Source organism: Anolis carolinensis, chromosome 4 (genome assembly GCF_035594765.1).
Source record: "Anolis carolinensis isolate JA03-04 chromosome 4, rAnoCar3.1.pri, whole genome shotgun sequence".
In the NCBI taxonomy this organism is placed as follows: domain Eukaryota; kingdom Metazoa; phylum Chordata; class Lepidosauria; order Squamata; family Dactyloidae; genus Anolis; species Anolis carolinensis.
The window spans coordinates 255,940,681-256,012,769 of record NC_085844.1 but is presented as its reverse complement, the minus strand read 5'-3'; the positions used below and the strand labels follow the sequence as shown (position 1 = coordinate 256,012,769).

At 44.8% G+C, this 72,089-nt stretch overlaps 2 protein-coding genes across 2 annotated transcripts; both read left to right on the top strand.

Annotated features, from left to right (window-relative positions):
* The first annotated feature begins 14,229 nt into the window (after positions 1–14,229).
* LOC103281990 (chelonianin) lies at positions 14,230–37,791 on the top strand. Its single transcript, XM_062979277.1, has 4 exons — positions 14,230–14,383; positions 15,554–15,721; positions 35,989–36,135; positions 37,648–37,791. The coding sequence occupies exons 1-4, from the start codon at positions 14,299–14,301 to the stop codon at positions 37,656–37,658; spliced, it is 411 nt and encodes a 136-aa protein (XP_062835347.1). The 5' UTR covers positions 14,230–14,298; the 3' UTR covers positions 37,659–37,791.
* An 11,437-nt stretch (positions 37,792–49,228) lies between these two features.
* LOC103281695 (chelonianin) lies at positions 49,229–70,038 on the top strand. The gene is made up of 4 exons (XM_062979276.1): positions 49,229–49,430; positions 63,659–63,826; positions 66,011–66,157; positions 69,903–70,038. Exons 1-4 carry the CDS (start codon positions 49,343–49,345, stop codon positions 69,911–69,913), a joined length of 414 nt encoding a protein of 137 aa, XP_062835346.1. The 5' UTR covers positions 49,229–49,342; the 3' UTR covers positions 69,914–70,038.
* Positions 70,039–72,089: the final 2,051 nt, after the last annotated feature.

The following is a 72,089-nucleotide window of genomic DNA, read 5'->3' as shown; positions in this document are numbered from 1 at the left end:
ACAACTCTCATAGCATGGGAAAAGTCTCGTAAAACTACAACTCTTGTGCCTCCATAGCATGGGGAAGGCCTTGTAAAACTACAACTCTCATAGCATGGGAAAAGTCTCATAAAACTACAACTCTTGTGCCTCCATAGCATGGGGAAGGCCTTGTAAAACTACAACTCTCATAGCATGGGAAAAGTCTCATAAAACTACAACTCTTGTGCCTCCATAGCATGGGGAAGGCCTTGTAAAACTACAACTCTCATAGCATGGGAAAAGTCTCGTAAAACTACAACTCTTGTGCCTCCATAGCATGGGGAAGGCCTTGTAAAACTACAACTCTCATAGCATGGGAAAAGTCTCGTAAAACTACAACTCCCGTGCCTCCATAGCATGGGGAAGGCCTTGTAAAACTACAACTCTCATAGCATGGGAAAAGTCTCGTAAAACTACAACTCCCGTGCCTCCATAGCATGGGGAAGGCCTTGTAAAACTACAACTCTCATAGCATGGGAAAAGTCTCGTAAAACTACAACTCCCGTGCCTCCATAGCATGGGGAAGGCCTTGTAAAACTACAACTCTCATAGCATGGGAAAAGTCTCGTAAAACTACAACTCCCGTGCCTCCATAGCATGGGGAAGGCCTTGTAAAACTACAACTCTCATAGCATGGGAAAAGTCTCGTAAAACTACAACTCCCGTGCCTCCATAGCATGGGGAAGGCCTTGTAAAACTACAACTCTCATAGCATGGGAAAGGCCTCGTAAAACTACAACTCCCGTGCCTCCATAGCATGGGGAAGGCCTTGTAAAACTACAACTCTCATAGCATGGGAAAAGTCTCGTAAAACTACAACTCCCGTGCCTCCATAGCATGGGGAAGGCCTTGTAAAACTACAACTCTCATAGCATGGGAAAAGTCTCGTAAAACTACAACTCCCGTGCCTCCATAGCATGGGGAAGGCCTTGTAAAACTACAACTCTCATAGCATGGGAAAAGTCTCGTAAAACTACAACTCCCGTGCCTCCATAGCATGGGGAAGGCCTTGTAAAACTACAACTCTCATAGCATGGGAAAAGTCTCGTAAAACTACAACTCCCGTGCCTCCATAGCATGGGGAAGGCCTTGTAAAACTACAACTCTCATAGCATGGGAAAAGTCTCGTAAAACTACAACTCTTGTGCCTCCATAGCATGGGGAAGGCCTTGTAAAACTACAACTCTCATAGCATGGGAAAAGTCTCGTAAAACTACAACTCTTGTGCCTCCATAGCATGGAGGCACAAGGCACAAGGCCTTGTAAAACTCCATAGCATGGAGGCACAAGGCCTTGTAAAACTACAACTCTCATAGCATGGGAAAAGTCTCGTAAAACTACAACTCCCGTGCCTCCATAGCATGGGGAAGGCCTTGTAAAACTACAACTCTCATAGCATGGGAAAAGTCTCGTAAAACTACAACTCCCGTGCCTCCATAGCATGGGGAAGGCCTTGTAAAACTACAACTCTCATAGCATGGGAAAAGTCTCGTAAAACTACAACTCCCGTGCCTCCATAGCATGGGGAAGGCCTTGTAAAACTACAACTCTCATAGCATGGGAAAAGTCTCGTAAAACTACAACTCCCGTGCCTCCATAGCATGGGGAAGGCCTTGTAAAACTACAACTCTCATAGCATGGGAAAAGTCTCGTAAAACTACAACTCCCGTGCCTCCATAGCATGGGGAAGGCCTTGTAAAACTACAACTCTCATAGCATGGGAAAAGTCTCGTAAAACTACAACTCCCGTGCCTCCATAGCATGGGGAAGGCCTTGTAAAACTACAACTCTCATAGCATGGGAAAGGCCTCGTAAAACTACAACTCCCGTGCCTCCATAGCATGGGGAAGGCCTTGTAAAACTACAACTCTCATAGCATGGGAAAAGTCTCGTAAAACTACAACTCCCGTGCCTCCATAGCATGGGGAAGGCCTTGTAAAACTACAACTCTCATAGCATGGGAAAAGTCTCGTAAAACTACAACTCCCGTGCCTCCATAGCATGGGGAAGGCCTTGTAAAACTACAACTCTCATAGCATGGGAAAAGTCTCGTAAAACTACAACTCCCGTGCCTCCATAGCATGGGGAAGGCCTTGTAAAACTACAACTCTCATAGCATGGGAAAGGCCTCGTAAAACTACAACTCCCGTGCCTCCATAGCATGGGGAAGGCCTTGTAAAACTACAACTCTTATAGCATGGGAAAAGTCTCGTAAAACTACAACTCCCGTGCCTCCATAGCATGGGGAAGGCCTTGTAAAACTACAACTCTCATAGCATGGGAAAAGTCTCGTAAAACTACAACTCCCGTGCCTCCATAGCATGGGGAAGGCCTTGTAAAACTACAACTCTCATAGCATGGGAAAAGTCTCGTAAAACTACAACTCCCGTGCCTCCATAGCATGGGGAAGGCCTTGTAAAACTACAACTCTCATAGCATGGGAAAAGTCTCGTAAAACTACAACTCCCGTGCCTCCATAGCATGGGGAAGGCCTTGTAAAACTACAACTCTCATAGCATGGGAAAAGTCTCGTAAAACTACAACTCCCGTGCCTCCATAGCATGGGGAAGGCCTTGTAAAACTACAACTCTCATAGCATGGGAAAAGTCTCGTAAAACTACAACTCCCGTGCCTCCATAGCATGGGGAAGGCCTTGTAAAACTACAACTCTCATAGCATGGGAAAGGCCTCGTAAAACTACAACTCTTGTGCCTCCATAGCATGGGGAAGGCCTTGTAAAACTACAACTCTCATAGCATGGGAAAAGTCTCGTAAAACTACAACTCTTGTGCCTCCATAGCATGGGGAAGGCCTTGTAAAACTACAACTCTCATAGCATGGGAAAGGCCTCGTAAAACTACAACTCTTGTGCCTCCATAGCATGGGGAAGGCCTTGTAAAACTACAACTCTCATAGCATGGGAAAAGTCTCGTAAAACTACAACTCTTGTGCCTCCATAGCATGGGAAAAGTCTCGTAAAACTACAACTCCCGTTGTGCCGTCGCGCCTGGGGCTGTAAACTCTTAGTGAAAGAGGCATGGACGTGACATCTTTCCCCAGGGGATTGCTTCTTGCCCTCCTTTAGGGAAACTGGAACTCCCAAGGACCAAAACACTGTAGATAACTCAAAACTGGGTTTATTCTTCACAAAGGGGGTAAAAGAAAATATACATTACAGTCTTTGGTTGTTTAAGTCCATGAAGCTTGTCCAGATCCCTCTTTCTCTGGCTGTGAATGCCGGAGCAAACTCAGCCTCAGTCCATATATATCTATATCTGAAGACAAGAGTCTTCCTCTGTTGCCAAAGGACTGATGTGAAGGCGCTTGAGACTCCTCAACGTTGTTCAGGTTGGCCCTGAACATGAAGTGTGAGTCCCAAGGGTAAGAACCTCAGAATTGGTGCTGAGAGGTAACTTTGGAAGGGCTTTCAGAGCCAAGCCTCTCTTTCACGTCCATCCGATAGAGAGCTTGCTGGTGGAATGAAAAGAGGAAACACTGTCCTACTCGGGGAAGAGGTGGAGCCAAACAGTTTTGCTGAGTGAGCAATATAACAGGTACAAACAACATTGATTGACAGATATAAATAACCAATCCAACTACATTTACAGGGTAAGGGCAAAATCAGGCATGATACAACAATTCAGATCTTGAAACTTATAGTTTGACATATAGATGGGGCCACTCACGCCGTCACACCCGTGCCTCCATAGCATGAAAGCACTGTTCCCCGGACTGAGCTCCCTGCCCGCTGTTTATCTCCTCAGACGTCTGCTTTCTGTCCAAAGACGAGGGCAACTGCTACGCCATGCTGTCCCGCTGGTACTACAACGCGGCGGCCAAGAGGTGCGAGGGCTTCACCTACGGAGGGTGCGACGGGAACGCCAACAACTTCGAGACCAAGGCGGACTGCGAAAGGACCTGTGGCCACCACGGTTAGATGTCCTGCCGTCACACAAGGGCTGCCGTTAAGGTATCTGTGGCATTGACATGTCTTAACTCTCTCTGGTTGCAATGAAAGTAGCTCAGAGGCCAATAGCAGACTTGGGCCATCCTTCCAGGTGTTTTGGACTTCAACTCCCACCCTTCCGAACGGCCTCGGGCCCCTTCCTTTTCCCCCTCAGCCGCTTAAGCGGCTGAGGGGGAAAAGGAAGGGGCCCGAGGCCGTTCGGAAGGGTGGGAGTTGAATAATAATAATAATAATATGGCCCAGATACAAAGACATCTTAGTGAAAGAAAATGGAAAACATAGTCTACAAAGTCAGGAAGAAATAAATCGCAAATTCCCTAATGTTGGATGGTTCCAATACATGCAATTGAAAGAATATTACAATAAAGACAAAACTCTAGGATTTGCAGAGAGAGATAGTTTCTGGGATAAGGTAATGAAACTGGGGAAAAAACAAATATCCATAATTTATACAAAACGAATAGAATGGGAGACGGAGGAAGTAGCAATAAAAGAAAACATGACCAAATGGGCTAAAAATTTAGGGGAAAAAATTTATTTAGAAGAATGGGAAAAGGCCTGGAATTCCAGACTAAAAGCAACTTATGCCACAGAATTGAAAGAAAATTGGATTAAAATGTTTTACCGCTGGTATTTGACCCCTCAAAAATTATCAAATTATTATAAAAAAAAACTTCAAACAAATGTTAGAAATGCGGTGACCAAGTGGGGACATTTTTCCACTGTTGGTGGACATGCAGAAAGGCGAAGAAATATTGGAAGGAAATCCATCAAAAAACACAGGAGATGTTGCAAATTAAGGTAGAGCTGGACCCAAAGTATTTTCTATTGGGTATGCTCAATATAGAAAAAGATAAAAATAAAGAAATTCTGTTTAATTACCTTACTACGGCGGCCAGAATAATATATGCCAAGGATTGGAAAAAGAAAGAAACTCCTGAGCTAAGCAGTTGGTTAAATAAAGTTTTGGATATTATGAATATGGACAAGTTGACGTATTTACTAAAAAACAATAATGGCATACCAAAAAGGCAAACGGACTGGGGCTTGATAAAGAAGTATTTAAGAGAAAAACAAATAATGATGCTAATTTAAATAAACAATTATTAGAAATAGATCAAATGTAAGAGAATACATAATATCTGTGTATGAGATGGAAGTCAACTTTTATTTATTTATTTTTTGTTTTTTTCAATTTTTTTTATTTCTTTTTTTTATTGTTTTTTTTGCGTATTTTTTTTTTCCTTTCTTTCTTTTCTTTGGATCGGCTGTTTTTTGCGGGTTCTTCTGGTTGGATGCTCTGTTTTCTTTTCTTCCATTTACCCTCGCACACACCCCTCTCCCTACCCTTCCTTCTCTGTTTCTACCACTCAGCTGTTAATTTTATTTGAAATTCCAATAAAAATCTATTTTTTTAAAAAAAAAACTTTATTTATACCCCGCCACCATCTCCCCAACGGGGACTCGGGGCGGCTAACATGGGGCCATGCCCAGAGCAATACAATATAACAAAATATAAAACAACATAACATAGCACCATTAAAAATACAATAAATGCATCACATCAAGAAATCAAAAAGACAGTAAAACAAGGGCAGGCCACGCGAACACAAAGATAAAACCTGGAGTGAGAGGGACATAGGGGTACTCCACTGCGGGCAGGGACATATGGAAGTGGGGTAATCTAGAGGATAGATCAGGGGTCCCCAAACTAAGGCCCGGGGGCCGGATGCGGCCCTCCGAGGTCATTTACCTGGCCCCCGCCCTCAGTTTTATAATATAATATATTGTATATACATATAATATTGATAATATTATAATGTAATACAATATAACACTAATACTATATAATAATATTAATTATGTATTCTATATTACATATAATATTACTAATAATATTACAGTATAGTGCTATAGTTCAGTATAGTAATATATAATGCTAATATTGTGCTATGCTAATAATATAATATATTCTATGTACATATAATTTGTGAGCCACTCTGAGTCCCCTTTGGGGTGAGAAGGGTGTGATACAAATGTAGTAAATAAATGCAGTAAATAAATAAATAATAAATAAATAAATTTTAGACTTAGGCTCGCCCAAAGTCTGAAATGACTTGAAGGCACACAACAACAACAACAACCCTAATTAACTTGACTATCTCATTGGCCTGAAGCGGGCCCACACTTCCCATTGAAATCCTGATAAATGTATGTTGGTTAAAATTGTTTTTATTTTTAAATAATGTATTGTTCTTTCATTGTTCTTATTGTTGTTGTTTTTGCACTACAAATAAGACATGTGCAGTGTGCATCGGAATTTGTTTGTATTTTATTTTCAAATGATAATCCGGCCCCTCAACAGTCTGAAGGATTGTGGACCGGCCCTCGGCTTAAAAAGTTTGAGGACCTCTGGGATAGATGTTCGGAGTGGGAGTAACACAGAAATAACAGAAGTTACTCACCAAAGGCACAGCGGAAGAGCCATGTTTTCAAGTCTTTCCTAAAAGCTAACAGCGTGGGAGCTTGCCTAATTTCAGTAGGTAGTGAGTTCCACAATCGGGGGGCCACAGCGGAAAAGGCCCTCTCCCTTGTACTCACAAGGCGGGCCTGGGATAAAGACAGTGGTGCTAAAAGGGCCTCCCCGGATGATCGTAAAGATCGGGCAGGTTTATGGAAGGAAATACGGTCACGGAGGTAGGTGGGTCCCAAACCGTTTAGGGCTTTATAGATGATGGTCTGCACCTTGAATTGGGACCGGAAGATGAACGGCAGCCAGTGGAGCTCCTTAAACAGGGGAGTGGATCTCTCCCTGTAACTCGCCCCCGTTATTAATCTGGCTGCCGAGCGTTGGACCAATTGTAATTTCCGGGCCGTCTTCAAGGGAAGCCCCACGTAGAGCGCATTACAGTAGTCCAGTCTAGAGGTAACTAAGGCATGGACCACCGTGGTCAAATCAGACTTCACGAGGTATGGTCGCAGTTGGCGCACAAGTTTGAGTCCAAAACACCTGGAAGGACAACCCAAGTTGACCCATACCCAATTTCTACTGAACCCGATTGCTGAGGAACCCCTATGAGAGTTTCTCCTTAAGGTTGGGGTAAGTCAGAAATGACAAAAGAATTTGACAAAAGAATTTCCAACCGGTGCTGGAAATGTGGTGAGAAAGAGGGCACCTTTTACCATTGCTGGTGGACCTATTAAAAAAAGCTAAGGCCTATTGGACAAAGATACATAATAAAATACAAAAGATGTTACAAATTAATATAAAGCTGGACCCCAAATATTATTTATTAGGTCTGCTAGATATTGAGGAGGACAAAAACATAGAAACTCTTTTCTTCTATTTAGCAACGGCCGCAAGAATGGTGTGTGCTAAGCTTTGGAAGGAAAAAGAAATCCCGGAGACAATGAGTTGGTATAACAAAATTCTTGAAATTATGAATATGGACAGATTAACATATTAGCAAATAATTATGGAAGACCAAAAAGACAAACAAACTGGGAGCAAATTAAGATGTACTTGAACAATGCTAATGTTAAGATAATGATTTAATTGACCTGATATTCATGTCAAATCGAGGGAGAAGACAAATCCAGTCTATTATTATAAGATGATCAATTAGGGAAGGTACAAACTATAAAGACATCAGACATTTGATGGAAGTCATGTTTTTATTTTTATGTTTACACAACTGCTCTGAAGTTTGGATTTTGTTTTTGTCAATGATGCAACATATATGTGTGCGTATGTTTATATATACATGCATATCTGTGAGGGAGAATAATGTTATAGGTAATTCGATATTATCTTATTTTATGTATATCCTTTTCCATTTCCCCCCTTTTTAATTCTTATTTTATTTTTATTTTGTTTTGCTCCCCTCTTCTCCCTCTTCTATCTTTTCTTCTCTTCTCCCCGTTCTTTCTTTCACTGGGGGACTCACAGGGGTGTTTCTATGTTGTTGGTTTTGGTTTTTTGTTTTTGTCTGTTTGTTTTTTCTTTTGTAAAGTCTTACCGTGTGTCTATATTGTTTTTGTGTATTATAATCTTCTTGGAAAGCACTAATAAAAATATTATAAAAAAAGAAAAGAAATGACTTGAAGGCACCCAACAACCATGGGAGCAACCACCGGGCAATGCTACGTTGTGGTTCAAGTCCTGGAGCAATGATCCAGGAGATGCCCAAAGACCCACGTCTTGATGGACTGTTCCTCTCTTGCCCTAGGGACTTGCAAACTAGGCTTCCCACTCTGCTCCCACCTGAAGCCCTTATGACCGGCACGCTCCATGATGCAATGCCACAGATGTGCCCTTTCCTCATTCCCTGTGGATCCAGATCAGATCTTCTTCTCGGTCTCCTTTGGATCCACCGCCAAGACTCTTTCTCCCTTGGAAGATGATCAGACCCACCAGAGATCACCAACAGGAGGAACAAGGTCCACCAATAAAGTTTCTCTGAACTTCCCAACATCTTGAGCCTCAGTCTGAGTTTGTGCATTAATGGGAAATAAAAAGATTGGTGGTGGTGATGGTGGTGAGATCGCTTCCATGTGTGTTGCACTCTAGCCTTTGAACACCTTTTCACCCAGCACCACACCAGAGTCCTGTGGTAATTAACTGCAGAAGTTTATTTACAAAAGTATGTACACAAGGGGGGGGGGAAGCAGTAGAAAAGGTGCTATGAAATACCAGTAGTCCGTATGTACAAAAGATCAGTAGTCCAAGACAGCAAGGTGCATGAAATCAAGGAAGTCAAGATCATAGGCACAAGCATGAAAACATGAACTTTCCCAAGGCAAAACTCTTTCAGGAACATAGGCAAACACAGGAGACTTGAATCATGAGCTTCAGAGCTAAAACTAGAACTTGATTCTGTGGCAATGTTGTCTGCTCTGGCGACACCAAGTAAACATCATGTAATTTAAACCCAAACCTGACCAAGACACCATGAGGTCATGCCTCTGACACTTGGGTTTCAATGACTTCTCATTGAGTCCTTCTGAATGCCTAATTAATCTATCCCTCACTCCCTCCATTCAGAGACCTAATATGAAATCACGAGAAAACTCCCCATCTGCTGAAGGCTGATGCCCAAGAGAAATTGACTTTTCCTCTGTTGCTAAGGAACAAACATTGGAATCCCAAACATTCTCTGACTCATCTTCAGTTGCTGGCACTTCTCTCTGATCTGAGGCCTGCAATTCACTCTGAACACACACAGTCTCTTCAGTGGGAAACCCATCATTCCCCTTGTCCTCTGAGAAATCCCCAGCATCTTGCTGCAGAGTCCCAACAGGCGAAGGATATATCCTCCTGACTTTTGACCACACTGGTTAACTGGCCCAATGCTGAGGGTGCTTCTCTCCAATGGATCCTCCTCCTCCTCCTCCTCTTCCTCTTCCTCTTCCTCCAGGCGAGAAGAAGAGGCCAGTGGGGGCCACAAAGGGGCTCCTGTCCTGGGCCTTTGGGCAACCACGGAATAGAAGGCAGGTTGGTCACATTTGCAGACGGGACCAAATTGGGAGGGCGAGCTAATCCTCCAGAGGATAGGGTTGGTATCCAAAAGATCCTCTACAGATGAGAGAACCAATCGGCGAAAACACAATGCATTTCAGCAAGGAGAAATTGACACTACTACAGTTAGGCAATAAAAATGAAATGCAAAGAGACAGGAAGGGTGACACCTGGCTTGGAAACAGTCTGTGGGAAAGGAAAGGAATCTAGGAGTCTTATTAGTGGACCACAAGCTGAACAGGAGCCAAAAGTGTGATGTGGCTTAAGTCCAAAACAAGCATTTCCAACATCTAGCCAAACTCCTTAATAGCAGCAAAGTCTACTATCTGGACATGAAGGCAATGGAAGAGAAGCCGTGCTCTAGCATTCAAATCCGTGTCCATGTCTTCACAAATACGTTCAATATGGTCAAGGATCAGCAGCGATCATCAGAGCTGATGGAAAGAGAGGAGGAGAAGGTTGGATTCATACACGCTTGGAGGAGAGGGCTACAACCTCAAAAACTGTCAAGTTCTACAGTGTCAATACCCCCAAGGGTTGCCCTTGGCCCATCCAACTCATTCATTAAACCTGGTCTCGGGTTACAATTTGTCAACAGCATTCCGAAAGAACTTGCAGAAGGAGGAAGAAACTGTTTACACAAGGTCTGGGTCTCCTGTGGCCCTTTGGCTCAACAAATCTGATAGAAGACCAACGGCTGGAGAAAGGTCTTGACCAATCCTTCCCCAAGGCAGGACTTTCTGGTTTTCAGCTCCTCAGATGTCCACTTAGGGCTTGACCGTTGGACTAGGGCTCCCATTGCCTCTCGACCATGGAAATCCACTGGCTGGCCCTGGGCAAGGAGGTGGACTCTAAGACGGAAGGTGTCCAGCGGAGAGCAACCAAAATAGTCAAAGGCCTGGAAGCCATGGATCCCTCTGAGGAACAGCTGAGGGAACTTTTGGGGCTCAGAGGATAAGGGGATGATGGGTTTCCCACTGAAGAAACTGTGTGTGATCAGAGTGAATTGCAGGCTCTAGATTCGAAAGAAGGGCCAACAGTAGTTCAGATAGCGATGTTTGGGATTCCAATGTTCGTTCCTTAGCAACCGGGGAAAAGTCTGTATCTCTTGAGAATCGACCTTCAGCAGAAAATGAGGGGTTTTCCCGAAATATCAGATTAGGCCTCCCCACAGAGGGAGTGAAGGATGGATTAATTAGGCATTCAGAAAGACCATGAGAAATCCTCAAGACCGAGGTGTCAAAGGCATGTTTATATTGATATATTGTATTATTGTTTTATCTTTTTATATTGTGATTGTATTGTGTTGCTTATATTTTGTTCTTATGTTGTTTGGGCCACTGCCCCATGTAAGCCGCCCCGAGTCCCCGTTTTATTATTATTATTATAAGCAAAGGCAACACTTTAGGATGGGAATGATCTCTAAGCATGGATGCAGTTTGACACCACATGAACTGCAATGGAATCTTGGGAGAGGAGCAAGTAATACTACATGTTAGTTAAAGTGATGCCGAACTGCGTTCGTTCTACAGTGTAAACATCCCCAAGGATCGCCCTTGGCCCATCCAATCCATTCATTAAACCTGGGCTCAGGTTACAATTTGTCGACTGCATTTCGAAAGAACTTGCAGAAGGAGGAAGAAACTGTTTACACAAGGCCTGGGTCTCCTGCAGCCCTTTGGCTCAACAAATCTGATAGAAGACCCAACGGCTGGAGAAAGGTCTTGACCAATCCTTCCCTAAGGCAGGACTTTCTGGTTTTCAGCTCTGCAGATGTCCACTTAGGGCTTGACCGTTGGACTAGGGCTCCCATTGCCTCTCGACCATGGAAATCCACTGGCTGGCCCTGGGCAAGGAGGTGGACCCTAAGACGGAAGGTGTCCAGCGGAGAGCAACCAAAATGGTCAAAGGCCTGGAAGCCATGGATCCCTCTGAGGAACAGCTGAGGGAACTTTTGAGGCTCATCAGCAAGATGCTGGGGATTTCTCAGAGGATGAGGTGGATGATGGGTTTCCCACTGAAGAGACTGTGTGTGATCAGAGTGAATTGCAGGCTCTGGATCAGAAAGAAGGGCCAACAGTTGCAGTTCAGATAGCAATGTTTGGGATTTCAATGTTGGTTCCTTAGCAACCGGGAAAAGTCTGTTTCTCTTGAGAATCGACCTTCAGCAGAAAATGGGGGGGGGGGGTTCCTGAGATATCAGATTAGGCCTCCCCACAGAAGGAGTGAAGAATAGATTAATTCAGAAAGACTCCAGGAGAAATCGTTGAGACCTAGGTGTCAAAGGCATGACCTCATGGCTTCTTGGTTGGACCTGAGCTAAAATTAAGTGAAGCCTACTTGCAGAGCCGGCCCTAGGTAGTTTTCAAGTGTAGGCGAACAGAATTTTGGCACCCCCCCCCCCCAAACCAATCACTGAAAAATAAAAGCGTTGGATAAGCGAAAATGTTGGATAATAAGGAAAGATAAAGGAAAAGCCTATTAAACATCAAATTACATTATGATTTTACAAATTAAGCACCAAAACATCATGTTTTACAACAAATCAATAGAAAAAGCGGTTCAATACATGGTTTATGTTATGTAGGAATTACTATATTTGCAAATTTAGCACTAAACATTGAACAGGGATATAGGGCAGTGTGGACTTAGATAACCCAGATAGCCCTCAGTATTGAAAAAAAACCCCTCTAAAATCAGGACAATAAATAAAGAACAACACTCTGAAAACAGAAGAAACCCAGACAGTAAACAATCAGGGACAGCTAACTCCTCCCAAAAAAAGATTCTCCCAGGCAAGAAGAAGCCAGGCCTTGAAGCCACAGGGCCATTAAATGCTAATCAAGGTGATTAATTACAACATTCACACCTGCTTCAAAGAAGACTTCTTTCTCCCACCCTGGACTTTCTACAGATATATAAACCCCACATACCTAGCTTCCAAGTTCCCACAGACCTCACAATCTCTGAAGGCCCCAAAAGTGGGCTCGCGTGGTGCGAAGGTGGGTCCGCGCTGGCCGAAAGGCCCAGTGCGGGCAGAGGGAAGGCCCGAAAGAGAAGGAGGTGGAGAGCGGTGCCCTCCTCCCAGGACAATGGCGCCCACGGGATGATGGCGCCACAGGCAAGTGCCTAGTTCGCCTTATGGTTGGACCGCCTCTGCCTACTTGGTATCTCCAGAGCAAATTATGTTGCCATACATTCAAGTGCCTGTTTCAGCTCTAAAGCTTCAAGTCTCCTGAGTTTTGCCTTGGAAAAACTCATGTTTCAACACTTAGGGGTTTATGCCTATGATCCTGACTTCTTGGATTCCATGTATCTTGCTATTCTGGGCTACTGCTGCTTATAGCATCTTTTCTACTGTTTTTCTAAAGGGAAATGCCCCTTTTCCCTTTTGTACAGTCTTTTATAAATAAACTGCTGTAGCTAGAAACTACTGGACTCTGGTGTGGTGCTGGGTGAAAAGGTGTTCCCAAGGCTAGAGTGCAACAATATGTTTGTGTCATGATCTCTGATCTTTGACAACTCCGGACACAGACCAAGTGCTGACAAAGAACAGATGCTAGCCATAAAACGGGCCAGCCATAAAACCTCAATTACCCTTTGGTATGTGTGAGCCCCTATATAAATGGGCTACAGAGAAGATTCTGGTATTCTGCACAACAAAAATCTGTTGGAATCTGCCCAGTGTGTGTCTTGGTGCTTTCTTCTTGGGGAAGACTTACCCACAGCACAACTGGAAGAAGAGAACCTGACAATTTGTACAGAATACTAGAATCTTCTCTGTAGCCCATTTATATAGGAGCTCACACATACCAGAGGGTAATTGAGGTTTTATGGCTGGCATCTGTTCTTTGTCAGCGCTTGGTCTGTGTCCGGAGATCAAAGATTGGAGATCATGACAGTTTGGTTTAGAGAAGAGAAGGCTGAAGGGAAGACATGAGGGCCCTGTTGGGATCTCTGAGAGGTTGTCACAATGCGGAGGTGACCAGCTTGACTGGAGGCACAAAGTAATGGATTCAAATTCCCATTAAGTAGATTCTACCTGAATATTGGGAAGGTCTTCCTGGTGGTCAAAGCTGTTCAATCACCGCTGTTTTAGAGTCTGGTGGAGTCTCCTTCTCTGGAGGTTTTTAAGCAGAGCGTAGGTGTCCGTCTGTCGGGACCTGGATTGTGTTTTCCAGTCTGAGTTCCTTTGTCAAGAGAAAGGTGGGATAAAGAAAAAGCAAAGAAACAATATATTAAATTCCTACCTGGCAGAAGGGGTTGAACTGGATGGGGGTCTCTTCTAACCTGACGTTTTCAATATTCTACATGCTGATTATTCCACTCCAATATTCTATGTGCTATCTAATATCTTGATCAAAGATGGGGATGATGGAATAAAAGGCACCCTGATCAAATCTGCAAACAACCCCAAACTGGGGGGAGGGGCAGGGGGTTCAGGATCAGGATCCCAAAGGACATATTTGGCAGAACCATGAATTTCAACAGGGAGAAATGGGCCACCTTTGTCTTGCTTTCCTTTGCTAATTTCTCAATCTACCTGATTCTCTTGCTTCAGGGGTGCTCGTGGCCAAAGAGTTTGGAATCAGATAATATGTGCAACAGAGGGTATGAGGAAGTCACTTTTTATGGGAAGAGTTGCTTTGCTGCAACCTCGGAACAGGGGGAAGTCCCCAATGTGCACACCGTGGGCTGCCCCACTGGTCACTCGCAGACTCGGTCCACCTTCTGCTTTAAGGCCAGGCCCCGTGGCCACTCTGGACCTTTTGCAAGAAGCAGCAGCAGAGCCATGAAGGCCGGCCAGCTTGCCATTCTCTCCCTGGCAGGGCTGGTGGCCACCTGGGCCGCATTGCCCTCCGCGGCTGGACAGACAGGTAAGCAAGGGGTCAGGGCAGGAGGGCGGGCCAGCCTTCCCAGGGACCAAGGAAGGGAAACATGGAAGCTCAGCAGCACAGGCCTAAAGCTTCCCCAGCCTCACATTTTCCGAATCTTGTTAAAAATGACTATGTATGAGTTTTGAGTCATTGCTTGTTTGCTGTGCATTTTCATCACAGAATCAGAGACTCCAAGGGCCACCCAGTCCAAGCCCCTTTATTCTGCCAGGCAGGAAGAATAACATAATCATAATAACACAGAGCAGATTACAGCATATAATAAACAGACACAGGCAAACATTCAGTGCCTCACAACCTCTGAGGATGCCTGCCATAGATGTGGGCGAAACGTCAGGAGAGAATACTTCTAGAACATGGCCATACAGCCCGGAATACATACAACTACCCTGTGATCCCGGCCATGAAAGCCTTCGACACACATTCAGTGCCTTGTTACGATGAGATACAATGAGACACAAAGACACAGGCAAAGGCTTCTCCTTTCATTTCCGGCTCTGGAGGCAGTGCCAATCTCCGGCTCTGTGGGAGGGCTTTTCTCCGTTTCCAAGCCGAGGAGCCTGCATTGCCCATAGACACCTCCTGGATGTGTGGCTGGCAAGGCTGCTTGGAGTGCCTTTTTGCCTTTTCCCATTGTACTTATTCATCTACTCACATTTGTATGTTTTTGAACTGCTAGGTTGGCAGGAGCTAGGGCTAACAGTGGGACCTCACCCCATTTCATGGATTTGAACTTTTTTTTTTCATGTTAGAAGTGACTTGAGAACATATGACATAAATAAATAAATAAATAAACATACTGCAAGTCACTTCTGGTGTGAGACAATCGGCTGTCTACAGAGGCATTGCCTAGGGAACACCTGGGAAGCTTCCCTCATTCTCCACAAGCCAGAGATGACAGATGGAACCTCTCCATATTGTGGATTCGAACTGGCAACCTTTGGGTCAGCAGTCCAGTTGGCACAAGGGTTTAGCCAGATATGTATGTTCCGGCCATGTTCAAGAGAAGGAAGAGACCCCCAAAGACAAGCCGTGAGCAGCCCCTGCACCCCAATGCACACACAGGGCACCCCACTTTGGAGCCTGGTCGGGGAGGTTGGGTGCCCAGGTCCAGCATGTCTCACCCGGTGGTCCTTCTGTTGTGATGCCCAGACGTCTGCACCCTGCCCAAAGACGCCGGACCCTGCGACGCCGTGTATCCCCGCTGGTTCTACAACTGGAGTGGTCGGAAGTGTGAAAAATTCACCTACGGAGGGTGCGGAGGAAATGGGAACAACTTCAAGACTCTGGAAAAGTGTGAAGCTACATGCAGACATCACGGTGAGATGCGGGAAGGTGGTCTCCTGGGATCAGAAGGGATTGACCATTGGGGGGGGGGGGGGGGGAATGCAGTTGGACCTGACTTTAAAGACCATAGCTCCATACTATGTGGTCCTGGGAGTTAGAGTTTCCCAAGGTCCATACCCTTCTATGGGTGCATTTACGCTATGGAGTGAATGCAGTTGGACCTGACTTTAAAGACCATAGCTCCATACTATGTGGTCCTGGGAGTTATAGTTTCCCAAGGTCCATACCCTTCTATGGGTGCATATACGCTATGGAGTGAATGCAGTTGGACCTGACTTTAAAGACCATAGCTCCATACTATGTGGTCCTGGGAGTTATAGTTTCCCAAGGTCCATACCCTTCTATGGGTGCATTTACGCTATGGAGTGAATGCAGTTGGACCTGACTTTAAAGACCATAGCTCCATACTATGTGGTCCTGGGAGTTAGAGTTTCCCAAGGTCCATACCCTTCTCTGGGTGCATTTACGCTATGGAGTGAATGCAGTTGGACCTGACTTTAAAGACCATAGCTCCATACTATGTGGTCCTGGGAGTTAGAGTTTCCCAAGGTCCATACCCTTCTCTGGGTGCATTTACGCTATGGAGTGAATGCAGTTGGACCTGACTTTAAAGACCATAGCTCCATACTATGTGGTCCTGGGAGTTAGAGTTTCCCAAGGTCCATACCCTTCTCTGGGTGCATTTACGCTATGGAGTGAATGCAGTTGGACCTGACTTTAAAGACCATAGCTCCATACTATGTGGTCCTGGGAGTTATAGTTTCCCAAGGTCCATACCCTTCTATGGGTGCATATACGCTATGGAGTGAATGCAGTTGGACCTGACTTTAAAGACCATAGCTCCATACTATGTGGTCCTGGGAGTTAGAGTTTCCCAAGGTCCATACCCTTCTCTGGGTGCATTTACGCTATGGAGTGAATGCAGTTGGACCTGACTTTAAAGACCATAGCTCCATACTATGTGGTCCTGGGAGTTAGAGTTTCCCAAGGTCCATACCCTTCTCTGGGTGCATTTACGCTATGGAGTGAATGCAGTTGGACCTGACTTTAAAGACCATAGCTCCATACTATGTGGTCCTGGGAGTTATAGTTTCCCAAGGTCCATATCCTTCTCTGGGTGCATTTACGCTATGGAGTGAATGCAGTTGGACCTGACTTTAAAGACCATAGCTCCATACTATGTGGTCCTGGGAGTTATAGTTTCCCAAGGTCCATACCCTTCTATGGGTGCATTTACGCTATGGAGTGAATGCAGTTGGACCTGACTTTAAAGACCATAGCTCCATACTATGTGGTCCTGGGAGTTAGAGTTTCCCAAGGTCCATACCCTTCTATGGGTGCATTTACGCTATGGAGTGAATGCAGTTGGACCTGACTTTAAAGACCATAGCTCCATACTATGTGGTCCTGGGAGTTAGAGTTTCCCAAGGTCCATACCCTTCTCTGGGTGCATTTACGCTATGGAGTGAATGCAGTTGGACCTGACTTTAAAGACCATAGCTCCATACTATGTGGTCCTGGGAGTTAGAGTTTCCCAAGGTCCATACCCTTCTCTGGGTGCATTTACGCTATGGAGTGAATGCAGTTGGACCTGACTTTAAAGACCATAGCTCCATACTATGTGGTCCTGGGAGTTAGAGTTTCCCAAGGTCCATACCCTTCTCTGGGTGCATTTACGCTATGGAGTGAATGCAGTTGGACCTGACTTTAAAGACCATAGCTCCATACTATGTGGTCCTGGGAGTTATAGTTTCCCAAGGTCCATACCCTTCTCTGGGTGCATTTACGCTATGGAGTGAATGCAGTTGGACCTGACTTTAAAGACCATAGCTCCATACTATGTGGTCCTGGGAGTTATAGTTTCCCAAGGTCCATACCCTTCTATGGGTGCATATACGCTATGGAGTGAATGCAGTTGGACCTGACTTTAAAGACCATAGCTCCATACTATGTGGTCCTGGGAGTTAGAGTTTCCCAAGGTCCATACCCTTCTCTGGGTGCATTTACGCTATGGAGTGAATGCAGTTGGACCTGACTTTAAAGACCATAGCTCCATACTATGTGGTCCTGGGAGTTAGAGTTTCCCAAGGTCCATACCCTTCTCTGGGTGCATTTACGCTATGGAGTGAATGCAGTTGGACCTGACTTTAAAGACCATAGCTCCATACTATGTGGTCCTGGGAGTTAGAGTTTCCCAAGGTCCATACCCTTCTCTGGGTGCATTTACGCTATGGAGTGAATGCAGTTGGACCTGACTTTAAAGACCATAGCTCCATACTATGTGGTCCTGGGAGTTAGAGTTTCCCAAGGTCCATACCCTTCTCTGGGTGCATTTACGCTATGGAGTGAATGCAGTTGGACCTGACTTTAAAGACCATAGCTCCATACTATGTGGTCCTGGGAGTTAGAGTTTCCCAAGGTCCATACCCTTCTCTGGGTGCATTTACGCTATGGAGTGAATGCAGTTGGACCTGACTTTAAAGACCATAGCTCCATACTATGTGGTCCTGGGAGTTATAGTTTCCCAAGGTCCATACCCTTCTCTGGGTGCATATACGCTATGGAGTGAATGCAGTTGGACCTGACTTTAAAGACCATAGCTCCATACTATGTGGTCCTGGGAGTTAGAGTTTCCCAAGGTCCATACCCTTCTCTGGGTGCATTTACGCTATGGAGTGAATGCAGTTGGACCTGACTTTAAAGACCATAGCTCCATACTATGTGGTCCTGGGAGTTAGAGTTTCCCAAGGTCCATACCCTTCTCTGGGTGCATTTACGCTATGGAGTGAATGCAGTTGGACCTGACTTTAAAGACCATAGCTCCATACTATGTGGTCCTGGGAGTTAGAGTTTCCCAAGGTCCATACCCTTCTCTGGGTGCATTTACGCTATGGAGTGAATGCAGTTGGACCTGACTTTAAAGACCATAGCTCCATACTATGTGGTCCTGGGAGTTAGAGTTTCCCAAGGTCCATACCCTTCTATGGGTGCATTTACGCTATGGAGTGAATGCAGTTGGACCTGACTTTAAAGACCATAGCTCCATACTATGTGGTCCTGGGAGTTAGAGTTTCCCAAGGTCCATACCCTTCTCTGGGTGCATTTACGCTATGGAGTGAATGCAGTTGGACCTGACTTTAAAGACCATAGCTCCATACTATGTGGTCCTGGGAGTTAGAGTTTCCCAAGGTCCATACCCTTCTCTGGGTGCATTTACGCTATGGAGTGAATGCAGTTGGACCTGACTTTAAAGACCATAGCTCCATACTATGTGGTCCTGGGAGTTATAGTTTCCCAAGGTCCATACCCTTCTATGGGTGCATTTACGCTATGGAGTGAATGCAGTTGGACCTGACTTTAAAGACCATAGCTCCATACTATGTGGTCCTGGGAGTTAGAGTTTCCCAAGGTCCATACCCTTCTCTGGGTGCATTTACGCTATGGAGTGAATGCAGTTGGACCTGACTTTAAAGACCATAGCTCCATACTATGTGGTCCTGGGAGTTATAGTTTCCCAAGGTCCATACCCTTCTCTGGGTGCATTTACGCTATGGAGTGAATGCAGTTGGACCTGACTTTAAAGACCATAGCTCCATACTATGTGGTCCTGGGAGTTATAGTTTCCCAAGGTCCATACCCTTCTATGGGTGCATATACGCTATGGAGTGAATGCAGTTGGACCTGACTTTAAAGACCATAGCTCCATACTATGTGGTCCTGGGAGTTAGAGTTTCCCAAGGTCCATACCCTTCTCTGGGTGCATTTACGCTATGGAGTGAATGCAGTTGGACCTGACTTTAAAGACCATAGCTCCATACTATGTGGTCCTGGGAGTTAGAGTTTCCCAAGGTCCATACCCTTCTCTGGGTGCATTTACGCTATGGAGTGAATGCAGTTGGACCTGACTTTAAAGACCATAGCTCCATACTATGTGGTCCTGGGAGTTAGAGTTTCCCAAGGTCCATACCCTTCTATGGGTGCATTTACGCTATGGAGTGAATGCAGTTGGACCTGACTTTAAAGACCATAGCTCCATACTATGTGGTCCTGGGAGTTAGAGTTTCCCAAGGTCCATACCCTTCTCTGGGTGCATTTACGCTATGGAGTGAATGCAGTTGGACCTGACTTTAAAGACCATAGCTCCATACTATGTGGTCCTGGGAGTTAGAGTTTCCCAAGGTCCATACCCTTCTATGGGTGCATTTACGCTATGGAGTGAATGCAGTTGGACCTGACTTTAAAGACCATAGCTCCATACTATGTGGTCCTGGGAGTTAGAGTTTCCCAAGGTCCATACCCTTCTCTGGGTGCATTTACGCTATGGAGTGAATGCAGTTGGACCTGACTTTAAAGACCATAGCTCCATACTATGTGGTCCTGGGAGTTAGAGTTTCCCAAGGTCCATACCCTTCTCTGGGTGCATTTACGCTATGGAGTGAATGCAGTTGGACCTGACTTTAAAGACCATAGCTCCATACTATGTGGTCCTGGGAGTTAGAGTTTCCCAAGGTCCATACCCTTCTCTGGGTGCATTTACGCTATGGAGTGAATGCAGTTGGACCTGACTTTAAAGACCATAGCTCCATACTATGTGGTCCTGGGAGTTATAGTTTCCCAAGGTCCATACCCTTCTCTGGGTGCATTTACGCTATGGAGTGAATGCAGTTGGACCTGACTTTAAAGACCATAGCTCCATACTATGTGGTCCTGGGAGTTATAGTTTCCCAAGGTCCATACCCTTCTATGGGTGCATATACGCTATGGAGTGAATGCAGTTGGACCTGACTTTAAAGACCATAGCTCCATACTATGTGGTCCTGGGAGTTAGAGTTTCCCAAGGTCCATACCCTTCTCTGGGTGCATTTACGCTATGGAGTGAATGCAGTTGGACCTGACTTTAAAGACCATAGCTCCATACTATGTGGTCCTGGGAGTTAGAGTTTCCCAAGGTCCATACCCTTCTCTGGGTGCATTTACGCTATGGAGTGAATGCAGTTGGACCTGACTTTAAAGACCATAGCTCCATACTATGTGGTCCTGGGAGTTAGAGTTTCCCAAGGTCCATACCCTTCTCTGGGTGCATTTACGCTATGGAGTGAATGCAGTTGGACCTGACTTTAAAGACCATAGCTCCATACTATGTGGTCCTGGGAGTTAGAGTTTCCCAAGGTCCATACCCTTCTCTGGGTGCATTTACGCTATGGAGTGAATGCAGTTGGACCTGACTTTAAAGACCATAGCTCCATACTATGTGGTCCTGGGAGTTATAGTTTCCCAAGGTCCATACCCTTCTATGGGTGCATTTACGCTATGGAGTGAATGCAGTTGGACCTGACTTTAAAGACCATAGCTCCATACTATGTGGTCCTGGGAGTTAGAGTTTCCCAAGGTCCATACCCTTCTCTGGGTGCATTTACGCTATGGAGTGAATGCAGTTGGACCTGACTTTAAAGACCATAGCTCCATACTATGTGGTCCTGGGAGTTAGAGTTTCCCAAGGTCCATACCCTTCTCTGGGTGCATTTACGCTATGGAGTGAATGCAGTTGGACCTGACTTTAAAGACCATAGCTCCATACTATGTGGTCCTGGGAGTTAGAGTTTCCCAAGGTCCATACCCTTCTCTGGGTGCATTTACGCTATGGAGTGAATGCAGTTGGACCTGACTTTAAAGACCATAGCTCCATACTATGTGGTCCTGGGAGTTAGAGTTTCCCAAGGTCCATACCCTTCTCTGGGTGCATTTACGCTATGGAGTGAATGCAGTTGGACCTGACTTTAAAGACCATAGCTCCATACTATGTGGTCCTGGGAGTTATAGTTTCCCAAGGTCCATACCCTTCTCTGGGTGCATTTACGCTATGGAGTGAATGCAGTTGGACCTGACTTTAAAGACCATAGCTCCATACTATGTGGTCCTGGGAGTTATAGTTTCCCAAGGTCCATACCCTTCTCTGGGTGCATTTACGCTATGGAGTGAATGCAGTTGGACCTGACTTTAAAGACCATAGCTCCATACTATGTGGTCCTGGGAGTTAGAGTTTCCCAAGGTCCATACCCTTCTATGGGTGCATATACGCTATGGAGTGAATGCAGTTGGACCTGACTTTAAAGACCATAGCTCCATACTATGTGGTCCTGGGAGTTATAGTTTCCCAAGGTCCATACCCTTCTCTGGGTGCATTTACGCTATGGAGTGAATGCAGTTGGACCTGACTTTAAAGACCATAGCTCCATACTATGTGGTCCTGGGAGTTATAGTTTCCCAAGGTCCATACCCTTCTATGGGTGCATTTACGCTATGGAGTGAATGCAGTTGGACCTGACTTTAAAGACCATAGCTCCATACTATGTGGTCCTGGGAGTTATAGTTTCCCAAGGTCCATACCCTTCTCTGGGTGCATTTACGCTATGGAGTGAATGCAGTTGGACCTGACTTTAAAGACCATAGCTCCATACTATGTGGTCCTGGGAGTTAGAGTTTCCCAAGGTCCATACCCTTCTCTGGGTGCATTTACGCTATGGAGTGAATGCAGTTGGACCTGACTTTAAAGACCATAGCTCCATACTATGTGGTCCTGGGAGTTATAGTTTCCCAAGGTCCATACCCTTCTCTGGGTGCATTTACGCTATGGAGTGAATGCAGTTGGACCTGACTTTAAAGACCATAGCTCCATACTATGTGGTCCTGGGAGTTAGAGTTTCCCAAGGTCCATACCCTTCTCTGGGTGCATTTACGCTATGGAGTGAATGCAGTTGGACCTGACTTTAAAGACCATAGCTCCATACTATGTGGTCCTGGGAGTTATAGTTTCCCAAGGTCCATACCCTTCTCTGGGTGCATTTACGCTATGGAGTGAATGCAGTTGGACCTGACTTTAAAGACCATAGCTCCATACTATGTGGTCCTGGGAGTTAGAGTTTCCCAAGGTCCATATCCTTCTCTGGGTGCATTTACGCTATGGAGTGAATGCAGTTGGACCTGACTTTAAAGACCATAGCTCCATACTATGTGGTCCTGGGAGTTAGAGTTTCCCAAGGTCCATACCCTTCTCTGGGTGCATTTACGCTATGGAGTGAATGCAGTTGGACCTGACTTTAAAGACCATAGCTCCATACTATGTGGTCCTGGGAGTTATAGTTTCCCAAGGTCCATACCCTTCTCTGGGTGCATTTACGCTATGGAGTGAATGCAGTTGGACCTGACTTTAAAGACCATAGCTCCATACTATGTGGTCCTGGGAGTTAGAGTTTCCCAAGGTCCATACCCTTCTCTGGGTGCATTTACGCTATGGAGTGAATGCAGTTGGACCTGACTTTAAAGACCATAGCTCCATACTATGTGGTCCTGGGAGTTATAGTTTCCCAAGGTCCATATCCTTCTCTGGGTGCATTTACGCTATGGAGTGAATGCAGTTGGACCTGACTTTAAAGACCATAGCTCCATACTATGTGGTCCTGGGAGTTAGAGTTTCCCAAGGTCCATACCCTTCTCTGGGTGCATTTACGCTATGGAGTGAATGCAGTTGGACCTGACTTTAAAGACCATAGCTCCATACTATGTGGTCCTGGGAGTTAGAGTTTCCCAAGGTCCATACCCTTCTCTGGGTGCATTTACGCTATGGAGTGAATGCAGTTGGACCTGACTTTAAAGACCATAGCTCCATACTATGTGGTCCTGGGAGTTAGAGTTTCCCAAGGTCCATACCCTTCTCTGGGTGCATTTACGCTATGGAGTGAATGCAGTTGGACCTGACTTTAAAGACCATAGCTCCATACTATGTGGTCCTGGGAGTTAGAGTTTCCCAAGGTCCATACCCTTCTATGGGTGCATTTACGCTATGGAGTGAATGCAGTTGGACCTGACTTTAAAGACCATAGCTCCATACTATGTGGTCCTGGGAGTTAGAGTTTCCCAAGGTCCATACCCTTCTCTGGGTGCATTTACGCTATGGAGTGAATGCAGTTGGACCTGACTTTAAAGACCATAGCTCCATACTATGTGGTCCTGGGAGTTAGAGTTTCCCAAGGTCCATACCCTTCTATGGGTGCATTTACGCTATGGAGTGAATGCAGTTGGACCTGACTTTAAAGACCATAGCTCCATACTATGTGGTCCTGGGAGTTAGAGTTTCCCAAGGTCCATACCCTTCTATGGGTGCATTTACGCTATGGAGTGAATGCAGTTGGACCTGACTTTAAAGACCATAGCTCCATACTATGTGGTCCTGGGAGTTAGAGTTTCCCAAGGTCCATACCCTTCTATGGGTGCATTTACGCTATGGAGTGAATGCAGTTGGACCTGACTTTAAAGACCATAGCTCCATACTATGTGGTCCTGGGAGTTAGAGTTTCCCAAGGTCCATACCCTTCTCTGGGTGCATTTACGCTATGGAGTGAATGCAGTTGGACCTGACTTTAAAGACCATAGCTCCATACTATGTGGTCCTGGGAGTTAGAGTTTCCCAAGGTCCATACCCTTCTCTGGGTGCATTTACGCTATGGAGTGAATGCAGTTGGACCTGACTTTAAAGACCATAGCTCCATACTATGTGGTCCTGGGAGTTAGAGTTTCCCAAGGTCCATATCCTTCTCTGGGTGCATTTACGCTATGGAGTGAATGCAGTTGGACCTGACTTTAAAGACCATAGCTCCATACTATGTGGTCCTGGGAGTTATAGTTTCCCAAGGTCCATACCCTTCTATGGGTGCATTTACGCTATGGAGTGAATGCAGTTGGACCTGACTTTAAAGACCATAGCTCCATACTATGTGGTCCTGGGAGTTAGAGTTTCCCAAGGTCCATACCCTTCTCTGGGTGCATTTACGCTATGGAGTGAATGCAGTTGGACCTGACTTTAAAGACCATAGCTCCATACTATGTGGTCCTGGGAGTTAGAGTTTCCCAAGGTCCATACCCTTCTCTGGGTGCATTTACGCTATGGAGTGAATGCAGTTGGACCTGACTTTAAAGACCATAGCTCCATACTATGTGGTCCTGGGAGTTAGAGTTTCCCAAGGTCCATACCCTTCTCTGGGTGCATTTACGCTATGGAGTGAATGCAGTTGGACCTGACTTTAAAGACCATAGCTCCATACTATGTGGTCCTGGGAGTTAGAGTTTCCCAAGGTCCATACCCTTCTCTGGGTGCATTTACGCTATGGAGTGAATGCAGTTGGACCTGACTTTAAAGACCATAGCTCCATACTATGTGGTCCTGGGAGTTAGAGTTTCCCAAGGTCCATATCCTTCTCTGGGTGCATTTACGCTATGGAGTGAATGCAGTTGGACCTGACTTTAAAGACCATAGCTCCATACTATGTGGTCCTGGGAGTTAGAGTTTCCCAAGGTCCATACCCTTCTCTGGGTGCATTTACGCTATGGAGTGAATGCAGTTGGACCTGACTTTAAAGACCATAGCTCCATACTATGTGGTCCTGGGAGTTATAGTTTCCCAAGGTCCATACCCTTCTCTGGGTGCATTTACGCTATGGAGTGAATGCAGTTGGACCTGACTTTAAAGACCATAGCTCCATACTATGTGGTCCTGGGAGTTAGAGTTTCCCAAGGTCCATACCCTTCTCTGGGTGCATTTACGCTATGGAGTGAATGCAGTTGGACCTGACTTTAAAGACCATAGCTCCATACTATGTGGTCCTGGGAGTTATAGTTTCCCAAGGTCCATACCCTTCTATGGGTGCATATACGCTATGGAGTGAATGCAGTTGGACCTGACTTTAAAGACCATAGCTCCATACTATGTGGTCCTGGGAGTTAGAGTTTCCCAAGGTCCATACCCTTCTCTGGGTGCATTTACGCTATGGAGTGAATGCAGTTGGACCTGACTTTAAAGACCATAGCTCCATACTATGTGGTCCTGGGAGTTAGAGTTTCCCAAGGTCCATACCCTTCTCTGGGTGCATTTACGCTATGGAGTGAATGCAGTTGGACCTGACTTTAAAGACCATAGCTCCATACTATGTGGTCCTGGGAGTTAGAGTTTCCCAAGGTCCATACCCTTCTCTGGGTGCATTTACGCTATGGAGTGAATGCAGTTGGACCTGACTTTAAAGACCATAGCTCCATACTATGTGGTCCTGGGAGTTAGAGTTTCCCAAGGTCCATACCCTTCTCTGGGTGCATTTACGCTATGGAGTGAATGCAGTTGGACCTGACTTTAAAGACCATAGCTCCATACTATGTGGTCCTGGGAGTTAGAGTTTCCCAAGGTCCATACCCTTCTCTGGGTGCATTTACGCTATGGAGTGAATGCAGTTGGACCTGACTTTAAAGACCATAGCTCCATACTATGTGGTCCTGGGAGTTAGAGTTTCCCAAGGTCCATACCCTTCTCTGGGTGCATTTACGCTATGGAGTGAATGCAGTTGGACCTGACTTTAAAGACCATAGCTCCATACTATGTGGTCCTGGGAGTTATAGTTTCCCAAGGTCCATACCCTTCTATGGGTGCATATACGCTATGGAGTGAATGCAGTTGGACCTGACTTTAAAGACCATAGCTCCATACTATGTGGTCCTGGGAGTTATAGTTTCCCAAGGTCCATACCCTTCTCTGGGTGCATTTACGCTATGGAGTGAATGCAGTTGGACCTGACTTTAAAGACCATAGCTCCATACTATGTGGTCCTGGGAGTTAGAGTTTCCCAAGGTCCATACCCTTCTCTGGGTGCATTTACGCTATGGAGTGAATGCAGTTGGACCTGACTTTAAAGACCATAGCTCCATACTATGTGGTCCTGGGAGTTATAGTTTCCCAAGGTCCATACCCTTCTATGGGTGCATATACGCTATGGAGTGAATGCAGTTGGACCTGACTTTAAAGACCATAGCTCCATACTATGTGGTCCTGGGAGTTATAGTTTCCCAAGGTCCATACCCTTCTATGGGTGCATATACGCTATGGAGTGAATGCAGTTGGACCTGACTTTAAAGACCATAGCTCCATACTATGTGGTCCTGGGAGTTATAGTTTCCCAAGGTCCATACCCTTCTCTGGGTGCATTTACGCTATGGAGTGAATGCAGTTGGACCTGACTTTAAAGACCATAGCTCCATACTATGTGGTCCTGGGAGTTATAGTTTCCCAAGGTCCATACCCTTCTATGGGTGCATTTACGCTATGGAGTGAATGCAGTTGGACCTGACTTTAAAGACCATAGCTCCATACTATGTGGTCCTGGGAGTTATAGTTTCCCAAGGTCCATACCCTTCTATGGGTGCATATACGCTATGGAGTGAATGCAGTTGGACCTGACTTTAAAGACCATAGCTCCATACTATGTGGTCCTGGGAGTTATAGTTTCCCAAGGTCCATACCCTTCTCTGGGTGCATTTACGCTATGGAGTGAATGCAGTTGGACCTGACTTTAAAGACCATAGCTCCATACTATGTGGTCCTGGGAGTTAGAGTTTCCCAAGGTCCATACCCTTCTCTGGGTGCATTTACGCTATGGAGTGAATGCAGTTGGACCTGACTTTAAAGACCATAGCTCCATACTATGTGGTCCTGGGAGTTAGAGTTTCCCAAGGTCCATACCCTTCTCTGGGTGCATTTACGCTATGGAGTGAATGCAGTTGGACCTGACTTTAAAGACCATAGCTCCATACTATGTGGTCCTGGGAGTTATAGTTTCCCAAGGTCCATACCCTTCTCTGGGTGCATTTACGCTATGGAGTGAATGCAGTTGGACCTGACTTTAAAGACCATAGCTCCATACTATGTGGTCCTGGGAGTTAGAGTTTCCCAAGGTCCATATCCTTCTCTGGGTGCATTTACGCTATGGAGTGAATGCAGTTGGACCTGACTTTAAAGACCATAGCTCCATACTATGTGGTCCTGGGAGTTATAGTTTCCCAAGGTCCATACCCTTCTCTGGGTGCATTTACGCTATGGAGTGAATGCAGTTGGACCTGACTTTAAAGACCATAGCTCCATACTATGTGGTCCTGGGAGTTATAGTTTCCCAAGGTCCATACCCTTCTATGGGTGCATTTACGCTATGGAGTGAATGCAGTTGGACCTGACTTTAAAGACCATAGCTCCATACTATGTGGTCCTGGGAGTTAGAGTTTCCCAAGGTCCATACCCTTCTATGGGTGCATTTACGCTATGGAGTGAATGCAGTTGGACCTGACTTTAAAGACCATAGCTCCATACTATGTGGTCCTGGGAGTTATAGTTTCCCAAGGTCCATACCCTTCTCTGAGTGCATTTACGCTATGGAGTGAATGCAGTTGGACCTGACTTTAAAGACCATAGCTCCATACTATGTGGTCCTGGGAGTTAGAGTTTCCCAAGGTCCATACCCTTCTCTGGGTGCATTTACGCTATGGAGTGAATGCAGTTGGACCTGACTTTAAAGACCATAGCTCCATACTATGTGGTCCTGGGAGTTATAGTTTCCCAAGGTCCATACCCTTCTATGGGTGCATTTACGCTATGGAGTGAATGCAGTTGGACCTGACTTTAAAGACCATAGCTCCATACTATGTGGTCCTGGGAGTTAGAGTTTCCCAAGGTCCATACCCTTCTCTGGGTGCATTTACGCTATGGAGTGAATGCAGTTGGACCTGACTTTAAAGACCATAGCTCCATACTATGTGGTCCTGGGAGTTAGAGTTTCCCAAGGTCCATACCCTTCTCTGGGTGCATTTACGCTATGGAGTGAATGCAGTTGGACCTGACTTTAAAGACCATAGCTCCATACTATGTGGTCCTGGGAGTTATAGTTTCCCAAGGTCCATACCCTTCTATGGGTGCATATACGCTATGGAGTGAATGCAGTTGGACCTGACTTTAAAGACCATAGCTCCATACTATGTGGTCCTGGGAGTTATAGTTTCCCAAGGTCCATACCCTTCTCTGGGTGCATTTACGCTATGGAGTGAATGCAGTTGGACCTGACTTTAAAGACCATAGCTCCATACTATGTGGTCCTGGGAGTTAGAGTTTCCCAAGGTCCATACCCTTCTCTGGGTGCATTTACGCTATGGAGTGAATGCAGTTGGACCTGACTTTAAAGACCATAGCTCCATACTATGTGGTCCTGGGAGTTAGAGTTTCCCAAGGTCCATACCCTTCTCTGGGTGCATTTACGCTATGGAGTGAATGCAGTTGGACCTGACTTTAAAGACCATAGCTCCATACTATGTGGTCCTGGGAGTTAGAGTTTCCCAAGGTCCATACCCTTCTCTGGGTGCATTTACGCTATGGAGTGAATGCAGTTGGACCTGACTTTAAAGACCATAGCTCCATACTATGTGGTCCTGGGAGTTATAGTTTCCCAAGGTCCATACCCTTCTATGGGTGCATATACGCTATGGAGTGAATGCAGTTGGACCTGACTTTAAAGACCATAGCTCCATACTATGTGGTCCTGGGAGTTATAGTTTCCCAAGGTCCATACCCTTCTATGGGTGCATTTACGCTATGGAGTGAATGCAGTTGGACCTGACTTTAAAGACCATAGCTCCATACTATGTGGTCCTGGGAGTTAGAGTTTCCCAAGGTCCATACCCTTCTCTGGGTGCATTTACGCTATGGAGTGAATGCAGTTGGACCTGACTTTAAAGACCATAGCTCCATACTATGTGGTCCTGGGAGTTATAGTTTCCCAAGGTCCATACCCTTCTCTGGGTGCATTTACGCTATGGAGTGAATGCAGTTGGACCTGACTTTAAAGACCATAGCTCCATACTATGTGGTCCTGGGAGTTATAGTTTCCCAAGGTCCATACCCTTCTCTGGGTGCATTTACGCTATGGAGTGAATGCAGTTGGACCTGACTTTAAAGACCATAGCTCCATACTATGTGGTCCTGGGAGTTATAGTTTCCCAAGGTCCATACCCTTCTCTGGGTGCATTTACGCTATGGAGTGAATGCAGTTGGACCTGACTTTAAAGACCATAGCTCCATACTATGTGGTCCTGGGAGTTATAGTTTCCCAAGGTCCATACCCTTCTATGGGTGCATATACGCTATGGAGTGAATGCAGTTGGACCTGACTTTAAAGACCATAGCTCCATACTATGTGGTCCTGGGAGTTAGAGTTTCCCAAGGTCCATACCCTTCTCTGGGTGCATTTACGCTATGGAGTGAATGCAGTTGGACCTGACTTTAAAGACCATAGCTCCATACTATGTGGTCCTGGGAGTTATAGTTTCCCAAGGTCCATACCCTTCTCTGGGTGCATTTACGCTATGGAGTGAATGCAGTTGGACCTGACTTTAAAGACCATAGCTCCATACTATGTGGTCCTGGGAGTTAGAGTTTCCCAAGGTCCATACCCTTCTCTGGGTGCATTTACGCTATGGAGTGAATGCAGTTGGACCTGACTTTAAAGACCATAGCTCCATACTATGTGGTCCTGGGAGTTAGAGTTTCCCAAGGTCCATACCCTTCTCTGGGTGCATTTACGCTATGGAGTGAATGCAGTTGGACCTGACTTTAAAGACCATAGCTCCATACTATGTGGTCCTGGGAGTTAGAGTTTCCCAAGGTCCATACCCTTCTCTGGGTGCATTTACGCTATGGAGTGAATGCAGTTGGACCTGACTTTAAAGACCATAGCTCCATACTATGTGGTCCTGGGAGTTAGAGTTTCCCAAGGTCCATACCCTTCTCTGGGTGCATTTACGCTATGGAGTGAATGCAGTTGGACCTGACTTTAAAGACCATAGCTCCATACTATGTGGTCCTGGGAGTTATAGTTTCCCAAGGTCCATACCCTTCTCTGGGTGCATTTACGCTATGGAGTGAATGCAGTTGGACCTGACTTTAAAGACCATAGCTCCATACTATGTGGTCCTGGGAGTTATAGTTTCCCAAGGTCCATACCCTTCTCTGGGTGCATTTACGCTATGGAGTGAATGCAGTTGGACCTGACTTTAAAGACCATAGCTCCATACTATGTGGTCCTGGGAGTTAGAGTTTCCCAAGGTCCATACCCTTCTATGGGTGCATATACGCTATGGAGTGAATGCAGTTGGACCTGACTTTAAAGACCATAGCTCCATACTATGTGGTCCTGGGAGTTAGAGTTTCCCAAGGTCCATACCCTTCTATGGGTGCATATACGCTATGGAGTGAATGCAGTTGGACCTGACTTTAAAGACCATAGCTCCATACTATGTGGTCCTGGGAGTTATAGTTTCCCAAGGTCCATACCCTTCTATGGGTGCATTTACGCTATGGAGTGAATGCAGTTGGACCTGACTTTAAAGACCATAGCTCCATACTATGTGGTCCTGGGAGTTAGAGTTTCCCAAGGTCCATACCCTTCTCTGGGTGCATTTACGCTATGGAGTGAATGCAGTTGGACCTGACTTTAAAGACCATAGCTCCATACTATGTGGTCCTGGGAGTTAGAGTTTCCCAAGGTCCATACCCTTCTCTGGGTGCATTTACGCTATGGAGTGAATGCAGTTGGACCTGACTTTAAAGACCATAGCTCCATACTATGTGGTCCTGGGAGTTAGAGTTTCCCAAGGTCCATACCCTTCTCTGGGTGCATTTACGCTATGGAGTGAATGCAGTTGGACCTGACTTTAAAGACCATAGCTCCATACTATGTGGTCCTGGGAGTTAGAGTTTCCCAAGGTCCATACCCTTCTCTGGGTGCATTTACGCTATGGAGTGAATGCAGTTGGACCTGACTTTAAAGACCATAGCTCCATACTATGTGGTCCTGGGAGTTAGAGTTTCCCAAGGTCCATACCCTTCTCTGGGTGCATTTACGCTATGGAGTGAATGCAGTTGGACCTGACTTTAAAGACCATAGCTCCATACTATGTGGTCCTGGGAGTTAGAGTTTCCCAAGGTCCATACCCTTCTCTGGGTGCATTTACGCTATGGAGTGAATGCAGTTGGACCTGACTTTAAAGACCATAGCTCCATACTATGTGGTCCTGGGAGTTAGAGTTTCCCAAGGTCCATACCCTTCTCTGGGTGCATTTACGCTATGGAGTGAATGCAGTTGGACCTGACTTTAAAGACCATAGCTCCATACTATGTGGTCCTGGGAGTTAGAGTTTCCCAAGGTCCATACCCTTCTCTGGGTGCATTTACGCTATGGAGTGAATGCAGTTGGACCTGACTTTAAAGACCATAGCTCCATACTATGTGGTCCTGGGAGTTAGAGTTTCCCAAGGTCCATACCCTTCTCTGGGTGCATTTACGCTATGGAGTGAATGCAGTTGGACCTGACTTTAAAGACCATAGCTCCATACTATGTGGTCCTGGGAGTTATAGTTTCCCAAGGTCCATACCCTTCTCTGGGTGCATTTACGCTATGGAGTGAATGCAGTTGGACCTGACTTTAAAGACCATAGCTCCATACTATGTGGTCCTGGGAGTTAGAGTTTCCCAAGGTCCATACCCTTCTCTGGGTGCATTTACGCTATGGAGTGAATGCAGTTGGACCTGACTTTAAAGACCATAGCTCCATACTATGTGGTCCTGGGAGTTAGAGTTTCCCAAGGTCCATACCCTTCTCTGGGTGCATTTACGCTATGGAGTGAATGCAGTTGGACCTGACTTTAAAGACCATAGCTCCATACTATGTGGTCCTGGGAGTTATAGTTTCCCAAGGTCCATACCCTTCTCTGGGTGCATTTACGCTATGGAGTGAATGCAGTTGGACCTGACTTTAAAGACCATAGCTCCATACTATGTGGTCCTGGGAGTTATAGTTTCCCAAGGTCCATACCCTTCTATGGGTGCATATACGCTATGGAGTGAATGCAGTTGGACCTGACTTTAAAGACCATAGCTCCATACTATGTGGTCCTGGGAGTTATAGTTTCCCAAGGTCCATACCCTTCTCTGAGTGCATTTACGCTATGGAGTGAATGCAGTTGGACCTGACTTTAAAGACCATAGCTCCATACTATGTGGTCCTGGGAGTTAGAGTTTCCCAAGGTCCATACCCTTCTCTGGGTGCATTTACGCTATGGAGTGAATGCAGTTGGACCTGACTTTAAAGACCATAGCTCCATACTATGTGGTCCTGGGAGTTATAGTTTCCCAAGGTCCATACCCTTCTATGGGTGCATATACGCTATGGAGTGAATGCAGTTGGACCTGACTTTAAAGACCATAGCTCCATACTATGTGGTCCTGGGAGTTATAGTTTCCCAAGGTCCATACCCTTCTATGGGTGCATATACGCTATGGAGTGAATGCAGTTGGACCTGACTTTAAAGACCATAGCTCCATACTATGTGGTCCTGGGAGTTATAGTTTCCCAAGGTCCATACCCTTCTCTGAGTGCATTTACGCTATGGAGTGAATGCAGTTGGACCTGACTTTAAAGACCATAGCTCCATACTATGTGGTCCTGGGAGTTAGAGTTTCCCAAGGTCCATACCCTTCTCTGGGTGCATTTACGCTATGGAGTGAATGCAGTTGGACCTGACTTTAAAGACCATAGCTCCATACTATGTGGTCCTGGGAGTTAGAGTTTCCCAAGGTCCATATCCTTCTCTGGGTGCATTTACGCTATGGAGTGAATGCAGTTGGACCTGACTTTAAAGACCATAGCTCCATACTATGTGGTCCTGGGAGTTATAGTTTCCCAAGGTCCATACCCTTCTCTGGGTGCATTTACGCTATGGAGTGAATGCAGTTGGACCTGACTTTAAAGACCATAGCTCCATACTATGTGGTCCTGGGAGTTAGAGTTTCCCAAGGTCCATACCCTTCTCTGGGTGCATTTACGCTATGGAGTGAATGCAGTTGGACCTGACTTTAAAGACCATAGCTCCATACTATGTGGTCCTGGGAGTTATAGTTTCCCAAGGTCCATATCCTTCTCTGGGTGCATTTACGCTATGGAGTGAATGCAGTTGGACCTGACTTTAAAGACCATAGCTCCATACTATGTGGTCCTGGGAGTTAGAGTTTCCCAAGGTCCATACCCTTCTCTGGGTGCATTTACGCTATGGAGTGAATGCAGTTGGACCTGACTTTAAAGACCATAGCTCCATACTATGTGGTCCTGGGAGTTATAGTTTCCCAAGGTCCATACCCTTCTCTGGGTGCATTTACGCTATGGAGTGAATGCAGTTGGACCTGACTTTAAAGACCATAGCTCCATACTATGTGGTCCTGGGAGTTAGAGTTTCCCAAGGTCCATACCCTTCTCTGGGTGCATTTACGCTATGGAGTGAATGCAGTTGGACCTGACTTTAAAGACCATAGCTCCATACTATGTGGTCCTGGGAGTTAGAGTTTCCCAAGGTCCATACCCTTCTCTGGGTGCATTTACGCTATGGAGTGAATGCAGTTGGACCTGACTTTAAAGACCATAGCTCCATACTATGTGGTCCTGGGAGTTATAGTTTCCCAAGGTCCATACCCTTCTATGGGTGCATTTACGCTATGGAGTGAATGCAGTTGGACCTGACTTTAAAGACCATAGCTCCATACTATGTGGTCCTGGGAGTTAGAGTTTCCCAAGGTCCATACCCTTCTCTGGGTGCATTTACGCTATGGAGTGAATGCAGTTGGACCTGACTTTAAAGACCATAGCTCCATACTATGTGGTCCTGGGAGTTAGAGTTTCCCAAGGTCCATACCCTTCTCTGGGTGCATTTACGCTATGGAGTGAATGCAGTTGGACCTGACTTTAAAGACCATAGCTCCATACTATGTGGTCCTGGGAGTTATAGTTTCCCAAGGTCCATACCCTTCTATGGGTGCATATACGCTATGGAGTGAATGCAGTTGGACCTGACTTTAAAGACCATAGCTCCATACTATGTGGTCCTGGGAGTTAGAGTTTCCCAAGGTCCATACCCTTCTCTGGGTGCATTTACGCTATGGAGTGAATGCAGTTGGACCTGACTTTAAAGACCATAGCTCCATACTATGTGGTCCTGGGAGTTATAGTTTCCCAAGGTCCATACCCTTCTATGGGTGCATATACGCTATGGAGTGAATGCAGTTGGACCTGACTTTAAAGACCATAGCTCCATACTATGTGGTCCTGGGAGTTATAGTTTCCCAAGGTCCATACCCTTCTATGGGTGCATCTGCACTGGAGAATAAATTCAGTTATTTTTATTACTATGCCATGTCTCCATGCTGTGCAATCCTGAAAGTCATAGTTTCCCAAGGTCCACGCCCTTCTCTGGGTGCATTTACCATATGGAATGAATGCCTTTGCACCCCACTTTTAATGCCATGTCTCCATGGGAGTTGGAGTCCAAAACACCTGGAGGCCCACAGCTGGGCTGGTGCAGATGCACACTTCTTCTCCTTCTCCTCCTCCTCCTTCTCCTTCTCCAACCCAGCCTTTCCGTCAAAACCTGGTCAGAAGTTATTTTCTGAATTGCTTTATGGATACTGTAAAGAGGTGGCAGGGAGGAATCTTTTTAAATCCCACCATACAGTTACCACCACAATGTAAAGATGTCTGGATGATGATTTTTTATAACCGCTGCCACCAATTATGGAGATGACAGGCAGAGGATAATTTATTCTTTTTAATTCTTCTTATTTCACTTCTGATGGCATCGTGACTTAGTTTGAATATAGGTGACAGAGGCTTGGATGTTGAAAGATAACAAGTTTATTTCAGGTACAGAGCTTAGTGGTTACAATTTGTTTCTCAGAGTTAAACTTTCTTAATCTGTTGCAAATATAACTTATGAGGAATACACTTTCAAAATACTTGCTCCTTTCCCTTGAGCAGTCTAAACCTGAAACCAGTCTGTCTCCTGTGACTAAAAATCACAGACTCTCTAAAATAAGCCACCTTATTTTAGAATTGACTCAGATTCCCTCATTTGAGCCACCCTGATCCTCCAGCTGAGAATCAGTCTTCACTGTAATTCCACCATTACAGACTGACCTGTTTTTAAAACATTCCCTCCTTTTTCCTTCAAACACCGGTTGGCTCCGCCCCCGTTGCTATGGCAACCTGCCTCAGAATGCTGAGCTGGTTACCTTCCCCCATGTACTGTCATCTATAATACTTACCCATTTTAAACACAGCTAAACATGACTTCTAAAACAAAATCAAACAAACATGTCATCCATAAATCAAAACAAAACACACACTTCTTTCCAGATGCCCTTTGCAGCCATGGTGACCACTGTGTTGAATTCCTCTGTGTGTCCTGGCCGTGTGTACGTTCTCCTTGGGTGTAGCCCTCTAGCCCCCTCTCTGCGTCCATTGGGGTCCCTGGTCTGAAGCGGACCTTCTCCTTCTTCTCAGGGCTTCCCTCTGGAGCGCCCGGTGAGTGTCCCGAGATCCATGGCCCTGGGCTCTGCGTGGAGTTCTGTGGAAGCGACGACGTGTGTGGCCCTGGGCAGAAGTGCTGCAGCAACGGCTGTGGACACACTTGCATGGACGTCACAAGAGGTACAAGGAGGCCGCCGTGGGAGCCACCAAGCTCCTCTTTCTAGTGGCCGAATGGGCTTTGCGAGATGGTGGAGGAGGAGAGCCCAATGGGGCTAACCCTGCATTTGGTCCATCCATCCCTGTGTTTGGAAGCAGGAGCAACAGGAGGAGGCCTGGCCTGGGAGCTCCACGGTGCAGGTGGTGGGCGGTCAAGGAGGGCAAAGCAGGAGACCCCGAGGGAGGCCTCCATGGGCCTTGGCCATGCTGACGAAGGATGCCCTGGTCACCAAGTCCAAGCCCAGCCCTTGCATCCCAGCGAACTGCTTTGAGTCTCAATCAAGAGGGGAAAGCGGGGTGTTAATAAATAAATGTGATGGTGATGATGATCATCATAATCAGCCACTGCTCCTCCTGCTTGCGCCAAAGTATCTGGATCCAGGTGTGTTGCACTTATGGTCCCTTCACTTTCAGTATGCAAAGTACTTTATCTTGGAGGTTGCATCTGTTTGCAGTCATTCTACTGAATAGATGCAACCTCCAACATAAAGCAGTTTGCATGCTGTAAGTGCAACACATCTGGATGCAGATACTTTGGTGCAAGTGTCATAAAATGATAGAGTTGGAAGAGAGCACATGGGCCATCTAGTCCAACCCCCTGCAGTGCAGGAAAAGCACAATCAGCCACTTTAACTGCCATGGCTTTTTTTTGCGTGTGTCAGGAGCAACTTGAGAAACTGCAAGTGGTGTGAGAGAATTGGCTGTCTGCAAGGACGTTGCCCAGGGGACATTGCCTGGGTGTTTTGATGCTTTTACCATCTTTGTGAGAGGGTTCTCTCATGTCCTCACATGGGGAGCTGGAGCTGACAGAGGGAGCTCATCTGTGCTATCCCCAGGTTGGATTCGAACCGGCAACCTTCAGGTTGGCAACCCAACCTTCAAGTCAGCAGTCCTGCCGGCACAAGGCTTTAACCCACTACGCAACCAGGGGCTCCACTGCCATGGCTGAATGCAACATAATCATGGGATATGTAGTTGCTGAGCACTGATTGGGAGAAAACTACAATTCCCATGATTTCAAAGCAGAGGTTTCTGTGGCATGGCTCATGTTAATAATGTCTTATGTTAACGGTGGCATCAATGCAATAGTAATCCCTAATGGGATGATTTGTATTGTCACGTTCAGCAATGATAGACTGTAACATGAGTCGGGCAGTGAGCAACATTTTCTGCTCTAAGGAATGAGTTCCAGTCAAGGGATTACATTCTGGTCTCTGAAGGGAATATGGAGATGTCTCCATCCACACTACAGAACTATAGCAGTTCGACCCCACTTTAACTCCCAGGGCTCGATGCAATGGAATTCATGGATTGGTAGGTTGGTGAGAGATTTATTTACCCTTCTCCAGCAGAGAGTTCTGGGTCCACAACAAACTGCAAACCAAGGATCCCGTGCCAAAGTGGTACAATGCTTCAGTGTGGATGCGAGGAAAGGTGAATATGTCGCTGATGGTTGTGCCCTTTCTTCTGCCCTAGGATCCCGCTGATTGGACTCCAGGGAGGATGGACGGCTTTACAAGACTTCTCACCCCGCTTCTCTTTGTGCTTTATGGGAAGATGCACACGGCACTGGCGGGGGAGAGGCGCACGCAATAAAATCTATCAGAGCTGCATAATAGCATTGTCTGTATGTTAATGGGGAAACATGACGGTTTGTTAGATGGTGGTGATGGGGAAACTGATCTGGTTTTTCTCATGCAGATCCCAGGGTTTTCTTAAGCAAGGAAAATCACGATAGCGCTGGGAACATCTCAAAGTTATTCTGCAACTTTTCCTCTCCAAACATGAGACCAATATTCATGTACGTTTGCACCCATCTGTACAATGCAGAACATAAACTAGGAAACAGAAGAAGAGGGGAAACAAATACAAACAGCCCAACCCAAAAGTGAACATGATAACAAATCATATGATGACAAATACACAGAACACAATCTAACCAAAGTATCAGGTCAATTGGATAGGACTGAGGACCAGCCACATAAAAAGGTGGAGGATCCCTTATCCAAGTGCGTGGGAACAGAACAATTGGGGTTTTTTTGGAATTTGGGAAGACCTGTATGTGCATTTGCATATATCTTGAAGACAGAACCCAAATCTAAACACAAAATTCATTTGTTTCATGCACACCTTATACACACACATCGTCTAAAGGTAGTTTCTTACACACTCCTTTAAATAAATCAGTGCTTGAAATGACATTTGTGTGCACTGGACCATCAGACACCAATGATGGCACCACCACATCAGCCACCCAGGTGGACCATTTTGGATTTCTGAACCAGAGATGTTCAACCTGCAATATCAAAACTCATAAAAAGCAGAGCAGAATAACACCAAGTGCTACAGGTGTGTACATATAAGAAGGACAACTGAACCCAAACACAGAGCTACCAAAGCCTCTGGGCAATGACACATAGCTTTATCTCATGGATACAGCAAGGGCAGTTCCATAGTAGACCCTTGTTTAAACCTACAATATGATGGTCCGTGATGGACAAAGGAGTTGCACTGCAATCCATCCTATCTTTGTACCTAGGAAAGGCAACTGTATGCCCTCCACAAGCCTTGTGTCATTGACAAAATGCAAGCAAGAGTTGTTCAGGCTGTAGTAAATACATTGGGCCATTCCAATGAATCTCCATCAGCAGTTAAAGAGAATAGTATTTGCCATAAATAATTTTATTCATTTATTGGACTTGTATACCGCTACTCCCAATTTGGCTCGGAGCGGTTTACAGAAGTAGATTAAAACAATACAATTTGCTTTAAAATAACAATAAGAACAGACATAGCCCGAGTTTTTCACCCATTGAAAGCTTGTCGGAAGAGAAAGGGTTTGCAGGCTTTCCGAAAGGCAAGTAGGTCTCAGATAGTTCAAGTTTCAACTGGCAAGGCATTCCATAAATGAGGGGCTACAATCGAGAAAGCTCTCTGCCTAGTAGAAGACAAATGATAAGTCCGGATGTTAGGGACTTCAAGCAAATTTTGGTCTTCGGACCAAATGCAAGGTCCTAGACTGAGTCTTCCAAGCTCCAAGGATGGGCCTCGTGGATGAAACCAGCACAACTTGCCCTTGTCTCCTGGCCGGTGTTTGCTTGATGTGAGACCCTCAAAGGCCCTCTCTTTGGGGAGGGGGAGGGTCTTCTTAGGGGCCTCAAGTGAAGGCGAAGATATCCGTCCTGCTAGTATAGCACTGCCAGAGAGATCCCAAGGGCCGTTCGGTCTAATCTCCTGCCATACAGGAAAACACAACCCAACCCCTCCCGACAGATGCAGACATATAGACCTCCACAGAAGGAGACTCCACTGGAATCCCAGGTTGCAACACATTCCTCTATGGGACAGGTGTGATCCTCAAGAGGTTCTTCTCCTGTACCTTGAACCCATGACTCCATTGTGTCCTGGTCTCCAGAGTGGCAGAAAACAAGCTTCTTGCTCCCTCAATGGATCATCCTTCCAGATATTTAAGCATGGCTCTAACAACCTCCATTTCTCCAAGCCGCTCCTCATAGGGCTTGGCTTCCTTTGACCTTTGGCCATTCTGGTCACTGTCCTCTGGACATCTTCCGTTTTGCTCATCCCTTTCTTAACTGGTCTTGCCCAGAAGTGGACACAGTGGTGAAGACCCCTGATGGGTTCTGACCAAATCAGAATCGCATGGGACCACGACTTCCTTTGATCCAGACACGATTCCTCCTACTGGTGCAGCCTAGTATTGGCGATCATCACATTGGCCATTTTAGCTGCCGCATCACACTGGGAACTCAAGTTCAGCTTGTGGTCCTGGATCCCTTTCCCATGGACTGTTTTTAAGTCAGGTGCCTCCACCTCCCTGTATCTGTGCATTTCATCTTCATGCCCAAGTGTAGCTCAAAGAGCCGGGTCTCTCTACCCTTTAGAAGAGAAGGCTGAGAGGAAACATGAGTGGAGCCATGTATTATTATTATTAATTATTATTATTATTATTTGTTAAATATCTTCCTTAAAGTTTTACATTATAAAATGCAAATGCTCCATCCCCAATCATAGACCAGGAGCAACAGGAACATCCTTGGGAGAGTAATGGGCTCTCGGATGTATCTCAATGGATTGTCATTGATGAATGCACTGGGGATGTTGAGGAGGAGGACAACACTTTACACCTACATGATTCACTTCAACAGGAACACTCTTCAGGGGACATACACACTGTCTTGCACAAAAGGGACCCTGTCAATCCTCAAAGGAAACAGGTCTTGGTAGTAGGTGACTCCCTCCTTAGAGGAACGGAAGCCATCATTTCCAGACCGGATGGGATGGCTCGAGAAACATGCTGCCTCCCGGGGGCAAAAATACACCATATCACTCAGAGGCTCAGCAGGCTCCTAAAGCCCCATCACCCTCCCCACCTTATGTTGATACATGTAGGTACCAATGACACCGCTAGGCATACTTTTCAAAAGATCACAAATGATTTTCGAGCTCTGGGAACAAAGCTAAAACTGTATAATGTACATGTGATCTTTTCATCCCTCCTCCCTGTTGTAGGACACGGCTCTACAAGGGCCGGAAAAATAGTACAGGTCAATAACTGGCTCAGAAAATGGTGTCAAGAGGAGCATTTTGGCTTCCTTGACCATGGTCTACTCTTCCAAGAGGATGGACTACTGGCAAGCGATGGGGTGCATCTCACACAAGTAGGAAAACATCTTTTTGCACACAGACTCACAAACCTCATCAGGCGCACTTTAAACTAGATCCACTGGGGGAGGGGAACAACAGCCTGGCGAACACTATATTACCCACGACCACAGGGAACCGCCGAAAGGCTAAACGGAGGGCTGCACAAACACAGCAAGGACCAAGTACAGAGAGCACAATAATCCCAAATAAACAGTTCGAGGGGAGGTCACAGGGGCTTACATGTCTTTACACTAATGCTCAGAGCATGGGAAATAAGCAAGACGAACTCCAACTCCTAGCACAGCACCACACATACGATGTCATAGGCATCACTGAAACCTGGTGGGATGACTCCCATCACTGGAATTTAACCATTGAGGGCTATAACCTCTTTCACAGAAATAGAGCAAAGGGGAGAGGAGGGGGAGTAGCTTTATATGTCAAAAACAGTTACGTTGCAGAAGAAATGCAAGACTGTAATCCGGGAAACCAGCTTGAAAGCATCTGGATAAGAATCAAGGGAACCGGGACTCAAAAAGATCTTGTCGTGGGTGTCTACTACAGACCTCCGAGTCAGGATGAAGGACTTGATGAAGCCTTCTGTCAACAGCTGACCAAACAGGCACAAAGAAGAGATATAGTAGTCATGGGCGATTTCAATTATCCCGATATCTGCTGGAAAACAAACTCAGCCAAGAGTACAAAGTCCAACAAATTCCTCACTTGCCTTGCAGATAATTTTATGGTCCAGAAGGTAGAAGAGGCAACAAGGGGATCAGCAACTCTTGATCTAATCTTAACAAATGTGGAAGACCTGATCAATACAGTTGAAGTGGTTGGATCCTTAGGGGCAAGTGACCATGTGCTCCTGCAGTTTGCAATACAAAGGAATGCTGAAACTAAGACAAGTCAAACACGCATTCTGGACTTTAAGAGAGCTGACTTCCAAAAAATGAAGGAATTACTGAGCGGCATTCCATGGACGCCGATATTAAAAAACAAGGGAGTTAAGGATGGATGGGAGTTTTTCAAAAGTGAAATACTCAAGGCGCAAATGCAAACAGTGCCAACAAAGAAGAAAAATAAGACAAGTGCAAAGAAGCCAGAATGGATGTCCAAAGAACTTCTAACTGAGCTAAAGCTCAAAAGTGACATGCACAAGAAGTGGAAAAGGGGAGAAATCACCAAAGAAGAATTCAAACGTATAGCCAACACCTGTAGGGAAAAGGTTCGCAAGGCTAAAGCGCAAAATGAGCTCAGGCTTGCCAGGGACATAAAAAACAACAAAAAAGGCTTTTTTGCTTACGTTGGTAGAAAAAGGAAGAACAAGGAGGCGATAGGGCCTCTGCGAGGAGAAGATGGGGTGATGGCGACAGGGGACAGGGAAAAGGCAGAACTGCTTAATGCCTTCTTTGCCTCGGTCTTCTCAGAAAAAGAAAGCCATCTTCAACCTCAGCAACACGGAATGGACGAAGGATTGGGGGAAATCCAACCCCAAATAGGGAAACAAGTTGTCCAGGAACACTTGGCCTCTCTAAACGAATTCAAGTCCCCAGGGCCAGATCAGCTACATCCAAGAGTACTGAAGGAACTAGCGGAAGTTATTTCAGAACCACTGGCAATTATCTTCGAGAGTTCTTGGAGAACGGGAGAAGTCCCAGCAGATTGGAGGAGGGCGAATGTGGTCCCTATCTTCAAGAAGGGAAAAAAGAACGACCGAAACAATTACCGTCCGGTCAGCCTCACATCAATACCAGGCAAAATTCTGGAAAAGATCATTAAGGAAGTGGTCTGCGAACACTTAGAAACAAATGCGGTCATTGCTAATAGTCAACACGGATTTACCAAAAACAAGTCATGCCAGACTCATCTGATCTCTTTTTTCGATAGTTACGAGTTGGGTCGATACAGGGAATGCTGTGGATGTAGCGTACCTGGATTTCAGTAAGGCCTTCGACAAAGTCCCCCACGACCTTCTGGCAAACAAACTAGTAAAATGTGGGCTAGACAAAACTACGGTGAGGTGGATCTGTAATTGGCTCAGCGAACGAACCCAAAGGGTGCTCACCAATGCGTCGTCTTCATCATGGAAAGAAGTGACAAGTGGAGTGCCGCAGGGCTCCGTCCTGGGCCCGGTTCTGTTCAACATCTTTATTAACGACTTAGACGAAGGGTTAGAAGGCACGATCATCAAGTTTGCAGACGACACAAAACTGGGAGGGATAGCTAACACTCCAGAAGACAGGAGCAGAATTCAAAACGATCTTGACAGACGAGAGAGATGATTGGCCAAAACTAACAAAATGAAGTTCAACAGGGACCAATGCAAGATACTTCACTTCGGCAGAAAAAATGGAAATCAAAGATACAGAATGGGGGACGCCTGGCTTGACAGCAGTGTGTGCGAAAAAGATCTTGGAGTCCTCGTGGACAACAAGTTAAACATGAGCCAACAATGTGATGCGGCTGCTAAGAAAGCCAATGGGATTCTGTCCTGCATCAATAGGGGAATAGCGTCTAGATCCAGGGAAGTCATGCTCCCCCCTATTCTATTCTGCCTTGGTCAGACCACACCTGGAATCACACTGTGTCCCATTCTGGGCACCACAGTTGAAGGGAGATGTTGACAAGCTGGAAAGCGTCCAGAGGAGGGCGACTAAAATGATTAAGGGTCTGGAGAACAAGCCCTATGAGGAGTGGCTTAAAGAGCTGGGCATGTTTAGCCTGCAGAAGAGAAGGCTGAGAGGAGACATGATAGCCATGTACAAATACGTGAAGGGAAGTCCTAGGGAGGAGGGAGGGAGCTTGTTTTCTGCTGCCCTGCAGACTAGGACACAAGGGAACAAGGGCTTCAAACGACAGGAAAGGAAGGAGATTCCACCTGAACATCAGGAAGAACTTCCTCACTGTGAGAAGGGCTGTTCGGCAGTGGAACTCTCTCCCCGGGGCCGTGGTGGAGGCTCCTTCCTTGGAGTCTTTTAAGCAGAGGCTGGATGGCCATCTGTCGGGGGTGCTTTGAATGCGATTTCCTGCTTCTTGGCAGAACGGGGTTGGACTGGATGGCCCGTGAGGTCTCTTCCAACTCTACTATTCTATGATTCTAAAAAAAGAGAAAAACATGGGAAAAAATACAAATCATGGTATTTCACAGCAAAAGTGGGAGAACATTTCTTTATAGGTAGAAAGTAGGAAACAAAAAAGAAGAGAAAAGAAATAAATATATCTGTACACACACATGCATATATGTATATACATACATATATATACTCATCAAAACCTATCTATATATATAAAAGAGTGATGGCATCAGGGCAGCGGACAAAACAACAAAACTACAGGCCCCCCAACCTCGAAATTTTACGACACAACCCATAATTCACGGTTCTAGGTTGATACAACAAAAAAAGTAAAATAAAGTCCTAATTACAGGGAGAGGAATAATAGTTTTTATCCAATTGCTGCCACTTTGAAGGCTAAGCTCCACCCACTTGGTCTCCTAGCAACCTCCTCAGCCCAGGGGACAGGCGAAGTTAGGCCTCACTTAGGCCTCTTCCACAGATTATCAGATTTGAACTGGATTATATGGCAGTGTAGACTCAAGGCCCTTCCACACAGCTATATAACCCATTTAGAATCTTATATTATCTGCTTTGCACTGGATTATCTTGAGTCCACACTGCCATATAATCCACTTCAGTGTGCATACTAAACATAAAGACAACCATACAACAGACATTCAATACCACCACAACCTCAACAATTTCTCACCAACACCACCAGACAACGCCACAGCAACACGTGGCCGGGCACAGCTAGTATATATATAGGTAGATAGATAGCTAAAAGGGAAAAAATGAGAAAAAATAATACCGATAATAATAAAAATAAGGGGGGAGAAAGAAAAATAATAATAGTAACAAAAATATATAAATAAATAAAAATTTAAAATAAAGAAAGGGGGGGGGGAGTAGGTTGTAGACTTCCATCTGTCTTTTACTGGCTCATCATCACCTTTTTCCAAATTATTTTTAAGACACCATGTCCCTTCGTCCTCCTTAATCTTTAAGGTTGTGTCGATTCAACAAATAAGATCAAACTTCATCTGTTTTAAATAGTCCTTCACCAGGTCCCAATTTGTTTCTTTCTTTGGTAAACCTTGATTTGGGGATAAGCAGTAGGTGAGTCTATCCATGTTCATTATCTCTTTGTTTAACCAATCCTCCTTTTTTGGAATCTCCTTTTGTCTCCAAACCCTAGCATATGTTATCTTCGCGGCTGTAGTCAAATAATGGAACAGAATCTCTTTGTTCTTGTCATCATCAATGTCAAACATTTCCAATAAGAAGTATTCCGGCTCCCTGTGAATCTTTATCTTAAGAATTGATAGTAGAGCTTCATTTATAACTTTCCAAAATAATTGGAAAATTAGGGTGTCCTAAGGAAGAGGGAGGGGCTTCCTTTCTGCTTCCCTGGAGACTGGGACTCAGAGGAGCCATGGGTTCAAATGACAGGAAAGGAGATCCCACCTGAATGTGAGGAAGAACTTCTTGACTGTAAGAAGTGTAGCGGAACCTTTGTGCTACGGTCCTTGCGAGCGCAGTGGGAGGAATTGAAGACGGACAACTGGAGTCTTTCCAAGAAAAACAGTTTATTGGCAAGCGGCCGCTGGGGTTCCCCCTAGCACAACGCGGTGCTTTCCAAGGGAGAACCCCCAGCGGTGGGCTGAGTAAATATTTATACAAATTACAGGGTTCGGGTTATGCCCGCCCACAAGCAAATTCATTGGCTTAGAGTTGTGACGCGGCTCGACTTGCATCCAATCAGCGCTGACCAGCGGCCCGGGCGCACTCTTTCTGTGTCGTGTTCACAATCACTCAGAGCGCCTGCGTGCGCACGCGCAGTTTGTCTATTCTTAGCTTTCATTTCTTCAGAAACATGTGATTTCCCAGAAATCACATGTTTCTGTGAGCTTATGCACCTGGCTCGCTAGCCGTCGCCATCTCTGCCCATATATGGCATTTCCTGGGGTTCTTTAACCTCCCGCCTCAGAAGAGCTGTTCAACAGTGGAACTCTCTGCCTCATAGAATCATAGAATCATAGAATAGTAGAGTTGGAAGAGACCTCATGGGCCATCCAGTCCAACCCCCTGCTAAGAAGCAGGAAATCGCATTCAAAGCACCCCCGACAGATGGCCATCCAGCCTCTGTTTAAAAGCCTCCAAAGAAGGAGCCTCTACCACGGCCCGGGGGAGAGAGTTCCACTGTCGAACAGTGGAACTCTCTCCCCTGGGCCGTGGTAGAGGTGTCCAGTGGAGGCTCCTTCTTTGGAGGCTTTTCAGCAGAGACTGAATGGCCATCTGTTGGGATGGCTTGGATGGTGCTTTTCCTGCCTGGCAGACTGGACGGTGATTGGGTCTCCTCCAAGTCTACGGTTCAATGAGTTCTCCTCTCTCACCTGTCAAATTTGCATATTTTGCAGAGAGTAACAAGAAAAGCAGCCTCTTCCTCAAAGCTGCAATATTTCATACCCTGGGCCTGCTCCGGAATCTGTCCCTGTGATGTAAAGAGGGCAGAGCCATTCACCAGGGAAAGCCCGTGATGCCATCAGGTGGAGCAACGATGGCCTGAAGCACTTACTAGAAGGAAGGAAGGAAGGAAAGAAGGGAGGGAGGGAGAGAAGGAAGCCTTGAGCAGAGCGGACTGGCCTGTCCTTCAGTTCAGGATTTCCAGGGAGAGGGAGATTGGCACAGAACGGACTCAGAACAATCTGGAGGAAACTTGGCCGAGGACTTTCCCCGCAGGGCGTGATCACCACCCAGGAGGAAGCTCTGGACCTGGAAGAAAGCTCACCTGCTCCCTTGGCTCTTGGCCTGGCTCCAAAGCTGGGCCTGGAAGACGCCCACGGCCTTGTGGGGAGACCTTCCTTGTCCACCAAGGCCACCACTTCCCAGCTGCCATCAGGAGCCAGGCTCACCCACGGAAAAGGCCAGGTGATGACTTCCGTGGATAAAAGAGGTTTGGTCCACCGTGTCTCCCAACATCTTGGGACAAATTCAATGAGCACTGGGATTAAGTACATTTGGGAAATGGAAATCTCCATCACCTCCATCATCTTGGAGATTTTATGATCTTTGGAAAGACATGAGCTGGTTAGAAGTCATAACCTGTTGAAAAATGATGTCATAACCTGTTAGGAAAATGTTATCCATGCTAGGCAATTGGGTTTCTCAGCTGTTAAACTGAATCATAGAATCATAGAAGAGTTAGAAGAGACCTCATGGGCCATCCAGTCCAACCCCATTCTGCCAAGAAGCAGGAAATCGCATTCAAAGCTGATACTGTAGTGATAATGTACTGATAAACTGTTAGGGACTAAGATATACCAATGCACAAAACACATACATACAGCAGAGTTTCAGAAGTGTTCTTTCAGTTGCCCAAAAACATCTCCTCTCCCTTAAAATATATTTGCCTTTAAATCATGCTCTCAAGAGACCAAAATAAGCAGACTTCTTTCAAAGTAACATAGTTTGGTTTGCTCACAAACTTCATGTATTCAGCATACAGGTACTTTGCTCATCAGTCCAGTTACAGATAGGATTTGAAGGTGGATAACACAGGGCATCTTTCTCATAATCCACAGTCCAAAGTCCAACGCATCTCTCTGTTCTGAGCATCTAATAGAGCCTCTGTCTAGTCTGAAAGTCCAATGGAGTCCTTAGAGTCTGAGAGTCTGAAAGCATACATCTGTTCCTACTGAAGTCTCTTAGCAAACCTCTAAAACGGAGTCTGAGTCCTGAACAAGCCCAGACCCGATCCCATGGTCTGCAGCCCCTCTCACAACAAAGAGTTAAAGAAAAAATGCACACCAATACACGGATATACAATACAGAAAGCAATCAGAATTATATACATAACAAATAACTAGTGGAGGCTTGAGACGATGGCTCTTTCCAAGAGTAAGGGTGTCCCTCCAGATGTTTCTGAACTGCAGCTCCCAGTGGCCCCCATTGGTTGAGCTGATGCTGAGTGATGCTGGAGGGTGCTGTATTGGCAACATCTGGGGACCATACGATTCACCCCCCTGCTTTCCTCTGACACAGTGGCTCTCAACCTCTGGGTCCCCAGATGTTTTGGCCTTCAACTCCCAGAAATCCTAAAAGCTGGTAAACTGGCTGGGAATCCTGGGGGTTTTGGGGCAAAACACCTGGAGACCCACAGGTTGAGAACCACTGCTCTAACAAAAGCTGAACTAAGTAACATTGAGTATTTTGGGGTGGCCACTCTAGGCCTCCAGGATGACAATGGGTCAACTGGCTGCGACAGTGTCCTCCCAGAGGAGCAGCCCTGGCCTTCCTGGACTGCAGCTTCCATCAGCCCCAGCCAGCAGGGCCAGTGGTGAGGGCTCATGGGTCCAAAGGGGCTCAGTTGTTTCGCCATGTTATCTGAGTGAGGCACCCATCATCCACTGCTTTGGCCTTGCTGGGATATGGCTCCAGCTTGCACTGCTCTCCCTTTATGAGAACTTCACCTCTGTATTTATTTACAGTATTTATATCCCGCCCTTCTTTCTCACCCCGAAGGGGACTCAGGGCAAATTACAATGAACACATATATGGCAAACATTCAGTGCAAACAGACAAACAACATTCAGTTTAGACAGACACAGAGGCATTTAACATCTTTCCAGCTTCACGATTCCGGCCACAGGGGGAGCTGTTGCTTCACCGTCCACTGGTGGCTGTTCTTCCTCATTCTTTTCCTCGTGTTTTGCTGGCAGTTTTATGGTATTGTAAATTAGTTAAATTAGCCTCCCGCATAAAGCGTACCTAAATTTTCCCTACTTGACAGATGCAACTGTCTTTCGGGGCTGCATAGGTCAACAGCAAGCCGGGGCTATTATTTTTTTTAATGGTTGGAGGCTTAACCTGACCCAGGCTTCGAACTCATGACCTCTCGGTCAGTAGTGATTTATAGCAGCTGGCTACTAGCCAGCTGCGCCACAGCCCGGCCCCTGTATTGTCAAAGGCTTCCACAGCCAGAATCACTGGGGTGCTGCTGTGTGGTTTCTGGGCCGTATGGCTATGTTCTAGCAGCATTTTCTCCTGATGCAGGTGAAACATCAGGAGAAAATGCTGCTAGGGCACGGCCACACAGCCCGGAAACTACACGAAACCCCAGCTTGACCTCTGCTGGTTGGGACAGAAGCAGGCCTCCAAGGAGAGGTCTTGCAACAGGGCAGAGGAGTCAGGCACGCGGGGCTTCCAAAGTGTGCAATGCAGGAAGCACAGAGGGCAGCTGGGCAGGAACCACGGTTGGGCAAAAGCTGCCAAGCGAGTTCTGGCTCACCCCCTGGACGGGCCAAGCCGACAGTCACCTATGTGAGAACATTCCAGAGCCTTCTTGCTCAACAATGGGCTGTGCCCAGCCTCGCTCTGGCAGGCTTTAAATCCGGGGCCCAACGGAGCACCGGCACCCAGCATCCCCTGGAAGCAAGCAGAGCACCATGAAGGCCAGCAGCGCAGTCCTCCTCTTCCTGGTGGCGCTCCTCGCCATTTGGGCCGAGCTGCCCTCGGCCGCAGCCGAGAGGAAAGGTAAGGACGGCCGGTCAGGGAGCCACGCTTCCTTCCCATCAGTGGCTCTGCCTCATTCGGGGGTATATTTACACTGCAGAATCAATGCAGATCGGCCCATTGCTATGAAATCAAGGGAACTGGAGCACTACAAGGCCTGTAGCCCTCTCTGACAAAGAATGTTGGTGCCTCACCAAACTACAACTCCCACGATCCCATAGCACTGAGCCTTAGCCGTTAAAGTGGGGCCGGGCTGTTGTGCAGGCTGTTGAGCAGCCTGCTGCAATGAATCACTCTGATCATGAGGTCATGAGTTTGAGGCCAGCCCGTGGCGGGGTGAGCACCCGTCAATTTAAAAAATAAAATAGCCCCTGCTTGTTGCTGACCTAGCAACCAAAAAGATAGTTACATCTATCAAGTAGGAAATAAGGTACCACTTATAAAAGTGGGGAGGCAAGTTTAACTAATTTACGATGTTGGAATGAGGAAGTGCGGTCAGAGTGGAAGATGAAGCAACTGCTCCCCCCTGTGGTCAGAATCGAACATCCCCTCAGGAGAAGGTTAAATGGCCTCTGCGTCTGTCTGTCTCTGTTTGATGTGTTTATGGGCATTGAATGTTTGCCCTATGTGTGTATAAGGTGATCCGCCCTGAGTCCCCTTCGGGGTGAGAAAGAAGGGCGGAATATAAATACTGGAAATTAAATAAACAAATAAATAAAATTTGAGGGTATATCTATACTGCAAGATCAATGCAGATCGGCCTTTGATTGCATGGCTCATTGCTATGAAATCAAGGGAACTGGAGCACTACAAGGCCTGTAGCCTTCTCTGACAAAGAACGTTGGTGCCTCACCAAACTACAACTCCCACGATCCCATAGCACTGAGCCTTAGCCGTTAAAGTGGGGCCCAAGCGCATTAACTCTACAGTGTAGATGCACCTCAGTGAGGCTCCTCAAGAGCGTGATACAAGCGAAAGGTGTTCCTGTTGGAATTCCGCCCCACACTGCCCAAGTCTCCAGTCCTCAATGAGGAGTAGTGAGCTTAGAACAGGCCATTTGTCTTTCTCGCTCTTTCTGCACCACATCTGCACCATTTCTGGCCATCTGTCGTGGGTGCTTTGAATGCGATTTCCTGCTTCTTGGCAGAATGGGGTTGGACTGGATGGCCCATGAGGTCTCTTCCAACTCTATTATTCTATGATTCTATGATTCTACATTGCAGGATGTTCCCTTCTCAGCTTTGCACTCGTTTAATTAAGAGCGGGTGAAAGCTTGGCTTTGTAGTCAATTCTGTCCTGAGAAGGCCACCTTCCTGGCCAGCTTTGCAGCTGGTGCGATTTCCAGGATGGTGGCGGCTCTCCTGAACTTGCCCTTTGATGCAGTGAAGACCCAAAGGCAGATTGAGGGGCGGGGGGGGGGGGGGGGAGGACATGGAAACAGTATGGACACAGTATATACAGTATGTGTCCAGGAAACAACCTGGACACAGTATATTATTTGAGAACACAGAAATGCTGGACCACTCCAACAACTATCATGTCAGATGACACACAGAAGCCATTGAAATCCACATGAAGCATGTGGACAACTTCAACAGAAAGGAGGAAACCATGAAAAGGAACAAAATCTGGCTAGTATTAAAAAAAACTCAAAAATCAGAACAGTAAATAAGAAGCAACACTCTGAGGGCAGAGGAGCCCCAAGGACGGCTAATGACTCTGAACAAAGATGCCCCCCAGGCAAGAGACAAACCTTTCCAATGCTAATTAGGATGATTAACTGAAACATTAACGCTGGCTTCCAACTGACAAAGGACTCTTGTCACACCCTGGACTCTCCACAGATATACAGTAGAGTCTCACTTATCCAACACTCGCTTATCCAACGTTCTGGATTATCCAACGCATTTTTGTAGTCAATGTTTTCAACACATCGTGATATTTTGGTGCTAAATTCGTAAATACAGTAATTACTACATAACATTACTGCGTATTGAACTATTTTTTCTGTCAAATTTGTTGTATAACATGATGTTTTGGTGCTTAATTTGTAAAATCATAACCTAATTTGGTGTTTAATAGGCTTCTCCTTAATCTCTCCTTATTATCATCATCATCATCATCATCATCATCATCATTTAATTACTTATTAATCGCCCTCCATCCACGATGCTCTAGGCGATTTACAAGATAAAAAGGATAAAAATACATACATACAAATATTAATAAAATTAACATAGATTAAAAGCTCTAGTAAAGAGCCAGGTCTTGAGTGCGAGGGTGAAAGGCCCTAACTCACGCATGGCTCTCATCTAGGGCGGCAAGGCATATTCGCTTATCCAACGTTCTGCCGGCCCGTTTACGTTGGATAAGTGAGACTCTACTGTATATTTACCTTCCTTGCCTCCATGCCTCACAACCACTGAGGATGCCTGCCATAGATGTGGGCGAAACGTCAGGAGAGAATGCTTCTGGAACATGGCCACACGGCCCGAAAGAGGTTGATTGACATTGTTGTTGGTAGAAATGTGACTCTTTCTCGGGACACTAACTTCCTATCCCTTGGAATGTTTATGGCCCCAATAAAAGGCACGGCCATGCAGTCAGTCGCCCCTCTCTGAGCCTCTTCTTTCTTTCTTTCTTTCTTTCTTTCTTTCTTTCTTTCTTTCTTTCTTTCTTTCTTTCTTTCTTTCTTTCTTCTTCAAGCTAATAACGCCCATCTTCGCCCCTCACAAGGCAAGATGAGACTTTCTAGATATTTGTTATTTCTACCTTTTACCTACCTTAGAAACTAGCTTAGACAGCTAGTCAGCTCCCAAGCTCTTTTATTACCTACAATGGATTTCTTTTTAATTTAATAAATGTTTTTGATTCTTTAAACCTTATCCAACGTTCTGCCGGCCCGTTTACGTTGGATAAGTGAGACTCTACTGTATATTTACCTTCCTTGCCTAGTATCCCCATGCCTCACAACCACTGAGGATGCCTGCCATAGATGTGGGCGAAACGTCAGGAGAGAATGCTTCTGGAACATGGCCACACTGCCCGAAAGACATACAACAATTCTGACATGGAAACAGTTCAAGTTAACACTCCCAGATCCTCATCTACATGGGTGCTTATGCAAAACAATTCAAGCAGAATCTGGCCCCCGGGTGTCAGGAGTCCTCCTGCATCACTCAAGTCTCAGGCAGTGATGTAGTAATGGGCTGTCCGACTTGGCTTTCCCTCCCTTGCTTATTTCCTGGTTGCTGTTCTTGGGAGGAATGTTCCATTGGCTCCTGTTTTGGGGGTGGAGCTTGGGACTCCCCTTTAGGTTTGGATGAGTTGGTTCAGCCTGTGAGCTAGGCTCTAGAGCAGGGGTCCCCAAACTTTTTAAACAGGGGGCCAGTTCACGATCCTTTGGACTGTTGGAGGGCCGGACTATAGTTGGCCACCGAGCAATAATAAATAAATAAATAAATAAATAAATAAATAATGAGGATTGGAAGAGATCCCTTGAGCCATTGAGTCTAATCCCCTTCTGCCTTAGTGCACAAAAGGAACAAGCAAAGCACCCCTGACAGATGGCCTCCCAGCCTCAAAGTTAATAATAATAATAATAATAATAATAATAATAATAATAATAATAATAATAATAAACCCCTGGGCCATTGAGTCCAATCCCCTTCTGCCTTTGTGCACTGAAAGAACAAGCAAAGCACCCCTGACGGATGGCCTCCCAGCCTCAATGTCAATAACAATAATAATAATAATAACTGCAAAAGGCCACCCTACTGGGATCTGCGCGCATCATCCGAAAATATATCACACAGTCCTAGACCCTTGGGAAGTGTTTGACTTGTGATTTTGTGAAACGAAATCCAGCATATCTACATTGTTTGCTTTGTCATACAATAAAATAATAATAATAATAATAATAATAATAATAATAATAATAATAGACCCTTGGGCCATTGAGTCCAACCCCCTTCTGCCTTTGTGCACTGAAAGAACAAGCAAAGCACCCCTGACAGATGGCCTCCCAGCCTCAATGTTAATAATAACAACAACAACAACAACAATAGACCCTTGGGCCATTGAGTCCAACCCCCTTCTGCCTTTGTGCACCAAAAGCACAAGCAAAGAACCCCTGACAGATGGCCTCCCAGCCTCAATATTAATATTAATAATAAGGGTTGTAAGAGAAGAAGAGACCCCTTGGGTCATTTAGCCCAACCCCCTTCTGCCCTTGTGCCGTGGGGGCCGGATAAATGGCTTCGATGGGCCGCATCCGGCCCCCGGGCCTTAGTTTGGGGACCCCTGCTCTAGAGCAGGGGTCCCCAAACTAAGGCCCGGGGGCCGGATGCGGCCCTCCAAGGTCATTTACCTGGCCCCCACCCTCAGTTTTATAATATAATATTTTATATGATTTTTAATAATATAATATATTGTATATACATATAATATTGATAATAATATTATAATGTTATACAATATAATACTAATAATAATACCATATAACAATATTAATTCTATGTTATATATTACATATAATATTACAGTATACTGGTATAGTTCAATATAGTAATATATAATGCTAATATTGTGCTATGCTAATAATATAATATATTGTATGTCTATACAGCTGCTCTGAGTCCCCTTCGGGGTGAGAAGGGTGGGATATAAATGTAATACATAAATGTAGTAAATGAATAAATAAATAATTTTGGACTTAGGCTCGCCCAAAGTCTGAAATGACTTGAAGGCACACAACAACAACAACAATCCTAATTAATTTGACTATCTCATTGTTCAGAAGCAGGCCCACACTTCTGGTAGGTTTATGTTGGTTACAATTGTTTCATTTTTAAATATTGTATTGTTCTTTCATTATTGTTGTTCTATTGCACTACAAATAAGACATGTGCAGTGTGCCTAGGAATTTGTTCATTTTTTTTTTTTCAAATGATAATTCGGCCCCTCCACAGTCAGAAGGATTGTGGAACGGCCCTCTGCTTTAAAAGTTTGAGGACCCCTGATCTAGAGGCTTTTCCCCTCCTTTTGGGATTCCAGAGAAAAACCTCTTAGAGATAGGTCATAGAATTTGGTCTGGGTTCTTTGACCTGGCAAATTCAAACAGGCAACATAAATCACGTACTTACCTTATAGTCACATCATAGCTTTAGGTATTTACCTCATAGCCTCATACTTACCATTACAGATAGAGCTCATCATAGCCAAGTACTTACCTTACAGCTTATGTATTTACCTCAAAGATAGCAAAGCTTATAGTTCACCTTGTACTTACCACCATAGCTTTGTGTACTTACCACCTCGTAGTTTACCACATAACCATTATAGATAGAGCTTATAGTTTCTTCATAGTTAGAACTTCTAGTTCACCTCATAGTCTCATATTTACCTCATGTACTTACCTTATGTACTTACCTTATAGCTTATCACCTTATAGTTTACCTCAGTTATTATAGATAGTTCACTATAGCTGGTATTTACCACTAAAGTCATTATAGATAGTGCTTATCATGGCCTTGTACATACCCTATAGTCCTTACCTTATAGTTTCCTCATAGCTTGTGTGTTTATCCTTTATAGTCTCTATAGCTTTCATTCTCAATCAATATAGTTTTATTTCTGTATAATTTCAGTGATTTTACCTCATATTATTTCTAATGCATTAAAAGGACTGTTTCCTGTTTTCAATAAACAATATTTTTGGTTATCTTTAATCAGCTTCTAGAGTATTTACTTTGGGGTTTGAGGTATAATTCTAAGGTAAACCGAAGCCGCTTGGGTAGCCAGACCTGGAGATAGCCATTTTCCCAGGTCCTATCTTACTTCACAAGTAAGATAGGAGATAGGAGTAGAATAGACTGAGGGAATCCTCTGTGTGTGTCCCAAGCAGGCACAGACAGGCTATGCTGTGTTTCATTCTCTCTTTCCTGTTTACGTCACATCCCCCACTTTGTTGTTGGTAGAAATGGGACTCTTTCTCGGGACACTCACTTCCTATCCCTTGGAATGTTTATGGCCCCAATAAAAGGCACGGCCATGCAGTCAGTCGCCCCTCTCTCAGCCTCTTCTTTCTTTCTTTCTTTCTTTCTTTCTTTCTTTCTTTCTTTCTTTCTTTCTTTCTTTCTTTCTTTCTTCTTCAAGCTAATAACGCCCATCTTCGCCCCACACAAGGCAAGATGAGACTTTCTAGATCAGGGGTCCCCAAACTTTTGGAGCAGAGGGCCGGTCCACAATCCTTCAGACTGTGGAGGGGCCGAATTATCATTTGATAAAAAATACAAACAAATTTCTATGCATACTGCACATGTCTTATTTGTAGTGCAACAACAACAACAATGAAAGAACAATACAAATACAATATTTAAAAATGAAAACAATTTTAACCAACATAAACTTATTAGGATTTCAATGGAAAGTGTGGGCCTGCTACTAGCCAATGAGATAGTCAAGTTAATTAGGATTGTTGTTGTTGTTGTTGTTGTGTGCCTTCAAGTCATGTCAGACTTTGGCCGAGCCTAAGTCTAAAATTATTTATTTATTTACTGCATTTATTTACTACATTTATATCCCACCCTTCTCACCCTGAAGGGGACTCAGAGCAGCTGTATGTACATACAATATATTATATTATTAGCATAGCACAATATTAGCATTATATATTACTATATTGAACTATACCACTATATTATTATATAACATGTAATATATAACATATAATTAAAATTATTATATGGTATTACTATTAGTATTATATTGTATAACATAAGATTATTATCAATATTATATGTATATACAATATATTATATTATAAAACTGAGGGCGGGGGCCAGGTAAATGACCTTGGAGGGCCGCATCCGGCCCCCGGGCCTTAGTTTGGGGACCCCTGTTCTAGATATTTGTTATTTCTACCTTTTATCTACCTTAGAAACTAGCTTAGACAGCTAGTCAGCTCCCAAGCTCTTTTATTACCTACAATGGATTTCTTTTTAATTTAATAAATGTTTTTGATTCTTTAAACCTTATCCAACGTTCTGCCGGCCCGTTTACGTTGGATAAGTGAGACTCTACTGTATATTTACCTTCCTTGCCTAGTTTCTCCATGCCTCACAACCTCTGAGGATGCCTGCCATAGATGTGGGCGAAACGTCAGGAGAGAATACTTCTGGAACATGGCCACACTGCCCGAAAGAGGTTGATTGACATTGTTGTTGGTAGAAATGTGACTCTTTAGGGATACTAACTTCCAGGGCTATAGCCAGAAAAAAATTTCGGGAGGGGTTTTGAAAATTTGGGGGGGGGGGTGAACCCCTAAAACCACCCCCTCGCTACAGGCCTGCTAACTTCCTATCCTTTGGAATGTTTATGGCCCCAATAAAAGGCATGACCATGTGGTCATTTGGTCAGTCGCCCCTCTCTGAGCCTCTTCTTTCTTTGTTCTTCAAGCCAATAACACCCGTCTTCGCCTCTCACAAGGCAAGATGAGACTTTCTAGATATTTGTTATTTCTGCCTTTTACCTGCCTTAGAAACTAGCTTAGACAGCTAGTCAGCTCCCAAACTCTTTTACTACCTACAATGGATTTCTTTTTACTTTAATAAATGCTTTTGAATCTTTCAACCTGACTTTGCCATCCTTTGCCATCCAGAAGACAAAGGCTTTTTCCTGAAGCTATCCTCACGTCAGTTTCCTGCTGTTTGGAAGGTGTTCTTCCGCACTCAGCTATTTTCCTGGGAATTAGTACCTACAATTCCCAAAAATGGGTTATGGGCCCAGAACGTGAGTGAAAAAGTAAAGGAAATAAATAGCCTATTTTTAAAAGGATTGGCACAAAAAAAGCAAACAAAAGAAATTTTGAGACTTGTTTTTTGAGGTTTGAATTTTTGCTTTGGCTGGATTTTTGAATATCCTTGAAGTTTGGAGCATTTTTATGCCTTTTTTGGAAAATGAACCTGGAGAGAAGGCCAGATGCGATTGTCTCCATTCCCTGCCGTGAAGATGAAGGAGCGAATTACACAACGTGGAGGAAAAGCCTTGACTTGGCCCTGACCCCAACACAGCTGGAGGTCTCCACTCAACGAACTTCGCCGGCGGAGGGTGAGACAGAAAGACAACATTGGCGGGAACAAGACCGAATGGTGAGGTCCATCATAGCTAATTCACTGTCAGATAAAGTCTTCGAACTAGTACAGGAGAGCCAGACTGCTTTTGAAATGCTGCACAATTTGCAATCCAATTTCTCTAAAAGCTCAGATGCGGAATGCGGAATTGCATATCGCAAACTGTTCACTCTAAGAATGCATTCAGAAGAGGATTTGGATTCTTATTTACTAGAGGTAAAGTCACTCGTTGACCAGCTTAAATCTCACGGAGAAGTTATAAGCGACAGGATGTGTATTGGGGCAGTCTTGGCTGGAATTCATGAATCTTATAGAAATGCTGTCACGGTTTTGATTTTGAGGAATACGCATACTGGAGACAATTCTCTAAACCTCAGAACCCTGACCGCTCAATTGAGGTGTGAATTCATAGAGAGGAATGGGTCAAAAGGATCACATCCTTTTGCATTAAAAGCGCATGCGGCTGGGGCTAAACAGAAAAGTAAAGTAATCTGTGATTTTTGCAAAAGAAAAGGCCACTTGAAAAAGAATTGCTGGTACTTCAAAGGGCCCCCGGCAGATGCGACTAATGAGCCCCCACATTTAAAGGGAGGACAAATGTTACAGAAGAAAGACTTTGACCGTCCATTTTCAGAAGGACAAAGGCCCTCAAGCTTTAGAGGAAATGCAACCAGCTCATCCCCAGCAAGGCAGGCTCATCCGATCCACGCAGCTTCCGAGGAGGAACGAATGGCACAGACACAGGATGTGTTTAGAAATGTTGCAATACATGGATCAGATAGGGTTGTTGTATGTTTTCCGGGCTCAGATATGTTTCTATCCAAAAATGATGTGTTTCTGGGCTCAGGAGCTAGCCAACATTATTTTTCAAATATAAATTACTTTGTTGAGTTCAGCGATTGCAAATCAACTGTGCACGGAATAGGTTCTGAAGAGATCGCGTGCACTGGCTTTGGAAAAGTCACCCTTCCTGGCTTGGACACGATGTTGAATTTGACTCTGAATGACACTTTTTATAGCAAAGATCTTAAGACTAACGTGATCTCAGTTGCAAAGCTAATGCGCAAAGGTTGCCAGCTCACCTTTGTGGATAATGCATGCAGGGTTGAAAAAGATGGAAGAGTCATCTTGAATGCTACTAAATATCATGGACTGTTCAGAGTTAACTTTGTAACAGACTTTGCTGGATCAGTTGTGTCAGGAGGTCAAAAAGGGGGCCGTTTTGGATTGAGGCATGAAAGAAATGGTGATGCTTGTGAAAGGAAGGGGCACAGAGATTTAAAAGCTGATACTTGCTGCAGAGAGAAGTGCGACAGTTCCTTGGAAGGAAAAGCACGTCCCTCAGACGTCCCAACGGACGAAGAATTTGAGGCAGAACATGCACAGTGATAGATGTAAACCCATGAAAACTGGAACAGAAGTACAGTAGAGTCTTGCTTATCCAACGTAAGTGGGCCGGCAGAATGTTGGATAAGCGAATATGCTGGATAATAAGGAGAGATTAAGGAAAAGCCTATTAAACATTATATTAGGTTATGATTTTACAAATTAAGCACCAAAACATCATATTAGACAACAAATTTGACAGAAAAAGTAGTTCAGTAGGCAGTAATATTATGTTGTAATTACTGTATTTACGAATTTAGCACCAAAATATCATGATGTATTGAAAACATTGTCTACAAAAATGCGTTGGATAATCCAGAACGTTGGATAAGTGAGACTCTACTGTAGTCTCAAAGAATGTGTAGCCCGAAAGACATACAACAACCCAATGTGTTACAAGACTCTTCTATCTTTCCATTGTCTGTGGATGCATCTCCACGTGGTTCTAGGAGTAAAAATGAGGAAGGTGCGCCACCTAATGGCCGAACTGCACCATTACCTCTCAGTTTTTCAAGCCAAACAGAACCACAAGAACCATCACCCTGGAATCGAATACTCAGACTTCCAGAGGATGAAAGGGAATTATGGATGCCTACAGGAACGGATGAAATAACATCAGTTGAAAGCATATTACTCTAAGAACATTACCAGCTATAGCAGCTTCTAGAAAAATGCATGTGGAACATGTTAATATGGCAAATACCTTTTCCCACGGAAATTCGGAACAAGAAATCTTTATGCAACACCCACCTGGCTTTGAAGACAAAGCATCTTGTGGCTGGAACCACAAATTAAACCGAATTTTGTTTGAGAAGGGGTTTAGTCAAGGAAAAGGAGACCCTTGTCTCTATTCTAAATTTGAGAACAATTGATGGACATATGTTCTATGTAATGATGATGACTTAGTGTGCTGTTTTGAGCAGAAATCTGACTTTGATGAAATCAAAGCAGCAGCATCTAGGCCGTACTGTTAAATTCAAACAACTGGGAAACATAGCCCATTACTTAGGAATACACATTGAAAGAGAAGAAGATGGAAGTTTTCTGCTAAACCAGAGCCAAAAGATAATGGACTTATTAAGAAATCTTGGGCTCTTAGGGGCAAATCGAGTGAATACACCCATGGACGTGAACTACTGGAAAAACACTTCAGAATGTAAACATTGACCAGACAATAGCTTCTACAGAGAGGCTATTGGCAAGCTGAGGCACATCAGTCACATCACCAGACCTGACATATCAGCTGCAGTTGAAATATTGTGCAGAAAGGCAAGTAAGCCAACTAAATATGACTTGACTGCAATCAAAAGAGTTGCAAGATACTTGAAAGGAACACTGAATTTCAAACTGAGATTACAAGCCACCAGTAATCCCACACTGACAGGATATGTGGGTGCTGATTGGGCCAATGATGCCACCGACAGGAAGTCTACCAGCAGCTATTTGTTCTTCTATGGAAATGCACTGATAGATTGGACAACGCAGAAGCAAGAAGTAGTGGCATCCTCTTCAACCGAAGCAGAAAGTATTTCAGCAGGGGAAGCGTGCAAGGAATTGAAATGGTTGCACATGATGCTATTAGATTTTGGAATAAGTGAACAAACACCAATTAAGGTTTTTGAAGACGATCAAGGTTGTATAAGATATTCTCAATCAGAGAAGACCAGCACAATGCTGGCACACATTGATGCAAAGAACCACATTGTGAAAGACGCACATGAAGAGGGATTTGTGAGACTGGAGTTTTGCAGATCTGAAGATAGGATTGCAGATATCCTGGCAAAACCCTTACCGAGGCAAGCTCATGACAAGCTGAAGAAGATGTTGAACCTGATCAACTTGAGTAATACAGCCTGAAGAAGGGGGATGTTAGGAGTCCTCCTGCATTAGTCAAGTCTCAGGCAGTGATGTAGTAAGATAGGAGTAGAATAGACTGAGGGAATCCTCTCTCTCTATGTCCCAAGCAGGCACAGACAGGCTATGCCGTGCTTCACTCTCTCTTTCCTGTTTACATCACATCCCCACTTTGTTGTTGGTAGAAATGCGACTCTTTCGGGACACTAACTTCCTCTCCATTGGCATGTTTATGGCCCCAATAAAAGGCACGGCCATGCAGCCAGTCGCCCCTCTCGAAGCCTCTTCTTTCTTTCTTCTTCAAGCTAATAACACCCATCTTCACAAGGCAAGATGAGACTTTCTAGATATTTGTTATTTCTACCTTTTACCTACCTTAGAAACTAGCTTAGACAGCTAGTCAGCTCCCAAGCTCTTTACTACCTACAATGGATTTCTTTTTACTTTAATAAATGTTTTTGAATCTTTAAACCTGGCTTTGCAATCCTTTGCCATCCAGAAGACAAAGGCTTTTTTCTGAAGTTATCCTCGAAAGTTTCCTGCTGTTTGGAAGGCGTTTTCCCTCACTCTGCTATTTTCCTGGGAATTACCCTCACCAAAGAGGTGGTTTGGGCTTAACCGCCAACTACAATTCCCAACACCGGGGACTCTTTGCAGGTGCCTGCCTTTTGCCTTGGACTTCTACTTTTACATCTTCGCATGTGCTGTGTGTTTTGAGACCTTTGTCTGCTTATGTGCTTGGAGATTTTCCCCTCTCTTTTGAACCCTAGAGAGATGGAGTTAGAGTAGCTCAGACTCAGCTCTTTACTATTAAGAAATATAGTCATGATTGAGGTTGTTGTATGTCTTTCGGGCTGTGTGGCCATGTTCCAGAAGCATTCTCTCCTGACGTTTCGCCTGCATCTATGGCAGGCATTCTTGGAGGTTGTGAGGTCTGTTGGAATCTAAACAAGGAAGTGTTGTTGAAGGCTTTCATGGCCAGGATCACAGGGTTGTTGTATGTATTCTGGGCTGTGTGGCCATGTTCCAGAAGCATTCTCTCCTGACGTTTCGCCTGCATCTATGGCAGGCATTCTTGGAGGTTGTGAGGTCTGTTGGAATCTAAACAAGGAAGTGTTGTTGAAGGCTTTCATGGCCAGGATCACAGGGTTGTTGTATGTATTCTGGGCTGTCTGGCCATGTTCCAGAAGCATTCTCTCCTGACGTTTCGCCTGCATCTATGGCAGGCATTCTTGGAGGTTGTGAGGTCTGTTGGAATCTAAACAAGGAAGTGTTGTTGAAGGCTTTCATGGCCAGGATCACAGGGTTGTTGTATGTATTCTGGGCTGTCTGGCCATGTTCCAGAAGTATTCTCTCCTGACGTTTCGCACACATCTATGACAGGCATCCTCAGAGGTTGTGAGGCATGGAGAGACTAGGCAAGGAAGGTAAATATATATCTGTGGAGAGTCCAGGGTGTGAGAAAAGTTCTTTGTCAGTTGGAAGCCAGCGTTAATGTTGCAATTAATCACCCTAATTAGCATTGGAAAAGTTTGTCTCTTGCCTGGGGGGGCATCCTTTGTTCAGAGTCATTAGCCGTCCTTGGGGCTCCTCTGCCCTCAGAGTGTTGCTTCTTATTTACTGTTCTGATTTTTTAGTTTTTTAATACTGGTAGCAAGATTTGTTCATTTTCATTATGATTTTTGCAAACAAACCTTTTGTACCCTTAAAGACTGAAGTCTGGATCTTTGCCTTCTAAGCTCTGGACTCTTGACAGCCACATGGCACTTAATGTTCTGCTTGCTGTGAGCTAAATGCTCAATTATAAGTACCCTGTGTTTATATTTGGATGCTCTGCTGTATTTTGGGTAGTTTTCCCCAACAGAAAATCCTATCAGTTCCCAATTTTCCAATGGTGAGGAAGGAATGACAGGGAAGGCAACTCTTCCAAGCATTCTGGTGGTGCAGCCTTTGGGGGGGGGGGGGGAGAATTGGGGGGTGGGGAGGGCAAGCACTCAAGTCACGGGATTCCCCATTTCAGTTTTCTACCTTTATTTGAAAACTTAGTTATGTGTTGTCGAAGGCTTTCATGACCGGGATCACAGGGTTGTTGTATGCTTTCCGGGCTGTCTGGCCATGTTCCAGAAGTATTCTCTCCTGACATTTCGCCCACATCTATGGCAGGCATCCTCAGAGGTTGTGAGGTATGGAAAAACTAAGCAAGGACTGTTTATATATCTGTGGGAAGTCCAGGGTGAGGGAAGAACTCTTGTCACTTGGAAGCCAGCTTAAATGTTCCAGTTAATCACCCTAATTTGCATTGAATGGCTTCATCTACTGGCTACTTTCTGCCTGGGGGATTCTTTGTTAACTGCCCCTAGTTCCCATGTCTCAGAGTGTTGCTTCTTATTTACTGTTCTGATTTTTGAGTTTTTTAATATTGGTAGCCAGATTTTGTTCATTTTCATGGTTTCCTCCTTGGACAACTTCAACAGAAAGGAGGAAACCATGAAAACGCTGGCCTCGAACTGACAAGAGTTCTTCTCTCACCCTGGACTTCCCACAGATATATATAATAAACCTTCCTTGCTGAGTTTATCCATCCCTCACAACCTCTGAGGATGCCTGCCATAGATGTGGGCAAAACGTCAGGAGGGAATACTTCTAGAACATGGCCAGACAGCCCAGAAAACATACAACTTAGTTATGTCTTTGCGCTGAAATATCCCTCCTTGAAAGTTCAGAGCTGCATGAGACCACCTCAAGAGTTCAGGGCTGCAAATGACATACAATCCCTTCCCGGCATACCATCCACCGCACCCGGGTGATTCCATCCTGGGGACGATGGGTCCTCACCTGGCCACCATCCCTTCCTTCCCACCGTGTTGTCCTTCCCAGACATCTGCCGCTTGCCCAAAGTGGAAGGGAACTGCTTGGCCCTCTTCCGCCGCTGGTTCTTCAACTGGGCCACCCGGAAGTGCGAGGCCTTCGTCTACGGCGGGTGCCACGGGAACAAGAACAACTTCGAAACCCTTGAGGAGTGCCTGCGGGCCTGCGGGCACCACGGTGAGAGGACGGGCCAGTAGTGCCAAAGGGAGGGATAAAGGGTATATTTTGTCGCAAATTGCGTTCACAATTCTAAAATAATTTTTGATTTGTGTTTGGCTTGCTGTTTGCAGCTTCTTTGTTCTTTCATTCTTCTCTTGTGCACAAGAATCAGAGAATTGTATTGTCAAAGGCTTCCATGGGCAGAATCATTGGGGTGTAGTTGTGTGTTTTCCAGGCTGTATTTATTTATTTGCAACATTTATATCCCACCTTTCTCTCCCCAAAGGGGACTCAGGGTGGCTTATAATTTATATGTACATACAATATATTATATTATTAACATAGCACAATATAAGCATTATATATTACTACTAGCTGTGCCCGGCCACGCGTTGCTGTGGCAAAGTGGTGGTGGTATTGGTTAAAAATTGTTGTGTAATTTTTATTTGATGTTATTTGCATTTTTTTTATTAATTTTATTGTAAGTTATATTTTTATTTATTATATTTTATTATTTTCTTGTATTATTTTTAGTTATTTTTTGTTATTAGAGTATTTTATTGTATTAATTTTTAGTGTTTTTTATTATTTTTTATTGGGTTGCTAGGAGACCAAGTTGGAGGAGCTTAGCCTTCTAACTGGCAGCAACTGGATAAAAGCAATTATTCCTCTCTCTCTAATTAGGACTTTATTTTTCTTTTCTTTTTGTTGTATCAACCTAGAGGCGTGGATGATGGGTTATGTTGTCAAATTTCGAGGTTGGGGGGCCTGTAGTTTTGTTGTTTTGTGGGTCGCCATGATGCCATCACTCTTTTATATATATAGATTTTATACTTTACCACTATACTATTAGTAATATTACATGTGATATATAATATACAATTATAACAGTGTATTATTATTATATTGCATTACATTATAATATTATTATCAATATTATTTTGTTGTTTATTTGTTCGTGACCTCATGGACCATGTATGGCCATGTTCTGGCAGCATTTTCTCCTGACGTTTCACCTGCATCCACAGGCTGTCTTCTATTCGCCTTTTCTCCTGATGCAGGTGAAACGCCAGGGGGAAATGCTGCTAGAACATGGCCATGCAGCCCAGAAACCACACCACAACACCCCAGTCAGGGAACGGTTTCTCTTGGGCTGACCCTGAGGTCACCTGTATCAGTGTCTTCTGTGGACTCCAGTAGCACAATGGGTTAAGCCATTGAACTGTTGAATCTGCTGACCTAAAGGTTGGCAGTTCAAAGCCGCGGGTCAATGTGAGCTCCCACTGTTAGCGCTAGCTCCTGCCAACCTACCAGTTTGAAACATTCAAAGGTGAGTAGATCAATAGGTACTGCTTTGGCGGGAAATTAATAAAGGTGCCCATTCAGCCATGCCAGCAACACAACCAGGAGGTGTCTATGGACAACAGGCTCCTCAGCTTGGAAATTGAACAAGAGCACCTCCCTGTGGCCGGAGTTGAGCATCGCCTCCAGTAGCCGGAAATGAAAGGAGAAGCCTTTACCTTTGTTCTGTATATTTGCATGTAGAGATACAGTTGTCCTATTGCTAACTAATATCCATAATAGAACATAGGTAACAAACTAATTATAATCATTACAGGCACATGAGTAATGCACAAATGGAGACTGTTTACAACATTACATCAAACATTATTTTCATGCTTGTATGTTTTTTCAGTAACAGATAAGTATATTCAGTGACTGATTTCAACACTTTTTATTATCAGTTTATTTCATTGACCATGCATTCCTAAGACTTTTATCTGCAGGGGACAATACTCAAAGTGTTGAACTCAGTTACTGAATATACTTCTCTGTTACTGAAAAAACATACAAGCATGAAAATAATGTTTGATGTAATGTTGTAAACAGTCTCCATTTGTGCATTACTCATGCGTCTGTAATGATTATAATTAGTTTGTTACCTATGTTCTATTCTGGATATTAGTTAGCAATAGGACAACTGTATCTCTACATGTATTCATAGATTTCTGTGTACTTTTGTGTCTGTGTATTTGCATGTCATTGTTATTCCACCGTATTAAAGGCATTGAATGTTTGCCTATCCGTGTATGCTGTGATCCATCCTGAGTTCCCTCGGGGAGATAGAGCGGAATATAAATAAAGTGTTGTTCCTATTATTATTATTATTATTATTATTATTATTATTATTATTATTTTCAGCTCTTCCCCCAAGGACTCCCGGCAAATGTCCCAAGCCCCAGGGGCCCGGGCTCTGCGTGGAGAACTGCACGAGTGATAAGTCCTGCGGTCCGGGAGAGAAATGCTGCAGCAACGGCTGTGGCCACGACTGCGTGAAGGTCACTGGAGGTAGGGTGGCCCTTGGGAACAGCAAACTCTGCACTCCGACCAGCTCCCGTTGGAGCACAGATCCACGATGTGGCTATTTATCTATTTACAAGTATTCATTGATTGCTTTTCTGCATCCTCTAGGACAGTGGTGGCCAACCTATGACACGCGTGTCAGCACTGACACGCCTAGCCATTTTTGCTGACACGCTGCCGCATGCAGATTGATTGGATGACTAATGTCTTTTGTGGCCAAATTTGGTGTGATTTGGTCCAGTGGTTTTGTTGTTTACTCCATGGGAATTATGCACATTACATTTATATATAAATACTAGCTGTGCCCGGCCAGGCGTTGCTGTGGCGTTGTCTGGTGTTGTTGGTGAGAACTTGTTGAGGTAGTGGTGGTATTGAAGGTCTGTTGTATGGTTGTCTTTATGTTTAGTATGCATTTGGTTGTTTGTGTACTGTGAAAGTGGTGAGGGTAGAGGGGGTCTATGTCCCTGTGTAGTATTGTATAGCATTTATACGTTGTCCATGTGTTGTGAATGCTTGGATTGTGTCCAGCTGCATAGTAGAAAGGGTTGGGCTGGATGGCCCTTAGGGGTCTCTCCAAACTCTTGTGCCTGTCCCCTGGGCTGAGTAGGTTGCTAGGAGACCAAGTGGGCGGAACTTAGCCTTGTAACTGGCAGCAATTGGATAAAAACAATTATTCCTCACCCTCTAATTAGGACTTTATTTTTCTTTTCTTTTTGTTGTATCAACCTAGAGGCGTGGATGATGGGTTGTGTTGTCAAATTTCGAGGTTGGGGGGGCTGTAGTTTTGTTGTTTTGTCCGCTACCCTGATGCCATCACTCTTTTATATATATAGATATAATATCATTCTATTATTATTGTAGTATATTATTATATTATTACTATAATATTATTATTATATTATTCATTATTCATGACTACATTTATTTATTTATTTATTTACAGTATTTATATTCCGCCCTTCTTTCTCACCCCGAAGGGGACTCAGGGCGGATTACAATGAACACATATATGGCAAACATTCAATGCCAACAGACAAACAACATTCAGTTTTAGACAGACACAGAGGCATTTTAACATCTTTCCAGCTTCACGATTCCGGCCACAGGGGGAGCTGTTGCTTCACCGTCCATTGGTGGCTGTTCTTCCTCATTCTTTTCCTCGTGAGCAGTTTTATGGTGTTGTAGATTAGTTAAATTAGCCTCCCGCATAAAGCGTACCTAAATTTTCCCTACTTGACAGATGCAACTGTCTTTCGGGGCTGCTAGGTCAACAGCAAGCCGGGGCTATTTTTTTTATGGTCGGAGGCTTAACCCGACCTGGGCTTCGAACTCATGACCTCTCGGTCAGTAGTGATTTATAGCAGCTGGTTACTAGCCAGCTGCGCCACAGCCCGGCCCCTGTACATTGAAACTACAATAGAGAGAAATCAGCGTGGAAACTGCAAGAGGTACCATAGATTGTTGTACATGGAAATAATGGTAGTAAATCGTTTTTGATTTATTAAATACAGTTATATATTACAATTATATATTTTTGTTATTTAAACTATACATATTGTGGAATTATGGGGTTGTTTTTTTCTCGAAGTGACACACCACCCAAGTTTTTTGGTGAATTTTGACACACCAAGCGCAAAAGGTTGCCCATCATTGCTCTAGGAGCATCAAAATGATGAATGGTGTAGTGTTTGCATTCGTGTTCAACTGCATTTACACCAGGCCTGGGCCAACTTCAGCCTTCTCTCCATGTGTTTTGGACTTCAATTCCCACCATTCCTAACAGCCTCAGGCCCTTTCCTTTCCCCCCTCAGCCGCTTAAGTGACTGTATATGTGGACATCACTTGATGGGTAATGTAGGAATCAGATAGATAACAGAAGCAGAAGATGGAAAAGCTCCACGATCTCTGCCAAAAGAAGACCAGGAGCAGATTGTGGTTCAGACTAGATATGTATTATTAAACCTAATTGGCTGGGGCTAGCACAGGCATGGGCCAACTTCAGCCTTCTCTCCAGGTATTTTGGACTGCAACTCCCACCATTCCTAACAGCCTCAGGCCCTTTCCTTTTCCCCCTCAGCCGCTTAAGCGGCTGAGGGGGAAAAGGAAGGGGCCTGAGGCTGTTAGGAATGGTGGGAATTGAAGTCCAAAACACATGGAGGGAGGGCCGAAATTTGCCTACATATTATGTATTATTACCAGCTTTGGGAAACAGCCAGAGGGGTTTGCCCAGCCTTCCTGTTCTCAGGGCATTATCTTTGCCTACCTAGTCATGGAGAGTTGACTGCCTCTTGATACATTTTATAAAGCAGTTTATACATTTTATATACAAGAGATAGATACAGCACACAGGAAGATACATATTACTCCAAAAGTCGAGAAAATAGATACAATTTATTAAAGGGTTAGAAATGATAAAAGTTTAGAGTTTTACAGCAGCTGGTGGTTCGGTCTCGTTCTTCTGATGCTTTGAACTTGCACAAGTCCCGAAATGGTCTTTTAAAAAAATCAGAAAAATGATATACAATAGAGTCTCACTTAATAATAATAAATAATAATAATAAACTTTATTTTTATATCCCGCCCCATCTCCCCGAAGGCACTCGGGGTGGCTCACAATAGGGACAAACCCGAAAACAACAACACAACATATTTGACAAAAACTTAAAACATTCCAACGATACACAGAATAGAATAATGGACAATACATTACAATCCAAGCAGATAAAGACAGAGTAATTAAAAGAGTAATTATCCAACATAAATGGGCCAGCAGAACATTGGATAAGCGAAAACGCTGGATAATAAGGAGGGATTAAGGAAAAGTCGATTAAACGTCAAATTACGTTATGATTTTACAAATTAAGCACCAAATGTTTTACAAAAAAAAAAAATGGTCAGAAAAAGCAGTTCAATACACAATAACGTTATGTACAGTAGAGTCTCACTTATCCAACACTCGCTTATCCAACGTTCTGGATTATCCAACGCATTTTGTAGTCAATGTTTTCAATACATCGTGATATTTTGGTGCTAAATTCCTAAATACAGTCATTGCAACATAGCATTACTGCGTATTGAACTACTTTTTCTGTCAAATTTGTGGTATAAAATGATGTTTTGGTGCTTAATTTGTAAAATCATAACCTAATTTGATGTTTAATAGGCTTTTCCTTAGTCTTTCCTTATTATCCAACATATTCACTTATCCAACATTCTGCTGGCCCGTTTACGTTGGATAAGCGAGACTCTACTGTAATAATTACTGTAATTACGAATTTAGCACCCAAACTTCGCAATGTATTGAAAAATTGACTAAAAAACATCGACTATTAAAATGGATAATACAGAATGTTGGATAAGCGAAGGTTGGATAAGTGGGACTCTACTGTATTTATTTCTCAGCCCTTGGTGAACTAGAATTCTTCTGTTAGTTCATCAGTCACTTAGCATTCTAATCCTGGAATAAGGGCTGGACGTCAACCATATAGATAAAGAAGTAATGTGGGGAAATGTGGGGAAGGAGAAAATCCAGGTATGATGACTGCAGAGAATGGGGAGCCACGTTCCTGTTCGTGCCGTGGAGCCACGTTCCTGTTCGTGCCGTGGAGCCACGTTCCTGTTCGTGCCGTGGAGCCACGTTCCTGTTTGTGCCACGGAGCCACGTTCCAGGCTTTGCCAGATTCAAGGGAGACTCTCCATCTGCTAACAGATGTTTCCTCTTCTGCCGCAGGGTCGTACTAACTGGACTGCAGAGGAGATGACCGCTGGATGGCCTCTTTCCTTGGGATCTGCACATGTCCTGTTACAAGGCTGTAAATGTATTCTTGGAATCCATTGTCTCCCCCAATAAAACTGGCTTCCCAGCATCCTGAGCCTCATGTTACGCACGTTCCTGTGGAAACTTGGAAGGGAGGGCATTGTCATTCTGATAAGGATTGTATGGTATGAATGGTAGACTGACTCACAACTCCCGGGGCTCTGGGGCCATTGCCATTGACGGAGATGATGTGCAAAGCAAGATAGAAATGGCAAGGAGCAATCTGAACCCCTAGCAAGGCTCTCCTTAGCTCAACCTCGATTTCACCCAGTGACATTAATTATTACCCAAACAAAAGGGTCATGGAAAGAAAGCCTTTCTCTGGCCTTTTGCACTGGTATGGAATGCAGTCAGTCCTCCACATTTATGGGTCTCATACTCGTGGTTTGGATTAATAATAATACACTTTATTTATATTCCGCCTTTCTCCCCTCGGGGACTCAGAGAGGATTACAGCATTAATATACATAAGCAAACATTCAATGCCTTTACAGTAATACACACACAAACACAAACAAAGGCAAATGCTTCTTCTTTCATTTCCGGCTTTGGAGACAGTGCTCCTTTCTGGCTCTGGGAGGTGCTCTTTCCCCATTTTCAAGCCAAGGAGCCAGTGATGTCACCTCCTGGCCATGGGGCTGGCAAGGTTGCTTGGAACATTAACTTGCCTTTTCCCTGCAGAAGCGGTACCTATTTATCTACTAACATTTGCATGGTTTAGAATTGCTAAGTTGGTAAGGAGCTAGGGCTGACAGATGGGAGCTCATCCCCATCTCATGAATTTGAACTTCCAACCTTCAGGTCAGCAGATTCAGTGGCACAAGGTTTAACCCATTACACCACCGCGGCCCATGGATTATTTCCATGTTTGACACACCATCACCTTCCAAAGATGGGGCTGCCATGTGGACATTACCAGGGCAGCCCCATTCACAGAGATAAACAAGGGAGCGATTTGGGATTTATTTATTTATTCCGGGTATTTCTACCCTGCCTTTCTCCTAACAGACCCAAGGTGGCTCACGACAACATTAAACATACAATATAACATATGTGCCATGCTGTCTGCTCCACACCGTATCTCCCTTCCTTTCCCAGTTGAAATACGGGCCCCGTCTACACTGGCCATTTAATCCACTTTGAAGTGAGTCTCAAACAGTGATGGCTACATGATGCGTCCTGGGAAAGGCCTCAGCAGCATATTTTAAGGCAGGGCTGTCAAGCCCACTTTCATGGGGGGCCACATCCACCTTATGGTTGCCATCAAAAGGCTGCGGAATCCATGGATGAAGAATCTGTGGAGACAGAGGGCCAACTGGAACTTTTTATGTAACCATCAGTTCTCTTTCGTTTTTACCCCAGGCTTCACCTCCACAAGCCTTGTATCTGAACCTAAACTTTGCTTTCCCAACTGAGCAGAACAAACGTCAGCCTCCCAGACGTGACGGTATCCCAACTCCCATCAGCTCTAATGACGAGCAAGGCAGGGCTGTGGTCCAGCCTCAGGAGCGCCACATAGGATGGCATGGTGGGCTGGGTTTGGCCCAAAGGCCTTGAGCCTAAACAGGTGCTTTTAGGACTTTAAACCCACATAGGCAAAGCTGGGGAAAAGTCTGAAAGAGCCCCCTTGATGTGCTCCAATGCAAACCACATCCCAGGGTGAAACCGGCTCCGCAGGACACACATTGCTATGTAGACACCCAAAGCTCTCTGCTGATGTGCATATACACTTTCCAGATGGAGGAATTTTAAAAGCCCCACCTTCTCCATGGCTATCAAGCGGCCTCCCAAACACACACACACTGTCAAAGGTCGAGGGTGCAGAAAAGGCAGAAACAGATGATGTCTCTGGTGGGAAGAATGGTTGTGTAAAGAGCTAAGAACGACTAAGGTTCTTTCAGGCAGGGGGAATCTTTTTATCCCACCAATTTGTAAAGAAGCAACCACCAAAGACTCAGGGAGGAGACCTTTTACTTTATTTTTTCCTTTCTTCTTCTTATTCACTTTAGATGGTAACGTAACTTGGTTTATAATATATGCGACAGAGGCTTAGATGTTGGAAGAACAAGAACAAGTTTATTCAGGCTCAAAGCTTAGTGG

Bases quoted from the DNA above. Each gene is read 5' to 3' on its own strand.
- LOC103281695 (XM_062979276.1), top strand. From the start codon at position 49,343: ATGAAGGCCAGCAGCGCAGTCCTCCTCTTCCTGGTGGCGCTCCTCGCC. The intron at 49,431-63,658 runs GTAAGGACGGCC...TGTCCTTCCCAG, and splicing joins GGCCGCAGCCGAGAGGAAAG to ACATCTGCCGCTTGCCCAAA. The intron at 63,827-66,010 runs GTGAGAGGACGG...TATTATTTTCAG, and splicing joins GCGGGCCTGCGGGCACCACG to CTCTTCCCCCAAGGACTCCC.
- LOC103281990 (XM_062979277.1), top strand. From the start codon at position 14,299: ATGAAGGCCGGCCAGCTTGCCATTCTCTCCCTGGCAGGGCTGGTGGCC. The intron at 14,384-15,553 runs GTAAGCAAGGGG...TGTGATGCCCAG, and splicing joins CTCCGCGGCTGGACAGACAG to ACGTCTGCACCCTGCCCAAA. The intron at 15,722-35,988 runs GTGAGATGCGGG...CCTTCTTCTCAG, and splicing joins AGCTACATGCAGACATCACG to GGCTTCCCTCTGGAGCGCCC.